The 72,089-nt window shown below is 44.8% G+C and overlaps 2 protein-coding genes and 1 non-coding gene across 3 annotated transcripts in view; 2 read left to right on the forward strand and 1 right to left on the reverse strand.

The window, feature by feature from the left end:
* The first annotated feature begins 4,004 nt into the window (after positions 1-4,004).
* On the forward strand, positions 4,005-4,076 carry TRNAP-AGG (transfer RNA proline (anticodon AGG)). The gene has a single exon. It is a non-coding gene; the product is annotated as a tRNA-Pro (tRNA).
* A 16,719-nt stretch (positions 4,077-20,795) lies between these two features.
* On the forward strand, positions 20,796-36,920 carry CUNH1orf50 (chromosome unknown C1orf50 homolog). The gene is made up of 5 exons (XM_077457930.1): positions 20,796-20,965; positions 26,916-27,031; positions 29,004-29,090; positions 33,010-33,141; positions 35,971-36,920. The coding sequence occupies exons 1-5, from the start codon at positions 20,932-20,934 to the stop codon at positions 36,154-36,156; spliced, it is 555 nt and encodes a 184-aa protein (XP_077314056.1). The 5' UTR covers positions 20,796-20,931; the 3' UTR covers positions 36,157-36,920.
* Positions 36,921-68,802: 31,882 nt separating this feature from the next.
* The window catches only part of AP5B1 (adaptor related protein complex 5 subunit beta 1), a 17,182-nt gene continuing 13,895 nt past the window's right edge, over positions 68,803-72,089 (reverse strand). The window contains exon 3 of the mRNA XM_077457931.1: positions 68,803-72,006. Coding sequence (XP_077314057.1) covers positions 69,376-72,006 — 2,631 coding nt within the window. The 3' untranslated portion in view covers positions 68,803-69,375. The remainder of the gene's footprint in view (positions 72,007-72,089) is intronic.

Consider the following 72,089-nt stretch of genomic DNA (forward strand, 5'->3'; position numbering starts at 1 on the left):
TTTCTTCCTTCTTCTTTTCTTCATCCTTCGGTTTCTTCCTCCATCTTCTTCTTCCTCCGATCCTCTTCTTCCTCCGATCCGCTTCTTCTTGGTCTGGTGTTCTCGCCTGGCATCTTCTTCCACGGCGTCTCTTCTTGGTTCACGGGCCGCTCCGCGCAATGGGAGGCTCCGGCTGTGTGACGCTTCTCTTCTTCTGACAGTTCTTTTATAATGGAGGGCGGGGCCACCCGGTGACTCTGCCCCCCTCTGACGCATGGAACCGCGGGGTTCCCCTTAATATCCATACCAGACCCGAAGGACCTAGTATGCTCTTGAAGGGGAACCCATGCCGGTTTTTTTTCTACATTAAAGTCATGTTGTAAGTCACGCTGTGATTCACACTCAAGTCGTGTCCAAGTTGCCTCCCAAAGTCGTGCTGGAAGTCGTGTTGCCTCTGTGTGAATGAATGGAATGTTGTGATACAAGTTCAATAAACACAGATTGTTATTGTTAGAGTCGAATCTCCTATCTGTATCGAACTGTGTCAAAACGAAAACGAAAATAAAGCATTTATGTCGCATCTTTCGTTTTTCGGACTCTGTGCTTTCGTTTTTCGGACTCTGTGCTGTCGTTTGTCAAAACGATAACGAAAATACCTGAAATTCGGACGAAAATGAATTCAGACGAAAACAAATGCACATGTCTAGTACCCTCTGTGATCCTTCATCCAGAATAGGGGCACTGTAAATATGTAATTTACAGGTCTCTTCCTTTTCTGAATGGGCACAGTGAGTAATTGGTACTGATCACTCACTGTGTCAATTCATAACTGAAGCATAGTAAACTATGATTAGTACGCTTCAGTTTATGAATGAATGGGAAGCTCTGTACAGAGCAATTTCTGTCCATTCACTCTGTGCAGCTGAGGCTGCAGAGATGGAGAATATGGGCTGTGTCCTCAATTTCCTCTCAAATGTGAAACATCAGAGGTCTGTTTGGATCCCTGATATCTCATCAATGCCCCCCAACGGGGCTCCCAAAAAAATAGTAAAACAAAAACAAAAAAGCAAAATAAAAAATTGTAGAAAATAAAAAAATAAAAAAATAATAATTTGTAAAAAATAAGAAGAAAATAAAGCAACAAAAATTAAAAATTACTGACCCCGTCCACTGCCCTACTGACGTTCACTGCATTTCTGACAAAGTCCACTGCCATAATTACACCATCCACTGCTCTACTGACTGACACTATTCACAGTTCTACTGACACCAGTGGCAGAACTACCAGGGTTGTAAAGGCTCATTCACACCATACGTGCATGAAAACTGATGGGAAAACAACGCAGATTTCACTTGCAGTTGACATCAGTTTTCATGCGTGTTAGTTATGTGCCCTGTTTTTTTTTCCACGCAGAAAACTGCATACACATTGCAGATTCATACTCAGAAAAAAGCAACACGTGAGCCTCACTGTGCCCCATCAAATGCAGCCTCACTGTGCCCCATCAAACATAGCCACTGTGCCACATCAAATGTTGCTAGTGTGCCCCCCCCCCCCCGCCACCGTCTGTATTTACCCTGTCTTGGTGGGACAACTCCTCAATGTCTTCTCCCTTCCTCTGCCGCTGTAATTCAGTCACCCAGCACCCGATAAGGGGTTGACAGTGGCGGCCATACATAGATTCATGCACTCTCCAGCCAGTCCTGTGCATTCCAGCCTCCCCGGTGTTCTCCAGCCTCCCCTGTAAATGACACTGGCAGTGATGGGTTTAACCAGGGGGTGGCAGTGTAGGGGTTAAGTGTGTCCTAGGGGCATGTTACTAACTGTGGGGGGCTTGGCTGTGTGCTAGTGAACACTGATCTCTGCTCCAATCACAAGGAGCAGAGGTCAGTGTCACTTGTTGCTAGGCAGAATGGGGAGATGCTGTTTACAACAGCATCTCCCCGTTCTCCTTCCCCGTGAGACGATCGCTGGTACCCCCGCGGCGATCGAGTTCGCGGAACCCGCAACCAGACTCACAGGGGTCCCGACCGGCATGCGCGCCTGCCGCCAGCGGCATGCACGTGATGGCAGGGCGGCAAATTCAACTGGACGTACCTGTACGCCAGTTTGCCTGCCCGTGCCATTCTGCCGACCTACATCATCGTGTGCCGGTCAGGAAGTGATTAATAATAACTACTGCAGGAGGGAACAGACACAAAAGATACACTCTGCATCTTTCCAAATAACTGTTCTGCCTTATTATGATACAATTGAAGGTTTTTATACACATGATTACGTAGGTATCACATTAATATTACAATTGTACTTTTATAGTAACAAGGGGCATAACATAGGCAGGCTAATTCTAATCAGGACTCGAAAGAATGCAAACATGTAATGAAAACATTATAAGTGTCATGTGCAGAGTGAGGGCAGTGTGCAATACATACAAAATAGAATACAATTATATACAGAACTTACAAATTTTCTTTACAAATCTAACTGTAGCGCCAGCTCCTAAAGAGCACACGCTATGTGTTTTTTTCATTTAACATTCCTGGAACTGTAGTTTGGTTTTGGGTTCAATTACACCAAATTATGGTCTCAGCACCAGTCTGGCTGGATTGCACTGTGTTCTGCTTGGCTATGGGTGGCGCTGTCATCCTTGGAAAGTATGAGAACGCAGTTCAGCTGGGCGCATTGAGTGCCAATTCTTTCTCGGAACCAGCCGAGTGGGAGTGTCATCTTGCTGTGCATTCTGGGAGAGGGTACTTAAGTTACTGACATCACGTGCTTCAGAGTTCCGGTCCAGAAGTGCTTTCTGTTTGGTCCTGGTCCTCCTGACCAGCCCACAGGGCTCTCGTGGCCTGCAGTGCAGATCCATCCAAGTCCGAGTCTCGGGGCTGGCTAGCCTGAAGCAAAGTAACTGGAAGGAAGATTCGGAGGTGGTTTGGTGCCGTCTGCACTGTGGAGAGGCCCAGCAACTGAAGAAGCAACCAGGGGAGGATTCTTCGGGAGAAGGCCATGCGGAAGGCTGGTTTCTCAGAAAGAGCCTGGAGGCTTAGTTGAAAGACCCCAAGTGAATCTACACTTGTGTGGCATCGCTGGACCGGCTGCAAGATACCGGTACCGTATGAGGGTGCTCTAAGTTTGTCTACATCCTTCAGTTACTACAAGTGTTCTTCGATAAGTCTGTGGCAGAGACTTTGCTTTATCTGAGCATTCTATCGGCTGCTAGGCCTAGTGAGAGAAGGTCTATCCGATAAGGGTGAGGATCCAGTTGTGAATGGCTATTCTCTGGATTCCTAAAGTGAGAGACTTCCTATTTGACTAAGTTCCAAGAGTACCTGAACTTTCTACCTAAAACCCTCTAACCCTCATTGAGAGACTGTGTTTTGTCTACTCCTTTTTTCAAATAAAAATCCCTTAAGCGGATTTGGTGTCAGTCTCTGCAGTTCTTGGGCCATCAACCTCGGGAAACCCCTAGACGCATAAGAGGTGAAGAAGGTAACGGTAAGCCCAAATAAAATCAGCAGCTCCTTCAGGGGTCAGTGCTACATAACCCTTTTTATTTTTTAAGTTAAAAAATTTGATAAAATTGAAAAATTATTAAAAAACAATTGCATTTCTTTATATTCGATTAAAAAAAAAATTTTGTTTAGATCTATAGAAACATTTGTATTGGGAAAAAAATGCACGTGTGGCTAGCTGAAGGGTCTCTTGGACAATCATTGGACAGTTTAATGCATGTAACAGAAATGAATACTTTTTCTTTCTGTGCTGCAATGCATCATAGTGATATGGAAAGTCTACATAACTACATAGACGTCTGATTTTGGGCTGGTAAATAATGTGCATTTTAATGTTTGCAAAAGTACAGATGCAAAAAAAGTCCTTATACTTTTACAATTGTTATTTAGGATTTTGAACTTCTCCAGCTGAATTTTTCTGCTTGGTTTGTGCTGACAGTGTAATATGATACAGACTTGTGGCTGCTGCTGATGTGGCACTATAGCTACTTCTGTGCTAACCATCAGCAATTGGCTCGTTGGTCTAGGGGTATGATTCTCGCTTAGGGTGCGAGAGGTCCCGGGTTCAAATCCCGGACGAGCCCAGGTTTTACTTTCCGAACCTTTTCATTATATGCCTTTTTGACCGAAATGTCTCCTTTTTACTCTGTTACTTGGACAGCTACAGGGTGCTTGCAAATACTATAGTAGCCCCCCACCCTCCCATTGCCCCTGAGAACTATTTATGCCAACAAACAACACTGCTCTGCTGGGTGATCACTGCCATTGGCATGACATATGGACACATGTCCAAATACAAGCATATATGTACATCAGTGAGTGCCTACATATACACGTTAAGGCCTTGTTTACACTAACGGTGCTCTTGGAAGAGCGATCCACTTTTGGATCGCTCTTCAGAGAGCATTTGAAAGGCAGTGAGGAGGCATTTCATGTTTCATTGCCTCCTCCCTGTCTGCTTTAACCACTACAGCCCCGGACCAATAAACACCTTAAGGACCAGAGGTCTTTTTCCAATTTCGCACTGCGCTGCTTTAACTGGTAATTGCGCGGTCATGCAATATTGCACCCAAACGAAATTTGCGTCCTTTTCTTCCCACAAATAGAGCTTTCTTTTGATGGTATTTGATTGCCTCTGCGATTTTTATTTTTTGCGATATAAATGGAAAAAGAGCGAAAATTTTGAAAAAAAAAGATATTTTCTTCTTTTTGTTATAAGAAAAATCGAATAAACTAAATTTTAGTCATACATTGAGGGCAAAATTTATTCAACCACATGTCTTTAGTAAAAAAAATGTCAATAAGCGTATATTTTTTGGTTTGCGCAAAAGTTATAGCGTCTACAAACTAGAGTACATTTTCTGGAATTTACACAGCTTTTAATTTATGACTGCCTATCTCATTTCTTGAGGTGCTAAAATGGCAGGGCAGTACAAACCCCCCCCCCAAATGACCCCATTTTGGGAAGTAGACACCCCAAGGAAATTGCTGATGGGTATGTTGAGCCCATTGAATATTTATTTTTTTTGTCCTAAGGGATTGAATAATGACCAAAAAAAAAAAAAAATTACAAAAAGTTGTCACTAAATGATATATTGCTCACACATGCCATGGTTATATGTGGAATTGCACCCCAAAATATATTCCGCTACTTCTCCCGAGTATGGGGATACCACATGTGTGGGACTTTTTGGGAGTCTAGTCGCGCACGGCACCCCGAAAACCAATCACCACCTTCAGGATTTCTAAGGGTGCAAATGTTTGATTTCACTCCTCACTACCTATCACAGTTTCGAAGGCCATAAAATGCCAAAATAGCACAAAACCCCCCAAAATGACCCCATTTTGGAAAGTAGACACCCCAAGCTATTTACTGAGAGGCATGTTGAGTCCATGGAATATTTTATATTTTGCCACAAGTTGCGGGAATATTACAAACTTTTTTTTTTTTTTTGCACAAAGTTGTCACTAAATTATATATTGCTCACACATGCTATGGGCATATGTGAAATGACACCCCAAAATACATTCTGCTGCTTCTCCTGAGTACAGGGATACCACATGTGTGGGACTTTTTGGGAGCCTAGCCGCGTACGGGACCCCGAAATCCAAGCACCGCCTTCAGGATTTCTAAGGGCATACATTTTTTATTTTACTCCTCACTACCTATCACTACCTATCACAGTTTTGAAGGCCATGAAATGCCAAGATGGCACAAAACCCCCCCAAATGACCCCATTTTGGAAAGTAGACACCCCAAGCTATTTGCTGAGGGCCATGTTGAGACCATTGAATATTTTTTTTTTTGTCCCAAGGGATTGAATAATGACAAAAAATAAAAAAAAATTTTTTTTTTACAAAAAGTTGTCACTAAATGATATATTGCTCACACATGCCATGGTTATATGTGGAATTGCACCCCAAAATATATTCCCCTACTTCTCCCGAGTATGGGGATACCACATGTGTGGGACTTTTTGGGAGTCTAGTCGCGCACGGCACCCCGAAATTCAATCACCACCTTCAGGATTTCTAAGGGTGCAAATTTTTGATTTCACTCCTCCTTCTACCTATCACAGTTTCGAAGGCCATAAAATGCCAAAATAGCACAAAACCCCCCAAAATGACCCCATTTTGGAAAGTAGACACCCCAAGCTATTTACTGAGAGCCATGTTGAGTCCATGGATTATTTTATATTTTGCCACAAGTTGCAGGAATATTACAAACTTTTTTTTTTTTTGCACAAAGTTGTCACTAAATGATATATTGCTCACACATGCTATGGGCATAAGTCAAATTACACCCCAAAATAAATTCTGCTGCTTCTCCCGAGTACGGGGATACCACATGTGGGGGACTTTTTGGGAGCCTAGCCACGTACGGGACCCCGAAAACCAAGCACTGCCTTCCGGATTTAAATATAAAATGCTACCAAAAAAACTGTTAGCGATCGCAGGGATCAGGCCTGACTCTGCGATCGCTGCAGTTATGTGTTTAGTGTTTTGTAAGTGACAGTGATCGATCGATACTGCACTTGGGTGGGCTGGGCAGAGGGGCAAAACGCAGGTGCTAGCAGGTATCTGGGCTGATCCCGCTAACAATGCGTTTTTTTCGGAACCCTGAACTGCTGGGGACGCTAGTATAGATCTGATCAGATCAGATATTGATCTGTTCAGATTCTATACCACTACGGGAGGTGTATGCTTTGCGTGTGGGTGTTAACGGTACTGGCACTAACCTAGCGCTGCCTGGGGCGACGCAGACCCTGACCCTAAAACCTAATTGATATCACCCGCCGGGTGATCAGGGGGTTAAACCTTTATTGGGTAATAAATGGTGGGTGCCCTGATGCTATAAAAAGCAAACTAACCAGAGTCACCCGTAACACTTATACGGTGATCAGTGGTGAAAGGGTTAACTAGGGGCAATCAGGGGGTTCAAATTTTTATTAGGTAGTATATGGGGGTCCCTGGCGCTATATAAAAACCTGACGGGGAACCTAAATAACTAACTGGCTAACCAGCGTCACCAGTGACACTTATACTGTGATCGCTGGTGAAAGGGTTAACTAGGCTCAATCAGGGGGTTAAAACCATTATTGGGTAGTATATAGGGGTACCTAACGCTATAAAAACCTGGCGGTGAACCTAAAAAAATAACTAGCTACCTAACGACACTAGTGACACTAATGCAGCGATCAGAAAAACGATCGCTTAGTGACACTGGCAAAAGGGGGTGAAAGGGTTAACTAGGGGCAATCAGAGGGTTAAAACCATTATTGGGTAGTATATCGGGGTACCTAGCACTATAAAAACCTGGCGGTGAACTTAAAAAAATAACTAGCTACCTAGCGGCACTAGTGACACTAATGCAGCGATCAGAAAAAGAGCGCTTAGTGACACTGGCAAAAGGGGGTGAAAGGGTTAACTAGGGGCAATCAGGGGGTTAAAACCATTATTGGGTAGTATATCGGGGTACCTAGCGCTATAAAAACCTGGCGGTGAACCTAAAAAAAAAACTAGCTACCTAGCGACACTGGCTACACTAATGCAGCGATCAGAAAAATGATCGCTTAGTGACACTGGCAAAAGGGGGTGAAAGGGTTAACTAGGGGCAATCAGGGGGTTAAAACCATTATTGGGTAATATATCGGGGTACCTAGCGCTATAAAAACCTGGCGGTGAACCTAAAAAAATAACTAGCTACCTAGCGACAGTAGCGACACTAATGCAGCGATCAGAAAAATGATCGCTTAGTGACAGTGGCAAAAGGGGGTGAAAGGGTTAACTAGGGGCAATCAGGGGGTTAAAACCATTATTGGGTAGTATATCGGGGTACCTAGCGATATAAAAACCTGGCGGTGAACCTAAAAAAATAACTAGCTACCTAGCGACAGTAGCGACACTAATGCAGTGATCAAAAAAATGATCGCTTAGTGACACTGGCAAAAGGGGGTGAAAGGGTTAACTCTAGGGGCAATCAGGGGGTTAAATCTTTATTGGGGGGTGATAGGGGGCTACCCTGGACCTAACACTAACAGCCCTGACAGTTTTAACTGTTACAACTGACACTGAATGCAGTGATCAGTAAAGAAATGCTCAATGCAATCAGTGACACTGTGACTGGGGGGAGGGGAGGGCGGGGGGCGATCGGGGGGGGGGGGGGGGGGTTTGTGTACCTATGTGTACCTATGTGTCAGTGTAGTGTTTTGGTGCACTTACTTTTAGTCTTCTCGTCATAGTCCGGTCAAAAAGACCGCCCCGAGGAGAATGACATCACTTCCTCCTTCCTGTGTATACAATACACAGTGGGAGGAAGCTTGTCATTGGCCAGGAGCGATCCAGAGGGGGTGCCTAGAAACCAACGGCCATCCCCTCATCACGGATCGCTCCTGGAGCGAACCGGACCGCCGTATCCAGCGGGAGGGGGTCCGATCGGACCCCCCACCCGCTGGAAGGCAGGCACGTACATGTACGTGCTTGTGCCTGCCGGTGCCATTGTGATGACGTACAATGGCAATACGGCGGTCCTTAAGTGGTTAACCCCTTGAACATAATTTCAGAGCGCCCTTATTCAGTCGCCGTTGCAGTTGGTGCTCAACATTTTTTGGGGGGCACAAACTGAAAAATTCTGAAAAATAATAAAAATAAAAACATCAAATGCAGCCTCACTGTGCCCATCATATGCAGCCAACTGTGCCCATCATATACAGCCAAATGTGCCTATTATATACAGCCTCTATGCCCATCATATAGAGCCAACTGTGCCCATCATTTGCAGCCAACTGTGCCCATCATATACAGCTACTGTGCCCATCATATGCAGCCAACTGTGCCCATCATATACAGCCTCACTGTGCCCCATCACATGCAACCACTGTGCCCATTATATATAGCCACCTTGTCCATCATATATAGCCACTGTGCCCATCATATGCAGCCAACTGTGCCCATCATATGCAGCCAAATGTGCCCATCATATACAGCCTCTGTGCCCATCATATAGAGCCAACTGTGCCCATAATTTGCAGCCAACTGTGCCCATCATATGCAGCCACTGTGCCCATAATATGCAGCCAACTGCGCCCATCATATGCAGCCTCACTGTGCCCCATCCTATGCAGTCAACTGTGCCCCATCACATGCAGCCACTATGCCCATCATATACAGCCACTGTGCCCATCATATATAGCCACCTTGCCCATCATATGCAGCCAACTGTGCCCATCATATACAGCCAAATGTGCCCATTATATACAGCCTCTGTGCCCATCATATAGAGCCAACTGTGCCCATCATTTGCAGCCAACTGTGCCCATCATATGCAGCCACTGTGGCCATCATATGCAGCCAACTGTACCCATCATATATAGCCACTGTGCTCATCATATGCAGCCAACTGTGCTCATCATATGCAGCCTCACTGTGCCCCATCACATGCAGCCACTGTGCCCATTATATACAGCCACTGTGCCCATCATATATAGCCACCTTGCCCATCATATGCAGCCAACTGTGCCCATCATATACAGCAAATGTGCCCATCATTTGCAGCCAATTGTGCCCATCATATGCAGCCACTGTGCCCATCATATGCAGCCAACTGTGCTCATCATATGCAGCCTCACTGTGCCCCATCCTATGCATTCAACTGTGCCCCATCACATGCAGCCACTGTGCCCATTATATATAGTCACTGTGCCCATCATATACAGCCACTGTGCCCATCATATAAAGCCACTGTGCCCATCATGTGCAGCCAACTGTGGCCATCATATATAGCCACATTCATTCACTTTTCTAACATATCTGGGTGGACTCTGAGCGCAATTCTCTGCACCATCTTTTTGAAGCCTATTAAAGACTATGGCTCTTACCGGGTGCTTAAATTCAGGCACTGGTGTCCAAAAAGGGGGGTGGCTGGAGAGAGGGGGCAGCGCCCTTGCGCCCTTAATGGATGCACCACCACTGTTCAGTTGAATGGATTGCGTTCAGCAGGTGGTACTGCCCACTGAACCCAACAGCAGGGATAATCTTTGCTGTGCCGTGTATTCCCCCCGTGTGCTGCCTTTACACCATAAGGGAGAGCGGTTGGGGTGATAAAAACTCCAAACACAAATGTAAATGAGCCCTTACACCATCAGTCGTGGTAGTGAGTTTTTTTTATAGATATATAACAGGGCTACTCAATGGTTGTGCTTTACTAATACTGTAACCTCTTATAATTCAATTAGAAAAGTGGCCAACCCCTTTAAAATAATGCATTCTCATGTAGGGGGTATCTCCGTTGTTAGGTAGGCAGGCTGAGTGAGCTCCCTCTAGTGGGCAATCTAAAACTCTCTCTTCAATACAATAAGAAAAATATGGAAGAACATGCAAAGACAGGTATGGGTCATATCACAAATTAGTTACTAAACATTCTAAATGTACCTTAAAATATTTGCATTATACTAAAGTGAACCTGACCTGTCCCCCCAAACTGCATACTTTTTTAGTGAAGTGCAATGAGGACTCTCTATTCTTGGGTCAGGCTGCATATAAGGCCTCTACCCTTCTTCAAGTTGAGATGAACTATGTTCCCCTGCCATTAGGACCATCCCCCAACAGCCAAGTAGCAGAATCTCAGAGAACAATAAAGTATCTGCCATTTGACAGGTAAATGACAGGGGGTGGGGCTTAACCTTGACTTGTAAAGGCTCTGTATGCAGCCTGGTCCTTGACTGCAGAGCTTAGCCACATCTTGCCCCACCCGGTGTCCCTCTAATAAGGTTTGTATGCCCAGGGGGCAAAAAGGATCAGCAGTCATGTGATCACTGTGATTGGCTGCCAAAGTGGTCACATGATTGGAAGCTAGTCCTATTGACCACTGGTCGTTAATGGGGGCCCGAGAGTTGTCTTTTAGCACAGAATCATCGGTCGCTTGGCACCCAGTGATGCATATGTGCGTTATTTCCCCGAGGGCTTTCACACTACAGCGGTGCGCTGGCAGGACGTCAGAAAAAAAGTCCTGCCAGCAGCTTCTTTGGAGCGGTGAAGGAGCGGTGTGTTTACCGCTTCTCCACCGCTGCTCCCCATTGAAATCAATGGGCCAGCGCTGTAATACTGCCGGCTAAACGCCGCTGTTGTGGCGTATTGCCCGCGGTTTTAACCCTTTGGCGGCTGCTAGCAGGGGGTAAAAGCGCCCCGCTAGCGGCTGAAATGCGCTGCAAATCCGCCGCAAATCCGGCGGTAAAACGACGCAATGGGCGGTGTGGTGTGAAAGGGGTCTTAGAGTGGCATTGGACCAGTGTGCTGTCTATCATAGGAGCCTGGTTGCTTGCTGTGATTCATTTCTCTTATACCAAAGATATTCACCATACTCAGGTACTTACTATATCTACCTTTTGATATCTACTATATTTAGGTATGCTTGCATATCGTACACACAGTTCATTTTTTGAGCAATTATTATTTAATTTTATTTTTGTTTTCTGATATCACAGATTCCACCACACAATCACAGTTCACCTCTCTCTCCTCTCTCTTTCTCATCTTGTCTCTTGGCTAGTATCCCTCTGCTATTCTATGTTTTCCACCATCTCCATGTCCCTACCATCCTTGGCACAGGCCTTTTACTTATGTATGCAAAACTTTATGCCAATACTCATTGATTTTACTTTATACTTCAGATGCCTGACAAACATACTCATGTTTATAGCTACACTTTTTATGGACTAACGTGGTCTCTAGGGATACATCAGTACCATTACACAATCACAGTCCACCTCTCTCCAGGGCCAGACTGGCCTGCCGGGATACCGGGAGATTTCCTGTGGATCACAGTGCTGGCTGGCTCTGTAATATGCCCCCCCCCCCCCCCAGACCAGCTCGTGTGATAGTTGATAGAATCAACGTTCCGCCTATCACACGAGCCGGACTAGGGGGGGGAGCAGGACTGTGTTACTGAGCAGCCGCAGAACACAGAGCCAGCCAGCACTGTGATCCATAGGAGGAGATGCCACTCATACAGCCTGCCCCCCCAGTGCTCACCTCCACCACCACACTCTCCTGCCCCCTCCCCCTGCTCTCCACCATCACACTCTCCTGCCCCCCCCCCCCCCAGTGCTCTCCTCCACCACCACACTCTCCTGCCCCCCCTGCTCTCCACCACACTCTCCTGCCCCCCCGGTGCTCTCCTCCACCACCACACTCTCCTGCCCCCCCTGCTCTCCTCCACCACCACACTCTCCTGCCCGCCCCTGCTCTCCTCCACCACCACACTCTCCTGCCCCCCCCCCCTGCTCTCCTCCACCACCACACTCTCCTGCCCCCCCTGCTCTCCTCCACCACCACACTCTCCTGCCCCCTCCCCCAGCTCTCCACCACCACCACACTCTCCTGCCCCCCCCCCGCTCTCCTCCACCACCACACTCTCCTGCCCCCCCCGCTCTCCTCCACCACCACACTCTCCTGCCCCCCTGCTCTCCTCCACCACCCACTCTTCTGTCCCCCCCTGCTCTCCTCCACCACCACACTCTCCTGCCCCCCCCCCCCCGTGCTTTCTTTCCTAGCCACACTCTCCTGCTCCCCCTTCCCAGTGCTCTCCTCCACCACCACCCTCTCCTGCCCCCCTCCCCCCCAGTGCTCTCCTCCACCACCACCCTCTTCTGTCCCCCCCCCCCAGTGCTTCCCTCCACCGCCACACTCTCCTGCCCCCCCCCAGTGCTCTCTTTCACCGCCACACTCTCCTGCCCCCCCCCATTGCTCTCTTTCACCACCACACTCTACTGCCCCCCCCCAGTGCTCTCCTCCACCACCACCCTCTCCTCCACCACCACCCTTTCCTGCCCCTCCCCCCCAGTGCTCTCCACCACCACCCTCTCCTGCCCCCCCCCCCCCGTCCTCTCCACCACCACATTCTCCTGCCCCCTCCCAGTGCTCTCCTCCACCACCACACTCTCCTGCCCCCCCCCAACGCTCTCTTCTCCCCTGTCCTTGCTGCCTCCCTGCTCTCCAGCTCTCCCCATCCTTCTCTAGCCACCATCCCAGTGCTCTCCGCTGCCCCCCGGGTGCTCCCCCCCCCCACTGTTCTCCCACCCCAGTGCTCTCCCCCCACTGTTCTCCCACCCCAGTGCTCTCCCCCCACTGTTCTCCCCCCAGTGCTCTTCCCCCCCCCGTGCTCTCCTCTCCCCCCAGCGCTCTCCCCCCGGGTTCTCCCCCCAAGTGCCCAGCGCTCTCCCCCCAGTGCTGCCCCCCGTTCTTCCCCCCAATGCTGCCCCCCTGGGTTCTCCCCCCAAGTGCTCTCCACTCCCCCTAGTACTCTCCCCCCCTGTACTACCCCCCCCCCCCAGTGCTCGTGCCTCCCCCAGTGCTCTCCACCACCACCCTCTCCTGCCCCCAGTGCTCTCCACCACCACACTCTCCTGCCCCCCCCAGTGCTCTCCTCCACCACCACACTCTCCTGTCCCCTCCCAGTGCTTCCCTCCACCACCACACTCTCCTGCCCCCCCAGTGTTTGCACCTGCCCCCCCAGTGTTCTCCTCCACAACCACACTCTCCTGCCCCCCCACAGCTCTCTCCTCCCCTGTTCTTGCTGCCGCCCCTGCTCTCCAGCTCTCCCCATCCTTCTCTAGCCACCATCCCTGTGCTCTCCACTCCCCCCCTGTTCTCTCCCCCACTCCTGTTCTCCCCCCTGTTCTCCCCCCTCCCCGGGTGATCTCCCCCCATTGTTCTCCCACCCCAGTGCTCTCTCCCCACAGTTCTCCCCCCCCAGTGCTGTCCCCCAGTGCTCTCCCCCTCCGTGCTCTCCTCTCCCCCCAGTGCTCCCCCAAGTGCTCCCCCCCAGTGCTCGTGCCTCCCCCCAGTGCTCTCCACTCCCCCCTGTCCACCCCCAGCGCTCTCCACTCTCCCCTGTTCTTCCCCCTCAGTGCTTTCCTCCCTGTTCTTCCCCCCCGTGCGCTCCACTCCCCCCAGTGCTCTCCTCTCAGTGATCTCTCCCCTGTTCCTTCTCCCCCCAGTGCTCTCCAGCTCTCAACATCACTCTCCAGCCCCCCATTCTCCCTACCCCTGTTCTTTCTGGCCCCTTGGTGCTCTCCAGCCCCCCCCAGTGCTCTCCCCCCCCCCCCCATGCTCTCCACCCCTGTTTTTTTTGGCTCCCCCAGTACTCCTTACCTCTGTACTCTCCACTCCCCCCTGCATTTTGCCCCCACCCATGTGCTCTCCAATCCTACCAGTGCTCTCCACCCCCCATATTGCTCTCCAGTCCCCCTTGCTTTCCACCCCTGTTCTTTCTGGCCCCCACTGGTGCTCTCAAGCTCCCCTTCATTGCTCTCCACTCCCCCTGCTCTTTGTACCCCCCCATACTCTCCAGCCCCTGTGCTCTCCCCCCTGTTTTTCTGCCCCCCCTAGTGCTCTTCACCACCCCACACTCTTAGCCCCCCCAGTGCTCTCAGCCTACCGTGCTCTCCACCCCTGTTCTCCCCCCCCCCAGTGCTCTCAAGTTCCCCCCCCAGCGCTCTCCGCTCCCCACCCCTGTGATCTCCACTCCCCCCTGCTCTTTGCCCCCACCCATGTGTTCTCCAACCCGCCAGTACTCTCTGTTCCCCCTTCTCTCCACTTCCCCAGGACCATAGGACAGGCTGACTGGGGCCGGAAAATGAGGACGGCTGAAGGTGCAGGTGGCGGAGGGACCACTCCATCTCACAGCAAACAGATTCTCTGGAAGGAGCACCGTCCCCATCCAAAACGAGAACAGACCCTGCCTGCTGCTGGCCATCATGGATAGCCTGCTGGCATGCAAGGTACTGTACCGAGCATCAAAACACACCTTCCCACAGACAGGGACTGCAGACTGGGACATGGGGCACAGGATGGGCTGCAATTATGGGCACAGTGAGGCTGCATTCATGGCACAGTAAAGCTGCATTTGATGGACACAGTGAGGCTGTATTGATGGGCACAGTGAGGCTGCATTTGGTGGGCACAGTGAGGCTGCATTTGGTGGGAACAGTGAGGCTGCATTTGGTGGGCACAGTGAGGCTGCATTTGATGGGCACTGGTGAGGCTGCATTTGATGCATTGAGCTCTTGCATCAAGTCTGCAGTCTCTGACCATCTCCTGTAGCATGTCTGCAGTCTCTGAGGGAGTCTGGAGAGGAGTCAAGAGTGCGAGCACTACTGGGATGGGGGTCATGGGAAAAGTCAGACTTGTGTGGACTGTGGACAGGAGACTATAGGATAAAACCAGAGCCACCAAGCTGGAGCCGACTGACTGAGCCCTGCACAGTGCACCTGAGAGGAGGTCATTCACAGCACCACCAGGCCAGTCGGGGGGGGGGGGGTCACTGATGTAAGGAGGGTGTGAATACCATAATGTAAGGGAGCACTGATATAAAGGGTTTCCTCCTTATATTAGTAACTCGCCCCCCTTACCTTAGTGTATTCTTTCTGCATAAGGTGGTCCCCCCCCCCCACATTCTGAGTGCGTGTGTGTGTGTATGTATATGTGATTTCATATCTATATATAATACTCTCTTCATCAAATGTGCTTTAAAATGTATGGTTTTCCCTTTCATGAACAAGAAAATAATGACGTTATGCTGTTGGGCTGGTATGAAATTTTTTCCAGGGCTGGTTTTTATGCCCAGTCCAGCCTTGCCTCTCTCTCCTTTCCTATCTTGTCACTTGTTAGTATCCCTCTGCTATCCTATGTTTCTAACCATCTCTAAGTCCATACCCTCTTTGGCCCAGGCCTTTCATTCATATATATATACATATCTTTAGGTCAATACTTGATTTTATTTCATTACCTTAGATGCCTGACAAACATACTTATGTTCACAGCCTATACTCTTTATGGACTTACGAGGTCTCTAGGGATACATCACTATATCCATGCCATGCCTGCTCTTCGTTTGGCCCCTGGCAGGGTGCCATCTGACTCTGCCCCCCTCAGATCCCTGGTGAGGCACTTGCAGCCGCCTCCCTGTAGCCATACACCTGAAGAGCGAGCTGGATCCCGAAAAACACGTTGGATAGTATGATTCCCATGTACTATGCCTGCTATTGCATCAATGTATCAATATTCCTTGTTTATGTATCTTATTTTAAATTGGCAATTGTTGGTGATATTTATGCATGTAAACAATTTTACTTGAATAAACCATATACTGTATTTACTACTGTTTTATTTACTGACAGAAACGGTACCCACTTCATTTAAAGTCCCGGGGCAAACCCTTCGTTTTATTCTCTCATAGGAGCCGGTCCATTAGGCAGGACTTTGTTTGACAGTGGCCAGCGTTTCATATCATATGGGCCCTGTCCGTCCCTGCTCCACACTTGCCCTCAGCTAATTTCCACTTGCCAAATGCGAGCAGGCAAGTAGAAATTTTTAGGGCTGGTCTATACATAATTACATTGGTCCAAGCTTGATCAATGTAACTATGTAGCAGATATACCAAGCCTGGAATTCTTCAAGCTGCAAAGGCAGTGGACAGAAGCGTGCACATGTCATAGGTGTGATGCTTCGCATTAGCAGCCACAACTGACATAACACCTCCTCACCATCTGTCAAATGCCCTCTGAAGAGCATTCCACCATGGATCACACTTCAGAGGGTTAACACTAGTGCAAATGAGCTACAGTTGCCACCTCTTTAAAACCAAACACATAATAATTACACATTTTCTGATATGCAAGTTTAATTACCACCGGTTACAGGCATTCCTTTCTTTACATGCTGTCACAGCGTGAGGAGAGGAGAGCCGGTAACAGGCAAGTGTGAAAGGGGACATTTACAATGAAAATCAGGGCACAGTGCTACCCATTAGTGCCACCTCATCAGTGCTGCCAATCAGTGCCGCTGCCGCATATCAGTGCAGCCTCATCAGTGCCTCCTCGTGAGTGTCACCTATCGGTGCAGCCTCATTAGTGCCTCCTCGTGAGTGTCACCTATCAGTGCAGCCTCATCAGTGAAGGAGAAAAAATTACATATTTGCAAAAAAAAAAAAGACAGAAACTTTTATAAAAGAAAAAACTTTTTTTTTTCAAAAAAAAAAAACCCCGGGGGGGGGGGTTAATGTTTAACCGCTTGACATTCATGCTATGAATTTCAGGGAGGCCGTCATATGACAGCTTCCCCTGTGCACGCTCCATGCGCGCTGTGATCACCGAGTCATAGAGACTAGAGTGATCACCGATCCGAGTAAGGGACCGGTCCCAGCCCCTTACCATGTGATCAGCTGTTAGCCAAAAAATAAAAAGCTCTGTAATCCTTCACGGGCTCATCTGCAAGGAAAATCGGTCACGAAGAGGAAGGAGGCACATCTGCCTCATATCTGCCAACAGTACCCCCTGCCATTGCCCACAGTGCCACCTATCAATGCCCACCAGTGGTGCCAATCAGTGCCACCTAGCAGTGCTGCCTATCAGTGTAACCGATCGGTGTCCATTATTGCCAACCATCAGTGCCCATTAGTGCCGCCTCATCAGCGTACATCAATGAAGGAGAAAAATTCCCTGTTTTAAAATTTTATAACAAAACATATAAAAAATAAAAAATGCAGTGGTAATCAAAGACCACCAAAAGAAAGCTCTATTTGTGGGGGAAAAAAAATCAAATTAATTTGGGTACAGTGTTGTATGACCCAGGGGCGGACTGACAACTAATGGGGCCCCCGGGCAATAGAAGCTCATGGGGCCCCCTTGGGCGCCACACCTTGCCAGGGAGACAAGGGGGGGAGCACACAGGGGGAAACTGGAGGGAGAACGCACACACACACACACTCACACACCACACACAGGGGGACACACTCGCATACAGGGAGACACACACACGGGGACACTCACACACACACCACACACGGGGGGGACACACACAGGGGGATACACTCACGCACACACACACAGGGGGACACGCACACTCACACAGGGGTGAGGACACACTCTCACACACACACACACACACAGGGGGACACACTCTCACACACACACACACAGGGGGACACACTCTCACACACACACACACACACAGGGGGACACACTCTCACACACACACACACACAGGGGGATACACTCACACACACACACAGGGGGGGGACACTCACACAGGGGGGGACACTCACACAGGGGGGGGGGACACACTCACACACCGGAGGACACACTCTCTCAAACACACACACAGGGACACACACACACACACAGGGGGATACACTCACACACACACACACACACAATCAGGGGGATACACTCTCACACACACACACACACACACACACAGGGGGATACACTCTCACACACACACACAAAAACACACAGGGGGATACACTCTCACACACACACACACACACACACTCACACACATATGGGGACACTCACACACATACAGGAACACTCACACACACACACACATACAGGGACACTCACACACACACATACGGGGACACTCACACACACATACATACGGGGACACTCACACACACACACATACGGGGACACTCACACACACACATACGGGGACACTCACACACACACATATGGGAACACTCACACACACACACATACGGGAACACTCACACACACACATACGGGGACACTCACACACACACATACGGGGACACTCACACACACATACGGGGACACTCACACACACATACGGGGACACTCACACACACATACGGGGACACTCACACACATACACATACGGGGACACTCACACACACACGGGGATACTCACACACATACGGGGACACTCACACACATACGGGAACACTCACACACATACGGGAACACTCACACATGGGAGGGCACAGGGGGACACACATAGGGGAGGACACACACACAGGGGAGGACACACACAGGGGAGGACACACACACACACACACACAGGGGAGGACACACACACAGGGGAGGACACACACACACACACAGGGGAGGACACACACAGGGGAGGACACACACACGGGGAGGACACACACACGGGGAGGACACACACACGGGGAGGACACACACACAGGGGGGACACTGGGTTGGGGGGATCTGGGGCCCCATGCATCTGTACCGCCACCCCCCCATCACTTGTGGCAGGCCCAGGCTTCACTTACCGGCGGATGCCGATAATACTTTTAACGGCGCAGCTCCCCGCCGGCCCCTGCACTCTTCTGCTGTGCCCGTATCTCATGGCGATTACAATACGGCTAACTCCGCGCTGCTCCCCGCCAGCCCCTCCTTCCCTCCCGTCCGTCCCAGGTGCTTGTACTGTATGCGTTGTGACATCACCTGGGATGGACGGGAGGGAAGGAGGGGCCGGCGGGGAGCAGCATGCCGTATTGTAATCGGCATGATCGCGGCATGTGATACAGGCACAGCCGCTTCAAGTGGCCTCTAATGTGGCCGAGACCGGGCCCCTAATGACCTCGGTGCCCTCGGGTGGCGCCCGAGTGACCGACTGGTCAGTCCGCCCCTGCACACACACACACACACAGGGGAGGACACACACACAGGGGAGGACACACACACGGGGAGGACACACACACGGGGAGGATACACACACAGGGGGGACACTGGGTTGGGGGGATCCGCCACCCCCCCATCACTTGTGGCAGGCCCAGGCTTCACTTACCGGCGGATGCCGATAATACTTTTAACGGCGCAGCTCCCCGCCGGCCCCTGCACTCTTCTGCTGTGCCCGTATCTCATGCCGATTACAATACGGCTAACTCCGCGCTGCTCCCCGCCGGCCCCTCCTTCCCTCCCGTCCGTCCCAGGTGCTTGTACTGTATGCGTCGTGACATCACCTGGGACGGACGGGAGAGAAGGAGGGGCCGGCGGGGAGCAGCGCGCCGTATTGTAATCGGCATGATTGCGGCATGTGATACGGGCACAGCCGCTTCAAGTGGCCTCTCATGTGGCCGAGACCGGGCCCCTAACGACCTCGGGCGGCGCCTGAGTGACCGACTGGTCAGTCCGCCCCTGGTATGACCGCACAATTGTCAAAGTACGACAGCACTGAAAGCTGAAAATTGGTCTGGACAGGACAGGGTTGAAAGTGCCCGGTAGGCAAGTCGTTAAATGGATGAGGTGGCAACTTAAATTATTAAGCCCTATCCATACCGACTAACATTTTCAGTCGGGAATGAGGAACATCTACTAGAAAATGTATGTAGGCATAGGACATGCCCCCTAAAAGGAGAATTAACCCCCAAAAAAGTTAATCAAATCCACAAGGGACTTTTTTTTTTGCCACTCATTCCTTTATATTGGCTTTTAAAATTTACGAATGCAACAATTTAGGAATTGGATGAAAGGTTTAGCGCTGGGAAACACTTTTTCAAAGATAAAAAGTGAATTTTATATACAACTATATAGATCAGAAATGAGGCACAAATGAGGAGGAAAGAGGGATAGAGGGACACTGCTGCAAATCAGGGACAGTTGGGCGCTATGCCTATCTGCAAACTTCTATTCAGAAAAAATGTTCACCCATATGAGCCTACAAAAGGTTTCTGCTAGACAAGGTATGCTGTGACTTGTAGTTCCACAGCACCAGACAGCGATAGAACAGTCACACCAACTCCTCTACACTGAGGATCCACGCTACAGCACTGGTCATGTGATAACCATGTGACAGACTCCAGCTCACGTGTCCTCTCAGGAGAAGCCATTTTTAATACTGGCGAATTGAATGTTATATCACCAATCAGCTAGTGTCAGGTTATGAAAACAACAGTCAGAGGAGCCCTTGCTACTCATATTTAGACATTGAACGTTAATCTCAATAGAAAGCAACAAAATAATAAACAGCAGAGGGGACAATGAAACTTTTGCCCTAAACAAAGATGGCTGCCGGTTGTGTAAGTGCTAGAGACATAGGCAGTATTACAGCTGTTTTGTAACCTCACCTGTGTGCACGCGTGTTGGAGTAGAAGATTTGGAAGGTGCGGGCTGTGTATCAGAGGGGATCATGGAGAAGAGCCACAAAGGGCAGATTACTACAGGTGAAGTATGGAGCCTCCTCTGTCATTGTCCTGAAAGACTGTCATTCATTCCTCTGTAATGACACACAGAGAGTGTAGCTTCACCTAACAACCAATCAGAATGTGCTTTATTGACTGGACTGCAGTAAGGTGAGGTCTGGTTGCTAGGAGCAACTGCATGTCATGCTTTAGAGCTCAGTAGGGATGAGCTCAGGCGTGTTCACATGGAACACGTGCAGAGCCCGCCAGGAAGTCGGCGCAACTCTGCGCTAATCACAGGCAGTGAGACATTGCCCCAATGTGTGGCTGCAGAGATCGGGCAATGTCTCGCTGCCTGTGATTAGCGCTGCTCTGCACCGACTTCCTGGCAGGCTCTGCACGTGTTCCATGCGAACACGCCTGAGCTCATCCCTAGAGCTCAGTGACACCAGCCAGGTCTGCTGTGGTGCTTTTAACATGCGTGGGCTCACATGCATTGTATAAAGGCAGCGCATCCATGCGAAGCGTAGGGTTGCCACCTCATCCCTTTAACCCTGAACACATATGAATTACACAGGTTCTGTGGCTGATTAAAGTGGTAATTAAACTCACTTGTTGCCTTATCTGCATTAAATTACCCTCAGAACCTGTGTAATTCATATGTGTTCAGGTTTAAAGGGATTAAGTGGCAACCCTAGCGAAGCAGCTACCTAACGCACCAAAAATAACGCATGCAACATTTTTGGCAGCCCAATGCAATGTCCAGGAGTAGATTAGGGTTTGTTGCAGTGTGCTGGGGAAGGGCTTTGGCGTGTCATTCCAAGTCAATGCACCGCATTATACCATGGTATTATGTTACAGTACCGTGCGCAGTGAAGCGTTTGTGAGGCCTCTGGCATTCTGCATTTAGAAAAGCTAAACGTAGGAATGGCAGTCGGGAAGCGTTTACTTTTTTCTTCCCAGGTCCCTTTTTTCCTGTATTGAGAGGTGCCTGTGCAAGGTTAGGATCATACTTATGTATATGCACGTTGGGAGTACAGCAGCCCTTTCATTTATATGGTTTGCTGTACTCACCAGAAATGTGGGGAAAGAAGTCCCTACCCCTTATTTAACCGCTTTCTTACTGGGCACTTAAACACCCCCCCCTCCCCCCCTCCCCTGCCCAGACCAATTTTCAGCTTTTGGCGCGGACGCATTTTCAATGACAATTGTGCGGACATACAACACTGTACCCAAATTACATTTTTATCATTTTTTTCCCACAAATAGAGCTTTCTTTTGGTGGTATTTAATCACAGCTTGGGTTTTTATTTTTTGATAAACAAACAAAAAAAAGACAGAAATTTTTGAAAAAATAAATAAATAAAATTATAAAATTTTGCAAATGGGTAATTTTTCTGCTTCATTGATATGCACTGATGTGAGGCTGCACTGATGGGGACAGATAAGTCGGTATTGATGGGCACAGATAAGGCGGCACTGATGGGTGGCACGGATGGGCACTGGTAGGTGGCGCTGGTGGGGACTGGTAGGCGGCACTTGTAGTGGGCACTGAGGAGCTGGGGCATTGATATGCACTGATGAGGCTGCACTGATTGGGACAGATAAGGCGGCATTGATGGCACTGATGGGTGGCACTGTGGTCACTGACAGGTGGCGCTGGTGGGCACTGGTAGGCGGAACTTGTAGGGGGCACAGGTGGGCACTGAGAAGCTGGGGTATTGATATGCACTGATGAGGCTACACTGGTGGGCACTGATAGGCTGCACTGATGGGGACAGATAAGTTGGTAGTGATGGGCACAGATAAGGCGGCACTGATGGCCACTGATAAGATGTCACTGATCAGGGGCACTGATAAATGGCAATAGTGGGCACTGGTAGGTGGGACTTGTATGGGGCACAGGTGGGCACTGAGGAGCTGGGGCACTGAAGTCCCTCTCACTGCCGCCGGTGATTGGCTTTTTTTTCCCGATTTACCGGCTGTGTTGACATCACATGATCAACTTTAATTGGCTGACAGCTGATCACGTGTTAAGGGGATCAACCCCTTACTCCGATCTGTGATCACCCAAGTCTCATAGACTCGCTGATCACAGGGTGTGCTGTGCAGGACACTTGTGCACGGGACGACATCAATAGACGTGGTCCCGGCAATGCAGGTCCGCGCTGTAGCCGTCATTTGGCAATGTGTGGAGATGCCATAAAAGTAAATTGTAAAGGATTATTATTTTTTTTTTTAAATAACATGTTATACTTGCCAGCTCTGAGTAATGGTTTTGCACAGAGCAGCCCCAATCCTCCTCTTCTTGGGTCCCCCGCTAGCGCTCCAGGCTCCAGCCCCCCCCAGTGAGTGCCCCCATAGCAAGCTGCTTACTATGGGGGCACTCCTGTGTGCTCGCCTCTGAGCCCCGCTCTGTGTGTCCATAGACACACAGAATGTGGCTCGGCCCCACGCCCAACTCACGGGCTGTAATTGACAGCAGCAGGAGCCAATGGCTCCCACTGCTGCTTCTGAGCTAATGAGTTGGGAGAGAGCCGCCGCTCTTGTGTGCATCTGGATTGAGATTGGGCTCAGGGAAGTATGAGGTGTGGGAGGGGGGAGCAGTTGATCACAGATCAGGGTAAAGGGCCAATCACAGAAGCCCTTTACCATGTGATTAGCTGTGTCCAATGGCAACTGATCACTGATATAAACACAAGCCGGTTATCAGGTTTTCTTTCCTCATGCTGACAGCGTGAGGAGAGGAGAGCTGATAACTGCCTTGTGATAAAGGGATACCGACACTGATAATCAGTGCAGTCCCAACAGTGCTCACCAGTGTTGCCAGTCAGTGCCCATTGGTGCCAGATATCAGTGCACATCAGTGAAAGAGAAAAATACCTGTTTGCAAAATATTATAACATATATTATTACATTTTCTGTGTTTTTGCTTGTTTAGCAAAAAAAAAACAGCAGTGATTAATTACCACCAAAAGAAAGCTCTATTTGTGTTTAAAAAAAAAAAAAAAGATAAAAATGTAATTTGGGTATAGTGGTGCATGACTGTGCTATTGTCATTCAAAGTGTGACAGCGCTGAAAATTGGCCTGGGCAGGAATGGGGTAAAAGTGCCCAGGAAGCAAGTGGTTAATGGCACTCCTGCTCGTCTGGTAAAGAGCAGTGCGTTTTGCCTGCTGGTCAGGATCGTGTGCACAAATGTACAGATTCCCGACCCGCACAAATGTAAACCTAGGCTTAAGGCAGGTTTAGGCACAGTTAGCTGCTTTTAAAGTGGAAGTAAACCTATCGATTTAAACAGTTAAAAAAAAAAAAGGCATGCCGGGAATGCTAACTGCACATTGGCTGTGCTCTCAGCCAAACTATCAAACCATCCAATGGCTGGTGCCGCACCATAGCAGTTGAAGATTAAACAGAGGCAAAGATGGCAGCTTCTTTGGCTGAAAACGATAGGGGAGTTTACTTCCACTTTAAACCACTTGACCCCCTGGAAGATTTACCCCCTTTCATGACCAGGCCATTTTTTTGCTTCTTGGCACTGCGTTACTTTAACTGACAATTACACGGTCATGCAGCACTTCCTCGCAAGTATGGCTTTCTTTTGGTGGTATTTGATCACCACTGGGTTTTTTATTATATAAGTGAAAAAAGACCGACAATTTTGAAATACAAACAATATTTTTTACTTTCTGCTATAAAACATATCCCAAAAAAAGGTAAACAATCAAAATTCTTCATCAATTTAGGCCAATATGTATTCTGCTACATATTTTTGGTAAAAAAAATCCCAATAAGCGTATATTGATTGGTTTGCATGGATGTTATCGCGTCTACAAACTATGGTGTATATATACTGGAATTTCTTTTTATTTTTTATACTAGTAATAGCGGTGACACTAATACCGTGCTCAGTGCTTAAAATATACACTGTCACTGTACTAATGACAGTGACTGGGAAGGGGTAAACATCTAGGGTGTTCAAAGGGTTAAATGTGTGCCTAACCAGTGTTTTTGTGTGTACTATATGGTGCTTTCATTAATGGGATTAAAACCTCCTGTAATAATGCAGCCCCCCGTTTTACTTACCTGTACCCCCTCTATCTCATCCCGGGGACGAGCACACCATCAAAAGCCGGTGTCGCAGGTCCTGATTGGATGGATTGATAGCAGCCCAGCCATTGGCTCCCGCTGCTGTCAATCAAATCCATTGACCCGGGGGGCAGGGCCAAGTCATACATTCGGCTTCTATGGATGATGAATGACTCAGGAGCGCGTCCGCAAGGCAACCCCCTCAAAAGAGCGCTTCTCCTAGGGGGTTATCTAATGTGGGGAGGAGCAGTGAGTGCCGCTGTGGGAACCCAGAAGATGATGATTGGGGCCACTCTGTGGTAATTGAGCTGCACAGTGGAGGTAAAAAAACAAAACAAAGCTTTAGTGTCGCTTTAAGGAATGTGCTGGATTTTTTTCACCTGCTTTGCAGGGAAACAAAATCCAGCACATCCCCACTGACAGGACAGAGCTCTGCATTGTTTGCATATGCAGAGATCTGTCCTGCCTGTCTCCTTCCCATTCAATGGATGTCCGCCGGCACCTGCTGATCAGCTTGCGCTGTGTATAACCACAGAACAAGCTGATGGCACGCATGCACGGCCCCTACCCAGAGTTGACCAGATCATGTAGTAGGTACATTATCCAACACAGGAGAGACACTTTGCCACCGTATATTGACATTATGCGGTTAGCAAATGGTTAAAGTATCCTATCTACCCCGGGATGCACAGAATTCCATTTTCTCTAAATACAGCTAACCTGACTACCTAAATGTACAGTGTGAATGGCACCATTAAAAAAGAGAAAAAATAAAAATCATGACATGCATTTATATTCATTTAGAAATGTCCTCTCCACCAGTAGCGTAGTGGTGTGAATGGGTCAATATAGGTCCTCTGCTTTTAAGGCCTCTTGCATATGGAGGTATCTAGCTGTTGTGCGTGCCACCCAGTGTTAAGCCGCGTACGCACGATGTGATTTTCTGATGGGAATTGTGTGATGACAGGCTGTTGGCGGAAAATCCAACCGTGTGTACGCTCCATCGGACAATTGTTGGCAGATTTTCCGCGGACAAATGTTGGCAGCTAGTAGATTTTAAAATTTTCTGCGAACAAATGTGTGTTGTCGGATTTTCTGAGCATGTGTACACAAGTCCAGGGACGAGCCAGAAGCGTTCGTAATGGAGAATTAACATTCATGACGTGGCAAATTATGAAATCTCCAAATGCAGCGCACATTTCTTCTTCTTTAGCCTCCCTGGCGGTATGATTATTTCGGATTTTAGGTGCTAAAAGCGGTACAATTATTTTGCATGAAAATTTGGCATTTTATATTGTAGTCCTAGAAAATTGAGTACTGTCCGTGATACTTTTTTTTTTATTTGCACTAACATACAATTTTTCAGGACAAGCTTTCGGGGTATGTCCCCTTCTTCAAGGTCCAAGCAGTACTGATTTACAAATTTTTAAGCAGAATGTAAAAAACAAAAAAACAAAAAAAAAAACACCTCTGAGGGAAAGAAGAGAAAAAAAACCACATACAAATCAATGGCAATAAAGACAACAGAAGAGTTAGTGAGATAAGACAGAGGGAGAGCTATGGAATGGAGGGGGGGGGGGGGGGTTGCTAGTGTTTAGTAACATGTTACACCCATGGTGTAACATGTTACTAAAGCACCTCTGCCAGCACCCCCAATGTGACAGCAGGCGGGGGATCTTATCCCTGCACCCACTGTCACAATTCAAATACGGCGCAGCCATGCAAGTCTCTGCCCACACAGCCACTTCATTCATTGAGTTTTCTGAATGAATGAACTAAAAGTACTGTCAACCATTGTGGCAGACATCTTGTAGTTCTTGGTTCCCTTTAACTTGCACTTTTATTTTTTATTTTTTTATGCTGTCACTTATTACTGTAAACTTATTTGATCTTTTATGTTTCAGTGACCTTGGTGGAAAGCAGATCGAACCCTTCGGGGGTCCAGCTGGTCAGTACCTATCAAACCAATCGCATAGGAGACCCTTCCAACCTCGTGGAATTGGCCCAGCAGGTGCAAAAGGTCAGAATGTTGTTTTTTTGAGTGATAGTGTCAGAATAGATTCCAGGATATCGATGTATAAATGGGTGTCATCAACTCCTAATCAGCGATTGTAGATGATAGTATGACCACTAAAGAATGAAGTCTGTCCAAGTCATGAACAAAGAATTTACCTCTGCTAAGAATCTGGGGGCTTATTTATAAAGTTAAAGCAGAGGTTCACACAAAAAAAAGGAACTTCCGCTTTTTGGAACCCTCCCGCCCCTCCGGTGTGTTGTGCAGATACCTGTATAATACAGGTATTTGCACCCACTTCTGGGCATAGATATCTGCAGGTATCTATGCCACTTCCTGTCCCCCCCAACCCCCCCCCCCCCGCATCATTGTGCACCAAGATGGCTGCTGCTTCGGAACTAGGCCGAAGCCGTGGCCTTTCCTAAGGCCGAGATCGAAGCGTGTGCCAATCCCGCTTGGATCACGGATCGGTGATGATCCCTTGCACCCCTAGTTCACATTATGCGGAGCAAGAAACGCATGCGATAATAAATGGGAATTGCACCACATTCCTGTTCATAACACATGCGATTTTTCAGCAGTGTGATTTGAGACATTATTCTCTATGGCTTAAATCGCACTGAATCCACACCAATTAATGTGCAGGGCCCTTTTTTTGTTCACGCCCATGCGATCTGATTCTGCAAATCGACTGCGTTTTGCGAACCAATTTTGGGGTGTCATTAACGTACGGTGTGTACGTTAGTGACACCCCAAAATTGGTTCACAAAACGCAGTTGATTTGCAGGATCGGATCTGAAGTGGTTCGCATGAACGTGGTGCGATTTGGATGCAGTGCGGAATCCGCAGCATGCAAGTATAAAGTCTTAGTGCCGGTTCACACACCTTTTTTGTTTCTGATGCATATATTTAGCCGATTTCAACACTTGTGAGTAGAGTGCCTATTCACATACTTCTCCATATTTTAAGCCTCTGCCACTTTCATACACACCAAGGCCAATATTTGGGTGTAAACCTATTAACATGCCTGTATAATTGTGGATTGTAATAGGAAACCAAAAGAAAATCAAACACAGGGACAATATAAAAACAAATTTGGGTATAGATCGAGGTTCGATGCCTCATAAACATGAGCAGCTGGTTAGGAGATGGAACCGTCTATTAGTTGTTAGAGTGACAGGAGTATAATTATGTTTGCTATTATCAGCTGTACATGCATGTTTATAATATAGGCCTAATCTTAGGGTAAGAGTTTAGATTACATGCAAATAAGCTTCTAATACAGTGCTTTGTACAGAAATTGTTCCACCCATGGCTGAGCCCTTCCGGAGAGGCCATAGCAACCGTAGGCAGCTGTCACCCAAAGACCGGGTGCTTCATCCCCAATGGTGAAATGTAAATTGAATTGCACACACTTTTAAGCCCCATGCAAACACGGGTAGATTGTTCGAAAACATGTAAAAAAAAAAAAAAGGCTGACATTTTGCTCGTGCGTATATCGGTCTGTCCAACAGAAGCCAGCCATTTCACTGGCTTCTGTCTGATGTGCATGCTGGAAAACCAGCAGCCGATTGACTCCCAATCTGTGCTCTCAGCCAATGGCAGAGAGCGCTGATTGGTGTGTTCTGGTTTGGGTCCCCTGTCAGAATACAACAGCTCAGTGATGGGGAGATCGCTGGACTAACCTTGTATGGTTAATACAGAAACTGCGACCAGAGCTGTCAGGTTTTTTTTTTTTCATTCAACCTGCGGGGTTGAACGAAAAAAAAACAAAAAAAAACGAATAGTGCGATGGCTTGGCAGGAATAAGAACTGCCTGCAGATGATCATGGTCCAATGAGAGAAAAGTACAATCCATCTGACATTTTCTACGAGGTCCATCAGCAGCTACAGATATCATCACTGCACATGATATATTGTGATGTTAATGCTATTAATAATATTAATAATAAATAAGTCATTATTTTGTCACCTCTAGGCTGATGATTTCATAAGAGCAAACGCCTGCAACAAGCTGACGGTGATAGCGGAGCAGATCCGGGTGTTACAAGAACAAGCGAGGAAGGTAAGTACCGGACGTGTACTGTAGACCAGTGGTCTTCAACCCTGTTCTCAGGGCCCACTAACAGGCCAGGTTTGCAAGATAACTGAAATACATCACAGGTGATATCATTTGAGGCTCAGTGATTGCAGTATTCTAGTCTGCATCTCCCTGAGGTAATATATAAAACCTGGCCTGTTAGTGGGCCCTGAGGACAGGGTCGATGACCACTGCTGTAGACAGTTTGTGTTTAACCTGAATTTAAAGGGTAACTTCAAATTGGACTGCTACAAATAGTCATCCGCTGTAGCGGTTTAGTTAACAGACCGAAAAAGGAGCGAATAAGAGGTTCATTGTTAGGATTCATAGAGACTTTAAAGGCAAAATGTTTTATTTCGTTTTTGGATGGCGTAAGGGAGGATTCTAACCCATCTGTTTGTTTGTTTTTTTTCCCCTGCTATCAGTGTGATATGAATTCTACCCTTGGCCCTATGCGACATCTTTGGTGCTTGGCAGTTGTCCAGTGCATTGTGAGTTAGTGTAGAGTAACCCTGAAAAAAATATGATAAATCGGGTCTTTGGGAAGAAGCAGTAAGTACATTTACATCACTGTGAGGGTACAAAGGAAAAGTGGATATGTTCAGTGAAAGGGGGGAAAACCTCTTTCGATGCCCTGCAAGGCCAGGTTCATTTTAAGGTAGTCTTTACAAGGCTGTGTAAACACACAATGGCTAGGACCCACAAATGGCCATTGTAAACTTTTGTTTTCAGGCTTTTGGATAGTTCATGACGTTTATCTACTGTTGAATCCAATGACATCATAACTGCCAACAGAAAATTAAGTCCTGCTAGATCTCTTCAGGCTGGCCCCTTTTGCAGGTATAGTTATGTAAAAAAAAAAAAAAGCCCCTATACTGTTTAACCGCTTCCCACCCGCCCTATGGCCGAATGACGGCCTTAGAGCGGGCGGCTTCCTTCGCCTGGCCGTCCCTGGACGGCCTGGTGTTTACTTCCGCAATGCGCGCCCCTGGGGGCGCGCATCGCGGAAGTATTGTATTTGCCGTGTCTCCCGGAGACAGGCAAATACAGATCGCCGTGAACGGCCAATCATAGCGGCCGTTCACAGCGCGATCGCAGCTGCCAATGGGAGATGATCTCATATGTAAACATATGAGATCATCTCCCATTGCCGTGTCTCTCCCTCCTCACACAGAGACAGCGTGTGAGGAGGGAGAGCGATCTAAGTGTCAGCCCCAGTGCAGCCCCAGTGCCAGTCTCAGCCCCAGTGCCATCTGTCAGCCCCAGTGCCAGTGCCATTTGTCAGACCAGTGCCATCTGCCAGTGCCACCTGCCAGCCCCAGTGCCGCCCGTCAGCCCCAGTGCCGCCCGTCAGCCCCAGTGCCGCCCGTCAGCCCCAGTGCCGCCAGTGCCGTCAGCCCCAGTGCCGTTAGTGCCACCTGCCAGCGTCAGTGCCATCCGTCAGCCCCAGTGCCAGTGCCACATGCCAGTGCCACCACCGGTGCCGCCAGTGCCACTTGCTAGTGCCACCTGCCAGTGCCGTCAGCCCCAGTGCCGTCAGCCCCAGTGCCACCTGCCAGTGCCACCTGCCATCCGCCAGCCCCAGTGCCATCCGCCAGCCCCAGTGCCGCCACCTGCCAGCGCCATCTGCCAGCCGCAGTGCCATCTGCCAGCCCCATTTGCCAGAGCAATTAGCCAGAGCAAATAGCCAGCACCATCTGCCAGTGCCAGCCCCAGCCCCATCTGCCAGCCCCATCTGCCAGCCCCATCTGCCAGCCCCATCTGCCAGCCCCATCTGCCTCCAGTGCCATCTGTCAGTGCCACGTGTCGTCACTTTGTGGGCATTTCCATTGTCCTGGTGCTCCAGGGCCTTCAAAACTGTAATGGGTGGTTGAGAAATAAGATGTGTAATTTATGCTCCTAGAACGCCTGATGGTGCTATTTCAATATTGGGCCTCTGTATGTGGTCAGGCTGTGTAAAAGTCTCACACATTTGGTATCGTAATACTCAGAAGGAGTAGCAGAACGTATTTTGGGGTGTCATTTGTGGTATACACATGCCATGTGAGAGAAATAACCTATTACATTGAAAATTTTGTGAGAAAAAAAAAAAAAAAATCTTCATTTTGCAAAGAATTGTGGGAAAAAGATGACAACATCAAAAACCTCACCATGCATCTTAGTAAATACCTTGGAATGTCTACTTTCAAAAAAGGGGTCATTTGGGGGGTATTTGTACTTTCCTGACTTGTTCGGGTCGCAAGAAATGAGATAGGCCACCAGTACATCAGGTGTGATCAATTTTGTGCGATTCGCACCACAGCTTGTAGACTCTCTAACTTTCACAAAGACCAAATAATATCCACTAATTTGGGTTATTTTTACCAAAGACATGTAGCAGTATAAATTGTGGCCAAAAATTTATGAAAAAAAAATTATAATTTGCAAAATTTTATCACAGAAACAAAGAAATATGCGTTTTTTTTTTCAAAATTTTCGGTCTTTTTTCATTTATAGCGCAAAAAATAAAAACCCCAGAGGTGATCAAATACCACCAAAAGAAAGCTCTATTTGTGGGGAAAAAAAGGACACAAAATTCATTTGGGTACAGTGTTGCATGACTGAGTAATTTGTCATTCAAAGTGTGAGAGCACCAAAAGCTGAAAATTGGTCTGGTCAGGAAGGGTGTTTAAGTGCCCAGTAAGCAAGTGGTTAAAATCCAGCAATACACTGCATCACCCTTCTCTGCACATGCTTAGTTACTCTCCATTTTTGGGCACGGCTGAGTGTGGACTCGGAGAGGCCGATATCACAGCCTTAAAGCGTAAAGAAAACCCTTTACAGCCAAGGAAGCTTCTTCTGTTTTGAACTGCAACTGCCATGGTGCTGCACATGTTATGACACCAGCCATTTCATGGTTTGACAGTTTAGTTGAGGACACAATCAAATTAAACTGTTTTCTTGCAAACAATAAATCTATGGGTTTAGTCTAGCTTTATGAATTGTCCGTGGTGTTTTTTTATGTATTTGTTTATCTTTGTTTATCAGCCCTGTTGGGGGAGGTTGGTGTTAGATCAGGGGTCTAAACAGACCCCTGACATCTCCCCTTTGAGACAGGGAAAGGAACTGAGGATAGAGATTCCCCAGTCATTTTCTCTGCAGCCTCAGCTGCACTGGAGATGAGAGAAACAGAGACATTGTAAACACAGTTTACGATGCTCAGTTATGAATGGACGGAGTCAATGATCACCAACACTGTTCATTCAGAAAAAGGAAGGAGCCAGTAAATGACAGATTTATCAACTCCTTCCTCCTCTCTCCATCCTGATAGATCTGGAAAGGGGGGGGGACTGGAGGAGGAGCTGGGGAGCACAGTGGGGGACCCGGAGAAGGACGGAGGAGGCAGAGGGAGTGAGCGGGGAGCTGGGGTTACACACAGGGGTGATCGGTGTGGCGGCGGGGGTAGTTATAAGCACCAATCCCCCTGTATAGCCTTTCAATAAAGCAGCTGACAGCCGTGGTAGGGAAAAGGGGAGAAGAAGCTGTCAGAAAAGCTATACAGGGGGATCGGTGCTTGTAACTGCCCCTGCGGGGCTGCACTAATCACCTGTGAGGCTGTGGATTTCCTTTTACTCTATGATAAGGGCCACTGGGACAATTGGAGAGGGTGAATCTTTCTAGCATGGATACAGACAACAAAAAAAACTTGACAGCTGTTTTAATTCCTCTCCACTCTATCTAAACAAATATTTTTTTATATTAGGAAGGACATTATAGGTATATGTAGAGTGTTCAGATGTACTTCACAACACCGCTTCATATTTATTTATAGATTGCAGAAGATTTTGCCTTGTATATTCTATGAACTGAGCACCAAGTATATTAGACTCCATCTTACCCAATTAATTGTCTTCATTGTATGCAGGCATTGGAAGATGCCAAGAGAGATGCAGATTTACACCACGCAGCGTGCAATGTGGTAAAGAAACCTGGGAATATCTATTACTTGTATGAACGAGAAAGTGGGCAGAGATACTTTTCCATTCTCTCTCCAAAGGTAAGATCGAGGGGCTTTCACCTTTTTTAATCATTCAGAATCCACTCCTAGATCATTAAGCATGGTCAGATCGCGCTCTGGTGTTGGGTTCACAAACACTGGGCTTGGAGTGTCATGTTTACTTCTATTTGGAGGGGATGTATTAGGCTGACAGGTGTTGTCATGATCCTTCTCCACTTCCCAGTGGGATTAGGGCTTCCTTAAAAGAGGAGATTGTGGGCTAATTTTTCCAGATTGGGAGATTGTCATCTCATGATTATGGGTGCCCGACAACTACGTTCACACTGCCATCATGCTGATTTCCTGCCATCACGTTTTTTTTTTTTTTTTTTTTTTAAGAAAGAAAGGAAAGAGGGAAGAAAGAGCATCCATAGCCAGGCACTTACCTGCAAGTGATCATAAAGTCTTTATTTTTTTTATTAAATAACAAACACGTTTTACTTGCCTGCTCTGTGCAGTAGATCCTCCTCTTCTCAGGTCCCTCTTTGTTGCTCTTGGCCACTCCCTCCTGTCGAGTGCCCCCATAGCAAGCGGCTCCATTCAGACATGACGCTGAGGTTTCGGCCCGCCCCCTCTCTCTGATTGGCTAACTGACTTTTATTGACAGCAGCGGAGGCCAATAGCGCCGCTATTGTGTCTCAGCCAAAAGTTAGAGGGAGAGTCCCGGACGGCCGAGGGACTTGTGGACAGTGCTGTACAGAGATGGGGCTCAGGTAAGTATTAGAGGGGCTGGTGCACACGGAAGGCTTTTTATCTTAATGCATAGAATGTATTAGGACAAAAGCCCTTCTGCCTTTACAACCCCTTGAAGCAAGCATAGATGGCAGTTTAGACTTGACCTGTTGGATTGCTTGTCCAAGTCATTTACTCTTTAGGTAGTGAAGCCAACATCAGAATATTATACTATACTATACTATATACTATATATACTATATTATATTTCTACCCTCACATGTTCCCCTTTAGTTTGATATTCAAGCAAAATATATCATTCCTTTTGCTATCCCTTTTAGTAGCAGCGGTTCTTAGAAGCTGTTGTGATCTCTGTATTGCTTCCCCTCTTTGTCACAGCTCTGTAGCAGATATAGCAGCTGTGAAAGACTCAAAGGGTAAACTCAGACTTATAAAGGTTAAGAACTGACTTCCAGAGCAGTCAGACAAGTCATATGACATGTCAAAATCAGTGGTTCCCTATGAGAGCCGTCTTATCTGGTCTGACTTTTAAAATCTCCTGCACTATTTTGGTCCAATAATTTGGGCACGATTTCAGCCCATTGATTTGAATGGAAGTCGGGATCATTAACTAATCTGACTTGTGCTTTGAGGGGGAAATTGAAAAAAAAAAAAAAAAAAAATCCTTCGGTGTGGTATAGATTGAGGGTGAACACCACTCCAAAAGGAAAAAAAGCATGGTGTTCCCGCCCCCCTCCTGAAATCCATACCAGATCCTTAGTGGATCATGCAAATGGCAGCTCAGGAAAGGGTGGGGGGCAAGCTAGCGCCCCCTCCTGGACCATACCAGGCTACATGCCCTCATCATTGGGAAGGGAGCTTTGGCAAGGGGGGCTGCTTTTTCCCCAGGTGTTTCTAGCTTTACAGCCCGTTTTTTAAAACGTCCGTGTGTATGAGGCCTTATACAAGCTGTACACTCACTACTTTACATTGTAGCAAAGTGTCATTTCTTCAGTGTTGTCACATGAAAAGATAGAATAAAATATTTACAAAAATGTGAGGGGTGTACTCACTTTTGTGAGATAGTGTGTGTGTGTGTGTATGTATGTATGTGTGTGTGTATGTGTATATATATATATATATATATATATATATATATATATATATATATATATATATATATATATATATATATATATATATATATATATATATATATATATATCTTTTTTTTTTTTTTTTTTACATTACATTTTCACAGCTGTTATCTAGGTATTGTTAGAGAGTTATGACTTTGAACTTCTGTCTCATTCGCCATGACAAATTGACCCAGAAATGGGGAGCGGGTGCCTGTCAAAACCAGGAAGCCTCGACCTTATGGGAGGGTGCTGATTTCAGGTGTGACATGCATAGACATATGTGCATGAAATCACAAAGATGTCAGCCAAGTCACACCTGAAAGCTGCACCGATGTATATGGCTTTGAAATTGTACAATTTCAAGTGAAGTGTGACTGGGGGCTAAATCACAGACTGCAATGAAAACATGACAGAGGGTCTAAATCTATTGCATTCTTGCCTTTATATCCAAGTCAAGTATTATGTATTTAAGTTTAAAAAAAAAAAAAAAATAAAGGTTTGCCTATAGTTCAACTTAACTTTTTTTTTTATTATTATTTTTTTTTTAATTAAGTAGAACTATAGGCAAACCCTTTTTTTTTTTTTTTTTTTTTTTTTTTTTTTTTTTTTTTTCCATTTTGGATAGAGTAGGGAAGGGTTAGAACCTGTCATATCCCCCCCCCCCTATCTTTGTCCCATTGCTCAGATTTCCCTTCACTTCCTGTCCCATAGCCAAACAGGAAGTAAGAGGAAATACTTGCAAATTAAGATTCCTTGTGGAACCCCGGGGCCACCAGAACTAGTGTCCCCATTGGAAGATTTCCCCTCTATTACTTTTCTGAGGACAACCCAAAATGTGGAATTTGTTTTTTTTTTTTTTTTTTGTTTTTTTTATGATGACATTAACAGGACAAATGGAGAGGGCGATTCTCCCTAACCGGGGGCACAGACAGCAATAACCTGACAGGGGGTCTAATATAAAAAATATTGCCTTTCGTTTCACAATAAATGCAATAATATTTTTCCTTCTTCCGCACAGGATTGGGGAAAGAGCTGTCCACATGAATTCATTGCTGCATACAAACTTCAGCACGACATGTCCTGGACGCCCTTCGGGGAAATTGAAAAACGGGACGCAGAAATTAATATCATTGATAAACTGTTAAATGATCAGATTGCCCTTCCATCATCGGCTGAACCCAACTTCAGAGGACTCACTTATTAATCTCTTGCAAATGCTCAGTGGACAGTCTCTGCCAAATGAACAATTATAATCAACAAGGAAATTGCATTCTGTTAATTACAGTAATTGGCTGTATGCGATTTATATTTGGTATCGGTTCTTTATGGACTTGTATCTTTTAAGCAGTTGTGCCTTTTTATTCTTCTAATTATAAATAATGTTCTGTGAATTTTTTTTAAGGCTTCCTGTACACTGCTGGTAAAGGGACATTTAGGAGCAGTTGGGTGTTTTTTTTTCAGCTGCCCCTGAACTCTCCTCTGTTATCTTATCAGTACATCTACACAGGGTGGTTTACAGTCATTTCTAGGCAGTTGAGTTTAGAAGCATTTTTTGAAATGCAAAAAAAAATGGGTTCGGGATAGTTCAGAGGCATTTGAAACAAACGCCTGTAACGGATTGTAAACGCATTGACTTGCATGTAGCCGCGTTTTTAATTTTTGACTATTTTGAAAAAAATAAAAATAACGCAAACGCGGCATAACGGACGTTTTTAAATGTCGGTTGCTATCTGTAAAGTTAAATAATTCAGCAGAGGTTGTAAAATGTCCAGTGTACACTAAGCCTTACTCTCCATAAACTAGCCTGTTTTAATTTGTTTTATAATATTATTCAAGAGAAAATATACTAAAAACCTCAGGTTTTGTCTTCAGCTTGTTCAGTTAAAGCAGAATTGTACCCATATCAACCTGGCAAAAAATAATGTGGAACATACATTCCACATTAATAAATACAGTATGCTACCAAAATTAGTGTGTGCTGTAAATTGCCTCCAGCATTGCTCCTGTTTCTTCTTGCTTGGAAGCTGCCATTTTGCTCAAGCCCAGAGCCCCTGAGCAGCAGTAAATCAAAGGCTGACAGCAGATGGGCCTCTAGAAGTTCTGATATTCAGCACAATGCCAAAAAATAGAAAGCAACTGAGCATGTGCAGAGCAGGGCGAGACAGCGTATTCCTGAATTATAAACAGCATATACATTTATTTTTAATGTTTTTACATAGCTATGTCTGCAAAAGGGGCCAGCCTAATGTGATCTAGCAGGACTTAATTTTCTTACTAAAGTTCCACTTTAACCACTTGACCTCCAGAAAGGTTTTACACCCTTCATGACCAGAGTGTTTTTTTTTTTTCTGCTTTTCAGTACTGTGCTACTTTAACCACTTCAGCCTCGGAAGGATTTACCCCCTTCCTGACCAAGGCCCTTTTTCGCGATACAGCACTGCGTCGCTTTAACTGACAATTGCGCAGTTTTGTGCCATTGCACCCAAACAAAGTTGACGTCCTTTTTTTCTCACAAATAGAGCTTTCTTTTGGTGGTATTTGATCACCTCCTGGTTTTTTTTTTTTTTTTTTACGCTATAAACAAAAAAAAGCGACAATTTTGAAAGAAAAGCAATCATTTTTACTTTTTGCTATAATAAATATCACCAAAACATATATAAAAAAAAAAAACTAACTTCTTCCACAATTTAGGCTCATATGTATTCTTCTACATATTTTTGTTAAGAAAAAAATGCAATAGATTTATGACATTTTCATTAATAATTTATTTTTCTGAGTAATGGCGATCTGTGATATTTTTTTATTTTTATATATTTTAAAATCGTGGTTGTGACATTGCGGCGGACACATCTGACACTTTTGACACTATTTTGGGACCCTTGGCATTCATCAGCATGTTCTAACTGTGGGGGGGGGGGTCGTTGGGCTCACTAGAACATGACAGAGATCACTGGGAGCAGTAAATCCCTGTCATGTTGCTAGGCAGAACAGGGAAATGCCTTGTTTACATAGGCATCTCCCCGTTCTGCTTCTCCGTGGCACGATCATGGGCCATCGGTGGACATAGAGTCCGTGAGGACCCACAGACACGCACCCGTGGCATGTGCACGCCCGCTAGACGTGGTTGTTTTGCACACCCGTGCCACTTTGCGTTTGTATATCGCCATGTGGGTAACTGACAATGGTATTTAATCCACATTGTTTTTTTTTTTGCTATACAAAACGAAAATTTCGGGAAAAAAAAAATGTTTTCTCAGTTTGTTATAAAATTTTGCAAACAAATCGTCTTTCTTCATAAATTTAGGCCAAAATGTATTGTGCTCTACATTTCTTTGGTAAAAATAACACAAATCAGTGTATTATTTAGTCTGTAGGAAAGAGTCCACATATGTCGATATATAGTTTATAATAATATATAGAATTTGATCAATCCTGATGTACTGACTAATTCCTTCAGGCCCTAAAATGACAGGACAGTACAACCCGCCCCCCCCCCCCCTTTGACCCCCTTTTTGTACACAATCCAAGGTATTTAGTAGGCACTTTTTGCCATGGACATGATGGCCACCCTGACTGGTCTGAAGCTACGCAGCCCCATACACAAGAAACTGCAATGCCCATTTTTTCTGCTTTCAACAAATCGGCTTCATGGACAACATGTTTTCTTGCTGCCTAATATATCCCACCCACTTTCAGTTGCCATTGTAAGGAGATAATCCATTTTATTCACCTAACCTGCCCAGTGGTGAAAGTTTATGGTTGATCGGAGTATTAAAGTATAAGTTCACCTTTGTGAACATTTTACGTGTTCCATCTGTTTTTATGGTGGAATATGTAACATTTTACCAATGCTGCAGCCACTGCCTGATTCAACGCCCACCCCCACCAAGGGCTGTTACTGATTAAAATTTTCCTGTTTCGATTAATTATAATGCACATAAAGTTTTTTTTTTTTTTTTTTTTTTTTATTAAACTTTAAGAAAAACGTAGAAAGTTAGTTTAACTTTAACTGTATTGTCCACATCTCCCCCCCCATAAAGTACTGTCCACTTCTCCCCCCCCCCATAAAGTACTGTCCACTTCTCCCCCCCCCATAAAGTACTGTCCACTTCTCCCCCCCCATAAAGTACTGCCCACATCTCCCCCATACCTTATTATTCATGATTGTCTGCTCTGTCTGGAATAGACAGCAGGCAGACCCCTCCATCCTCAGAGTAGACACAAGCAGGCGGGTGATGATGACGTCAGCGCGCGCGTCTAGGCCGCCGTCGGGTGGACCAAGATGGCCGCGGCTCCGGAACTAGGCCGAAGCCGTGGCCTTTCCTATGGGCGAGACCGCGAAGGCCTCTTAAAAGTGAACTTATCCTTTAACCCTTTCATGACTAAGCCTATTTTTGGCATTTGGTGTTTACAAGTTAAAATCCATATTTTTTGCTAGAAAATTACTTGGAACCCCCAAACATTATATATATATATATATATATATATATATATATATATATATATATATTTTTTTTTTAGCAGAGACTCTAGAGAATAAAACAGAGGTTGTTGCAATATTTTATGTCACACGGTATTTGTGCAGTGTTGTTTTAAACGCAACAGGGACACTTTCATGAATTAAAAAAAATAAAAAATAAAATTAGCCCAATTTTTTTGCATAATGTGAAAGATAATGTTAGGCCAAGTAAATAGATGCCAAACATGTCAAACTTTATAATTGCATGTACTCGTGGATTGACTACAAAGTACGGTACCTAAAAATCTCAATAGGCAACGCATGAATTTTTTTTTTTTTTACGGTTACCAGGTTAGCGTTACAGAGGAGGTCTAGTGCTAGAATTATTGCTCTCGCTCTGACGATCACAGCAATACCTAACATGTGTGATTTGAACACCGTTTACATATGCAGGCGCGACTTCCGTATGCTTTTTATTTGCTTCGCGAGCTCGCGGGGACGGCGGGCACTTTAAACATTTTTTTATTTATTTTAAAATAATAAAATTGTTTTAAAAAAAATAAAATAAAAAAAATTGATCACTTTTATTGCTGTCACAAGGAATGTAAACATCCCTTGTGACAGTAATAGGTGGTGACAGGTACTCTTTATGGAGGGATCGGAGGTCTAAAAGACCCCCCACCCCTCCTTTACACTTCAATGTATTCAGATCGCTGAAAACGGCGATTCTGAATACCGTATATATTTTTAAAACCAGCGCCATTGGCAGCCGAGTAAACGGGAAGTGACGTCATGACGTCGCTTCCGTGTTTACTATTAGGATACTGGAACAAAGCGGATTACGGCTTCATTCCAGTTCCTCCCCAGCAGCCGGAGGCAGCAGTCGTGGAATCGGTGCTCCCGATCGAGCGGGATCACCGGTAACAGCGGTGGGAGGCGGCGTCCCCTCCCGCTCCTCCGGCATAACAGCCGAGCAGCTTTTAGCCGCATCGGTTGTTATGGCTGGATAGCCAATCGCCCGCTGAAAAAAACGGTACCGGGATGATCCCTGCAGGTGCGGCATCATCCCGGTATACCCCCCCCCCCCCGGAAGCCGGGTACGCACATCTGCGTACGCTCAGCATGAAGGGGTTAAAGTTCTACTAAATCCCAAACATAACATAAAAAATCAGCATGCATTCATGTAGTACCTCCTTTTTAGTTCTCAGAACTAGGACTTTACCTTCTTCTGAATAGGAAATTTGTTATCTTAACCGCTTCCTGACTGGCGCACAACGATGTACGTCGCCAGAATGGCACGGACAGGAAAATTGGCGCACAAGTACGTCCATTTAAAATTGACGGCGTACCATCGCGTGTGCGGCGCACGTGCCGGTTGGGACCCCCGTAAGTCTGACCTCGGGTCCCGGGAACTCTATCGTCGTCCTGCCTAGCAACAAGTGACACTAATCTCTGCTCCCTGTGATTGGAGCAGTGATCTGTAAATCACAGCCACAGTTAGAAACACTCCCCTAGGACACACTTAACCCCTACACTGCCACCTCCTGGTTAACCCCTTCACTGACAGTGTCATTTACACAGCAATCAGTGCATTTGTATAGCACTGATTGGTGTATAAATGACAATGGTTCCAAAAATGTCCGATGTGTCTGCCATAATGTCGCAGTCACAATAAAAATCGCTTATTGCGTTTTTTTTTTTTTAACAAAAATATGTAGAATACGTATCAGCCTAAACTGAGGGAAAAAACATGTTTTTTTTATATATTTTTTGGGGGATATTTATTATAGCAAAAAATAAAAAAAAGTGCGTTATTTTCAAAATTGTTGCTTTTTTTTTTTTTTTTTTTTTTTTAGTTTATAACGCAAAAACTAAAAACTGCAGAGGTGATCAAATACCACCAAAAGAAAGCTCTACTTGTGGGAAGGAAAACAGGATGACAATTTTGTTTGGGAGCCACGTCGCACGACTGTGCACTTGTCAGTTAAATCGTCGCAGTGCCAAATTGCAAAAAGCACTCTGGTCTTAAGCCAGCAAAATGGTCGGGGGGTTGTTACATAATCATTTCCACTTTTGCAAGAAGGTATTACAATAGTTTCCAAGAAGTTCAAAATTTAAATTTTCATCTATTTTTCTGAACACTACAACACGATTGTCAGCTGTTTTCCCACCATCAATTTCTCTCACTCCAGTTATCCCCATAAGCGAGATAATTTAGATAGTAATTTAGAGATCGGTGGACTACAATGCCAAGCAAGTCTTCCCATATGTAATAAAGAAAGAATCATAATTTTAGATGTACTTGCAATCTTATGTCCAGCTTCTAACAAATACCAGAGTAATGCATGGTCCATGTATGAGTGTGTGGGACTGTTAGGCCGCGTACACATGGTCGGAATTTCTGACAGCAAATGTGCGATGTAAGCTTGTTGGAAAATCCGACCATGTGTATGCTCCATCTGACATTTGCTGCCTGGAATTTCCGACAACAAATGTTTGAGAGCGGGTTCTCAAATTTTCCGCCAACAAAACTTGACGGAAATTCCAAGCGTCTGTACACAATTCCGACGTACAAAATTCCATGCATGCTCGGAATCAAGCAGAAGAGCTGCACTTGGCTATTGCACTTCATTTTGCTTGGCCCATCACATGTCTTGTACGTCACTGTGTTCTTGACGTTTGGATTTTCCAACAACATTTGTGTGAATGCAAGACAAGTTTGAGCCAACATCCGTGTGAAAAAAAAAAAATCCACGGTTTTGTTGGAATGTCCGATTGTCTGTACGCGGCAATACACATTGTGCAGTTTTGGTGCGCTTCTCCACCTTACAAGCCTCAGAGGGGGAACTCTCCCTGACTGGACTGCACACTACGTATTGTGGCAGGCTCTTCAGTTACAGTCCTCTGACTGCAATATATTACAACTCACCAGGCCTTAAGCCCTGTACACACGGTCGGAGAATCTGTCGGAATGCGTCTTATCGGACCGTGTCGTCAGATAATCCGACTGTGTGTGGTATGCATCGGACTGATTCCGTCTGACCCAATTTTCTAACATGTTGGAAATATTTCCCGACCAACTGGGCTGGTTGGACCTAATCCGATCATGTGTATAGCATTTTGATCGGACCAAGTGCCACGCATGCTCAGTTCCAATTCCTACATCAAAGCTATTGGCTACTAGCCTGAATGTAGTCCCATCATAACAAAATTACGTCATCACGTTCTGAAAGATCGGATTTTTCGCCAACTTGGCCTGGCCGTGTGTATGCAACAGTTTCGGACACAATCCGTCGGACTAAATCCGCCGGATTTGGTTGGCAGAATCTCCGACCGTGTGTACAGGGGCTTAGATGTGGTGGCTGCATTCATTTTCTTTTATCAGGTGTTTCCATCTGGTATTTCTGCAAATAACGCTTCCTGTCTCTGGGAGGCTACACTCACTCTTTTACTGTAACTACAGGGTGAAATGTATATTTTGTAGATAGGCAACTCCTATCCTCATATTGATTAGTGGTTCCAAACTAATAACTACTGCAGTAGGGAACAGATACAAAAGATACGCTCAGCATCTTTCCAAATAACTGTTCTCCTTTTATTATGACACATGTGAAGGTTTTTATACACACGATTACGTAGATATAACATTAATACTACAATTGTATGTTTTATGGTAACAAGGGGCGTTACATAGGCAGGCTAATTCTAATCAGGACTCGAAAGAATGCAAAACATGTACTGAAAACATTATTAGTGCTGTGGGCACAGTGAGGGCATTGTGCAATACATATAAAATAGAATACAATTATATACAGAACCTACAAATTTCCATTACAAGGGGAAGTCAAGAATGCCAACCCCGATGGACTAAATGTCTAAAGTAATTTAATATTGATTGGACTATGGGCAAATATTTTTTCATGCCCCCCCCATACAATTTTGATCTCCACCTGCTTGCACACCATGGACCCATCAATAGACAGAAAACTCCTAGGGATCTCAGAACTCCTGGGATCAGTGGCAGTGCTGGGGGGAGTGTGTGATCAATTGCAATGCTGATTTTTTTTTTTTTTTAACCGACGACCACCATAAACAAGAGTTTCAACACTGGCCACGAATGTATTAGGGGTTTATACTGACCACTAATGTGATAGAACCATTCACAGTAACCACTAATGTAAGGAGGGGGGGCCTTCACACTGGCCACTAGTGTGAATAAAAGGATTGTACACCAAGCCCCAGTGTAATGAGAAGATTTACAATGACCACCAATGGGGGATTTACACTGACCACTAATGTAATAGGAGCATTCACAGTAACCACCAATGCAACTGAGACATTTACACTGACCATCAATGTAACGGAGACATTTAGCCTGCGTTCACATTTATGTGGGTCGGGAACGCACGCAAAATGGAAAATTGTATCATCCTTACCGTAATTTTCCTTCCCTGGTGCCTATCCATGGCGGCATACTGGTGATAGAGCTCCGCCTTGACTCCTCCCTCAGGACTAGTGAATAGGATAAATTAAAGGCATAGTTCCTCCCCCAACATTCTCTGTAATATAGAATATCGAGGGTGGGACCGTAAGTTGCCATGGATAGGCACCAAGAAAGGAAAATTACGGTAAGTATGATACAATTTCCTGTTGCCTCCATGGCAGCATACTGGTGATAAATAACTAGCTGACACGAGTGTGATAATGCTTAACAATAAACGTTTAATTAGAAAGGGACATTGCCGCCTGAACTCGTCGTGAGAGCACCTGGGTCAATATGGTCGTGTCTGAGGAAAGTATTGTGAGAAGACCAAGTGGCGGCCCTGCTCACCGTCTCCAATGAAACATTAGCCCTTGCTAACAATTAGTGTATAAAGTACCTCTGCGCCAACCACCTTGACAAGGGGAATAGAGGGATGCTGCAAACACTGAGGGTAGCTTCACCTACTCCCTGAGCAATATCGATTAAGTGGTTTTAGCCCTTGCTGCCCAGAAAATTGATACTGCCCTTGTAGAATGAGCATTCATCGGGATGGAGGCTCCATATTTTTCACCCTGTAAGTCTTCTGAATTAATTTAACAACCCAAGATGCCAGAGTTCTAATGGAAGCTTCTTTGCCCGTGTATTTACTGAATGGTACGATGAAAAGTCGTTCCGAGTTCCTGAAGGGTCTGGTGGCCTCTAGGTAGGCCCTGAGCACCCTGGATATGTCCAACTCATGACAAGAACCTGAATCTGCTTTGGTGAATACTGGAAGTGCCCAATGTTCCAAAAGGTGGCTAGGAGTAGCGACTTTAGGTGTGAACCCCCGAAGGGGACGAAGCTCCACTCTATCAGGGAAAAAAGAGATGTGGTCATCACCTATCCCTAAAGAGTGAAGGTCTGAAATCCTTTTGCCAGATGTAATGGCTAGCAGAAAAGCCATTTTCAGTGTTTGGTTCCATATTGTTACTTGTTCCACTGGAGCAAAGGGATGGATGGATAGGACTTCCAGGACCAAGGACAAATCCCATTTTGGAAAAAAAACATCTGACAGGTGGGCGAATCTTTAATACTTCCCTGAGGAAAGTCATTACCAAATGCCCTTTTGCCCATCTTTTATTTGTTGCGGCAGAGACTGCTGCTACCTGCACTTTGAGGGAGCTTAGACCAAGCCATAGATCGAGTCCTGTCTGGAGAAAACCCAGAACATTTTATGTGGAAGGAAGAATTGGATCAAATTCATTTTTGGTAGCAAATGTCAAGAACTTGTCCCATATTCTTGAATATATGGCATTGGTTGACGGTTTTCTGGCTTTTAGTAGGGTTGATATGACTCCTGGGGAACATCCTAGGGACTCAAACCTTCGCCTCTCAACCTCCAGACTTGAAAATTCAACTTCTGGGGGTTTGGATGAACTAGACTGCCCTGCGACAGAAGTTGAGGGAAAGGCGGGATCCTGATTGGAGATTTCATGCTGAGGCGCAAGGCTAGAGGGAACCAGGGTCTCTTGGGCAAATATGGAAGAACTGCCAGTACCTGGACCTTCTTTCTGAAAATCCGGAGGAATTTGAATATTAATGTCCGGGGGGAAAGGCTTACGCTGTGGTGAACCTCCAGGGCATGACAGGGCATCCGCTTCCTCGGCTTGCGTATGCGGCAGAGGAGAGAAGAATCTGGTTAGCTTGGCATTCTCTGGAGTGGCGAATAGGTCTACTTGAGGGGGATCCCAGAGGCTGGCAATTTGACAAAAGACATGGGGATGAAGGGCGCCACTCGTTCTTGTCTAGGAAGTTCCTGGACAGCGTGACCGCTTCCGTGTTTAATCTGCCTGGAAGATACATTGCTCTGAGATCTAGGAGGTTCTTCTCTGCCCAAAGCATGATCGGCTCTACTTCTCTGAGGAGTGATCTGCTGCGAGTGCCCCCCTACTTCTGCAGATATGCAAGAGCTGCTCTGTTGTCTAGGCGTAAATGTATCATTTGCCCTTTGACTTGATGCCAATGAAGTCAGTGCCAGGAATGCTGCCCTCATCTCCAAGATGTTGGATACCACTCCCTGGGTGGAGCAGGACCATCTTCCTTGTATCCTGGTTTCCCCGCAATGGGCTCCCCAGCCTTGTCCGCTTGTGTCGGACGTAATTGTGATCCAGGGGAAGGAACCCAGATGACGAGGTTTAGAGAGGTTTTCTGGAAAGGTCCACAAGTGAAGGCCCCTGCGCATTGCTCCTGTCAGCAGGATCATCTGTGAGAACTGTTGTCTCTTCAACTGTGCCAAGAAACCCGTCTGAAAATACCTCAAGTGGCAATGGACCCAAGGAATCATCAGTATGCAGGCAGACATTGTGCCAATTAGGCTCAAACATTGAGAAGCTGTCAGGTACGGGCTCCGGATGACCTTGACCATTCTCTGGATGATGATCCTCATATTTGGAGAAGGTAATGATACTGTCTCCTCCTGGGTATCAAACATTGCCCTCAGATCATCTGCTGTGTAGGTGTAAGCTGACTTTTTTTCAGAGTTTATCAGCCACCCCAGTTCCTTTAGACTGGAGAAGAATGTCTCAGTGATACACCAACTGATACGGACTGTTTGCTAGGAGGAGGATGTCCTCTAAGTAGTGGTATATTCTCAAGCCCCTCTCCCACAGGGGAACCAGAGCTGATATTAGAATCTTGGTGAATACCCTGGGGGAGGTGCAGAGACCGAAGGGCAGGGCTTGAAACTGCAGGTGAATCCGTCCTACTGCAAATGTTAGATATTTTTGAAAGTCAGGCAGAATTGGGATGTGTAGATACATGTCTTGCAGATCAACTGAGATGACCTAATCTGATGGCTGAACTGCCTGGATAATTGTCTGCAGAGACTCCATCTTGAAGCTTTCAGGTTGTATGTACCTTTTGAGCCTTTTTAGATCTATCACCGGCCTCCATCCACCTGTCTTCTTTGGAACCAGAAAAAGGGTGGAGTACAAGCCTGCGAAGCACTCTGCCAAAGGGAACTGGAACAGCCGCTTCTTGAAGTTGGAGTGATGTTACGAAGTGTTTTTGGGCTTGGGCCTTCAGTGGAGAAGATAGAATCTCCGTTCTTTTGAAGGAATTCTGAGGTGGAGGATGAGAGAAATTCCAAAAGTGTCCCCATCGAATTGCAGACAGGACCCAGGGATCCTGGCAATGGTTGGCCCAGAGTGGAAGAAAGAACTTTAGCCTGGCTCCCATCAGGAGTGTCTGGGTCCATCTGGCGTCAAAACGTCTGCTTCTGCGGAGCCGGAACGGTCTTCGTCTTCCTGTTCAAGAAGGATGCCCGAGTGCCTTTCCAGGGTCTTCTGCTGTCTCTGGGTTGTCGATTGTCTAAAATCCCTAGTATTTGGCAGAATCTAGAAGAGTCCCCTCTGAATCTTCGCATCCTTCTGTCCTGGGGAAGCATACCGGACTTTCCCCCCGACAACCTGGAGATCGCTTTATCCATCTTGTCTCCAAATAATGCCTTTTCAATGAAAGGTATTTTGCACCAATTTTGTTTGGAGGCTAAGTCAGCCATCCAGGGTTTCAGCTACAAGGCCCTCTTAGCCATTACTGAGTGCAACATGGACCTTGCTGAGCACCTAATCGTGTCTATAGCTGCTACCAAGAAGAAGTCTGCTGATAAAGCCTTGTAAGAGATCAGGTTAATTATATCCCCCTTAGGAACATGCTGGCGCAAAGCCATTTCAATATTATCAGTCCACGCTCTGATGGCATTACGCTCTGATGACACAGAGGTGAGGGTGATCGCTGGCTTACACGCTGCTCCTGCTGCTAAGTAGCTCCTCTTGAGGTCCAGGTCTATTCGTCTGTCAAAGGGATCCTTGAAAGAAGCGGAATCCTCCATAGGTAAAGTTATATTTTTTGTGAGTTGCACCACAGATGCGTTTACCACTGGCATGGAGCTTTAGCGAGTGTGTTCCCGACTCTGGTAAGGGATATAACTTACTGAAACATCCCAATTTGGATGACTTGACTAATTTCACTCATCAACGGGAAGAAAACCTGCTTCCTTTTGAGGAACAGGAAGTAGACTTTAGATTGCTGGGGAGGTTCTTCTGTGTCCTTCCAGGCTATTGCAGATCTGACTGCCTGGATGAATGGTTTCAACAGGGAAAGACTGAAGCCAGAAGACTCTGACTCCTCTAACGAGTCCTCTAAAAAGTCCTCAGGTGGGGAATCTCTCACCGGTCAGCCTGATGGAGGCATAGGAGTACTGGCTGCAGAAGGACAGGGAAGATTAGGTTCTGTATCCAGTACCTGGGACATCTGCTGGCATGGCTGAGCAGGAACCAAAGCCGCAAGCTCAGAGAAGGAGTCCTTCATTGTTTTTTTTTAGCAAGTCCACAACCTCCTCCCATTCTAGTTCGTGGCTGGATGCATAGTTCGCAAAACAACCTTCACAGACCAATTTATTTGGTAGCGGAGTAGCCCCACAGGTCCAGCATTTTTTTGTATGGGACCTAGTTCTGGTCTTCTGGACCTTGATCTGTGTCTTGAAGAATGGAATCTGCGACCAGAGGAATGGGACCGGTGGCATGAAGAATAGGACCTGCGCTCTGGGCTGTCGTCATCACGGTGCCTCGAGGATTTTCTGGACCTCTTGGAATGGACAGGGCTACGATTTAAGAGATCCACTTTAGGCCAGCGAGTGCATTTTTTTTTTTTATACTCACGTATAGTTGGTCTCATATCTAGTAGAAGTGTGAGGATCTTTGTTGCGAGATGAATGGCTCATTGCGGAGTTGGGCATAAGGATCAGCTGAGGAAATATAGCAAGAAAGGGAAAGGATTTTTTTTTTTTAAACACACAATTTTTTTTTTTGTAAGGGATACTTACCACAGAGCAGCTTCAGAGAAACTGCATCAAATTGGTCTGCATAGCTGTTGTCCCAGAAAGAAGCCTCTTCTAAAGATGTTGCACAAGAAAGCCTGCAAACAGTTTGCTGAAGACAAGCAGATTAAGGGCATGGATTACTGGAACCATGTCCTGTGGTCTGATGAGACCAAGATAACCTTATTTGGTTCAGATGGTGTCAAGCATGTGTGGCGGCAACCAGGTGAGGAGTACAAAGACAAGTGTGTCTTGCCTACAGTCAAGCATGGTGGTGGGAATGTCATGGTCTTGGGCTGCCGGCACTGGGGAGCTACAGTTCAATGAAGGAACTGTGAATGCCAACATGTACTGTGACATACCGAAGTAGAGCATGATCCCCTCCTTTTGGAGACTGGACCGCAGACAGTATTTCAACATAACGACCACAGACACACATCCAAGACGACCACTGCCTTGCAAAAGAAGCTGAGGGTAAAGGTGATGGACTCGCTAAGCATGTCTCCAGACCTAAACCCTACTGAGGTCTGGGGGTCTGTGTTGGTACAGCCGTACCTGGTCCCTGGGAGGGTTCCTCAGACTATTTGTTGAGTCTTCTTCTAGGAAAAAAACAATTGTCTTCTTTGACAACTACTTTGATAGTTGGTGATTCAGAAGGTGCATAAATGAAAATGGTGGGCTGATACGAAGACCCTCCAGTTACTGGAGTGGCAGCCGCCACCAGTGTCGGGACCAGTGTTGGTACAGCCGTACCTGGTCCCTAGGAAGGTTCCTCAGACTTTTTGTTGAGTCTTCTAGTAACAACCAATTGTCTTGTTTGACCAACTACATTGATAGTTGGTAATTCCAAAGCTCCAAAAATGAAAATGGTGGGCTGATGAGAAGACCCTCTGGTTACTGGAGTGGCAGCCGCCACCAGGGAACTGTGTTGGTACAGTCGATACCTGGTTCCTGGGAGGGCTCCTCAGACTTTTTGAATGTATTTCTAGGAACAACCAATTGTCTTGTTTGACCAACTACATTGATAGTTGGTGATTCAGAAGCTGCTAATGGTAATCTTTCAAGAGATTGATGATGTAGTGGCTTCCCGTGATGGCTTGATTCTCTCCCTCATATTAGCTAGCAAATCATCCTCTAATCCCTCCTCCTGATCACCTAGTTTAAATTTTCTTCCAACATTTTGGCCATCTTCAATCCCAATAAAGCTGCACCCCTCCCATTTAAGTGCAATCCTTCACTACTATAAAAGATGGTAACCACCTGAAACGTCAGCCCAGTTCGCCATGAAGCCAAACCCCTCCTCCCTGCTAGTTCCTCAGCCACTTGTTAAGTACCCTAAGCTCCTGTTGCCTCTCTGGTGTGGCTCAAAATACCAGCAGTATTTCTGAAAATATTGCCTTGGGGGACCTTTTCTTTAATATAGTCCCTGAAATCATTTTGTAGGGCATTCCATCTTTCTCTAACATTGTCATTGGTAACGATATATACCATGACAGCTGGGTCCTCTCCAGCGCCATCCAGCAATCTGTCCATGCAATCTGCGATGTTCCGAACCCAAGCACCCGGTAAACAACATACTGTTGTTTACTGTAGTAATAAAAAGCTCTCTAATGAAGAATTACAGACTCTCGGAAAGGGTCTCAAGTTTGTGCCCCCTCAGAATCTAAATAAATTCCAGACATTTATAGATATTCAAAAGTTTACACGCAAGCTGAACATTAAGAGATATATCATGAGCAACCCCTCCCGCCAATTAGTTAGGGATTCAACAATCATGCATTCTGGTTTATCGAATGCCTCCTTGTTCAATCCCCCTGGTAATACAGCACCTAACATCAATATTTTCCGTGATTTGGTATTGAGGGATCTCAATAGTTTGAAATTGAGACCGGCTCAACCCACACGGGAATTTAGGGCAGGGTTAGACTCATTGCTTAACAGGAAAGACATAGTAGTTCGGTCGGCTGACAAAGGCGGTGCTATTGTAATACTGGACAAAACCGCATATTCCAACGAGATGACTAGGATTCTGTCAGACTCTGAGACCTACTCTCCATTACTTTTAGACCCCACCACCCAATTCAAAGGTGAACTAAAAGAGTTGGTTGAGAAAGGGTTCAATATGGGTATTTTAAATAAAAAAGAAAGGGACTTTCTGGTACCTTTGGCGCCGCGTTTACCGGTTATGTACTCTCTACCCAAGATACATAAATCTTTAGAAAATCCACCAGGGCGGCCCATCATCAGTGGAATTGACTCTGTAACCTCGCGTATAGGGAAATACATTGACAAATATCTGCAACCACTGGTGATGGGCACGCCATCCTTCTTGAGGGATACCAAACATGTTATCAATATTCTGCAATTGATTGAATGGAAACCTACCTATCTCCTAGTCACCGCGGATGTAGCTTCACTGTACACCGCTATCTCCCATCAACTGGGCTATGAGGCGGTCCATCACTTTCTGGCCCAGGATGGTAGTATTTCGGTGACTCAGCGCAACTATATTCTTGAATTACTTCTGTTTGCCATGATGCACAATCACTTTTGGCACGATGGGACCCATTTTTTGCAAGTGAAGGGAGTGGCCATGGGAGCAAAATTTGCTCCCAGTATGGCCAATCTCTTCATGGCAAAGTGGGAGGAGGATATAGTCTTTAGTGACAAACCTCCGGAACTAGTCACCTGGAAAAGGTTTATCGATGACATCTTGTTTATTTGGGATGGTGACAGTTCATCGGCAGAGCTTTTCCTGTCCCATTTAAACAACAACAACCGTGGGATAGTTCTCAGCTATGTCTCAAGCCCCATCAATATCCAATTTTTGGATTTGAATATTTCCATCCGGGACAATAATATAACTACCACAACGTTTTTCAAGAAAACTGACAGGAATAGCTATATTCCACTTGACTCCTGCCATCATAGGTCATGGCTCTCAGCGGTCCCCAAGGGCCAGTTTCTTCGCTTAAAACACAATTGCACTTTTAATGATGATTTTCTTAAGGAGGCACTAATCTTAAAAGAGAGATTTCTAGCTAAAGGTTACAACAGTGAGTCCCTTGACTCCATCATAATGGAGGTCAACAGTAGGGAACGTCAAACATTGTTAGCTGAGAGACCACCCAGGATTGACATCATGGACAACTATGGAGTTTCTTTACTTACAACATTTTCCAGCCAGCATTGGGCTGTGAAAAGAATTTTACAGAAACATTGGTCGGTCATTAAAAATGACCGAATCTTGGGCCCTGAACTTCCTGATAGACCAAATGTGATCTTTAGGGGTGCAACTAACTTGCGAAATATGATTGCTCCAAATGTCCCCGACCCCCCAACTAGACCCACTTTTTTTGGTGATTTGAAGGGCTTCTACCCCTGTGGGAAATGTAGAGCTTGTAGGCTAAATGCTCTACGAGGTAGGAGATTTACTGAGTTCACCTCGTCTAGCAATGGACTCACATACCCCATACGAACATTCATCACATGCACCACTAAGTGCGTTGTGTACTTACTTAGATGTCCATGTGGTTTGGAGTATGTGGGACGCACAGTACGCATGTTACATATACGCCTGGGGGAACATATCACTAACATTTGTAAAGGATTTGACAAACACAATGTTAGTAAACATTACGATCTTAAACATAATCGGGACCCAAGAGGCACCACCTTTCTGGCCTTAGAAAAATATACCCCACATTGGCGCGGCAGTAACGCTAAGCGCACCATTTCCAGGGCAGAAACTAACTGGATCCACAAATTAGGGACACATATCCCTGGGGGGCTCAACGTTGAGTGGGACATTAATTGTTTTATTAACAACAGTTGATTTAATATTCCCTTTTTCCTTTTTTTTGTACTGATTTTGTATTCAGTCTGGGTCTCATACACCATTTTCACTACTATTATTTGTATTTCTGCAGCAATGTTTGCTAGGTAGTTTATATGATTTTTATGTAAACTATATTTATGATAATAGAGTGATTGTAATGTTTTTTCTAAACCGGTTGGTTGTGTCTCATTCATGTATTTCTTTAACTGGACTAAGGGTGATGGTGGGCAGCTAATGCTGTTTAGGCCCCCGCCTCAATATTATGGTTATTCTCCTCTCTCTTTTTTATGGTAATTTATACGCATGTATTGCATATATATACATTTCGTATATCTTTTGAACCAAGTTACCCTTTTTTGGGACATATACACAGTGAGACAGCCACTATTATTGTATTTGGCCATCTGTCAAACAAAGGTGATTTATCACAGAACTCATTGTTTGCTTTTTTCAGTGGTCACTTTCACTAGTCTATCGTATATTTGAGTCCCACCATTCAGTTATGATGGTACTCAAACTTTATTTGAATTAACTGGTCGTTGACCGTTTTTCCCTTTTTCCTCTTTTCCATGTGTGGTAACCATTCCGAAGGGACTGGTCATTTGTGGGTTAATCCCATTAAGCACGGACGTTTTGGTCTGCACCTATGGCAGGGCTCCCTACCTCACCCATAGGCTATTTAAACCTTAAGCACGAGGGTGTGGGCGTACCCCTGATGACGTCAATCTGTGACGAAACGATCGTCGGGTAGATACGTCTACACCTCGTGCTAATTTTATCCGCTTTATTTTATATTTTTGCTAGCAAATTTTTTCGTTCAATTTTATACGACTCTATTGAGTCATTTGTATCTTTCAACGCCTATTTGGTTGGAAAATAAAGTACACGTTTTAGACTTTATCACGCGATTGGGCGCTTTTTTCCTTTTTTATCCATTTGGTGACACGCCAACAATTTTCGAACGGACCGGAACGGACGACGTTCAAGGAACACCCGAAGGTGTGGGTCATTCTTTACCTTCCTATCCGGAAAGGTGATTCGAGCCATCCATTCACACGAGGAGCGTCGGAGGAACGATCTGGTCCGATCCCAACACTTGGGGAGTTCGTATATGCGCACACTAAAGGTGGTTCTGGTAAGCCTTTAGTACTTACTTAAACTGTAGAGTGAAAGAATTTACGTGGTCAAGCACCTATACCAGTGACACCTGGGACCGGCTTTAAAGTTTCATTCACGTTCAACTATAAAGTTCCATTCACGTTCCATCTAATGAACTTATATTTTCACATTTTTGGGGTGTTGTAATATCACTTCATTTATCCAAAGCATGGGATTTGTTTTGATTTGCTTTTCAATTTCGTTGTTTGTTTTTTTCACTTAATCACAAGTTTGTGCTTCACAGCACTAAACTGTAGTTTAAATAATTATATTTCTTGTCCCTCTATAAGTGTTTTCTTTACCCCTTTTTTTTGGTTTAATAACCCATTTTTGTTTATTGCACAATATGCACATGTGTATTGTTTATTATTGATGTTTTACTTTTTGGAAACATCATCTTTGCAAGTTGTTTTTCTGATTTATTGTTTCATTACATTTAGTCACGTGTTATATATTAAGCGCTGCACTGTTTTTCACATTTCTGTTAGTTGGACCTAGTATCTGGTTTTTTGTGCTCAGCTGCTATTTTCTTAATTGATTTTTCCTATATCAACTATTTCTTTACCAAGCGCAAGTTTCACTCCTTTTGTTTTATACTGTTTAGTGATAACGGTCTTTGTGACAGATTGCCCTCTGTATCATTCCAATAACTGAATTCTTTACCACTAGTATGTGCTTATCCTTTCTTGTAACCTTGCCCCCATCTTTGTCTCATGCTGGTGGAGTCTCGGTGTGAACGTCAAATGCTGGTTAATTCTTTATGTGAATGTCACATTCTGGAGGAGTCTCATTGTGAACATCACATTCTGGAGAAGTCTCATTATGAATGCCACATTCTGGAGAAGAATCATTGTGATTGTGAAATTCTAGAGTAGTCTCAATGTGAACATCACATTCTGCAAGGGTCTTATTATAAACATCACATTCTGGATGAGACTCATTGTGAACATCACATTCTGGAGTAGTCTCATTGTGTACGTAACATTCTGGAGAAGACTCATTGTGAATGTCACATTCAGGAGGAGTCTCATTGTGAACATCACATTCTGCCGGCGTCTTAGTGGGAAAGTTACATTCTGCCTGAGTATCAACAGAATCGTTGCATGCTGGAGTCTCAATGTGAATGACAACTTTTTGGTTATTTTCTTTCCCAACACAGTTGCACCCTGCTCATTTAAGTGAAATCCATCCCTGCTGTATAGCATATAACCAATTGAAAAGTCAGTCCAGGTCTCCATGAAGCCAAACCCCTCCTTCCTGCACCAGTTCTTCAGCCACTTGCTAAGCTCCCTAAGCTCCTGCTGCCTCCTTGGTGTGGCTCGAGGTACAGGCAGTATTTCTGAAAACAACTGGGTCCTCCCCAGCCCCATCCAACAATCCATCCATCCGATCTGTCCCGAACTTGTGCGACCAGGAAACAATATACTGTTCGTCGATCACGGTCATTCTGACAGATTGCTCTTTCTTTCCCTCTAATAACAGAATCCCCTACCACCAGGATCTGCCTATCCTTTTCTTTAAGCTTGCCCTCATCTTCATGGGAGGAGATATTCAAATAGTTGCCCTGGTATTTTGATGGGTTCTCAATATGAACGTCACATTGTGCTGCAGTCTCAACATGAATGTGACATTCAGGTGGTCTCAATATGAATGTCACATGCTGGTGGAGTCTCCATGTGAACATTACATTTTGATGGGATTCTCTGTGTGAATGTCACATGTTGGTGGAGTATCTGTGTGAACATCACATGCTGGTGGAGTCTCCGTGTGAACGTCACATGCTGGTGGAGTCTCCGTGTGAACGTCACATGCTGGTGGTGTCTCCATGTGAACATCACATGCTGGTGAAGTCTCCATGTGAACTTCACATGCTAATGGTGTCTCCGTGTGAACGTCACATGCTGGTGGAGACTCCCTGTGAACATCACATGCTGGTGGAGTCTCAATGTAGCTTTCATATTTTGTCTGGCTCACTGGGGTAGTCCTGCCTTGTGAGCTTTGTCTACAGTAAATACCACATGAATCTGAATTTTATTTTTTATTGCAGATGTATCACCTTCACCTACAAAATATATACATATACATACATATACACAGAGAGAAAAGTTCAAAATTCAAGTGCAAGGGACAATAAATAATCCCAACATGACAGGGACACGGGTGACTAATGTTGGCCTTCATATAAAAATATAAAAATTTTGGTTGCCTGGCAGTTATGCCGACCCACTAAAATGAATTGAGTAAAAAAGGGACTGATTCTTCACTTTCAGGTGCAGTGGAGTAATCTGCAGTGCTTCTGTTTCTTATTAATAAACACCCGGCCTCTTTAATTGTAATCCCTTGAATTGTTGTGGATTGATATAGAAGAAGCTGGGACCGTGAACCGCTGCATTGCAGATTCCTCTGGCACACCCGAAAATGAAGAAATAGGGGTGACACCTCATCATTGTTAGTGGCAATCCCTATACATGTGTACATATGGGGGGTGGCCTCTGGAACAGCTTCTTATACACATTGGTGGGCGGTGAGGGAGGCGGCTGGGACTTATCAGCTCTTATTACATACAGAGCCGGGGGAGGGGAAGCATTTAATAATCATTAATAAAAGAGTACTATGACGGAGCAGTATGATGGGGCAATTTTGATGGGTGCAGTTTTGATGCGGGCAGTATGATGGGGCAATTTGGTGGGGCAGTTTTTATGGTGGCAAATTTGATGGAGGCAGTATGATGGGGCAAGTTTGATGGGGCAGTTTTGTTGGGGCAAGTTTGATGGGTGCAGGTTTGATGGGGGGCAGTATGATGGGACAATTTGGTGGGGCAGTTTTGATGGTGGCAGTATGATGTGGCAATTTGGTGGGGCAAATTTGATGGGGGTCAGTTTTGATGGGGACATTTTTGAGGGCAGTTTTTATGGGGCAATTATGATGGTGGCTGTATGATCAGGCAATTTTAATGAGGGCAGTTTTGATGGGGCAATTTTGATGGTGGCAGTATGACGCTGCAATTTTGATGGGGTAGTTTGATGAGGGCAGTTTGGATGGGGCAGTTTTGATGGAGCAATTTTGATGGTGGCAGTATGATGGGGCAATTATGATGGTGGCAGTATGATTGGGCAATTTTAGTGGGGGCAGTTTTGATGGAGAAATATTAATGGGGCAGTATTATGGGGCAATTTTGATGGGGGCAGTTTTGATTGGGGCAATTTGGTGAGGCAATATGATGGAGCAATTTTTATGGTGCCAGTATGATGGGGCAGTTTTGAGGGTTTCAGTATGATGGTGCAGTTTTGATGGTGGGGCAATTTTGATGGGGCAGTATGATGGGGGCAATTTGAAGGTGCAGTATAATGGAAATGGGGTAGTTTTAAAGGTGGCAGTATGATGGGGCCATTTGATCATGGCAGTATGATGGGGCAATTTTGATGGGGGCAGTATGATAAGGCAATTTTGATGGGGCAATTTGATTGGGCAATTTTGATGGGGGCAGTATGAGTGTGCAGTTTTAATAGGGGCAATATGGGGCAGCTCCTGCAAAAGGTAATTACTTTTTTAAAGATGATAATTGTAAATGATATCCCTTGTTTATATATATATATATATATATATATATATATATATATATACACACACACACACACACACACACACACACACACACACACACACATACACACACACAAAAGATTTTATATATATATATATATAAAAAATCTGCACAGAAACAAGGGATATCGTATACAATTATCATCTTTAACAAGGTAATTACCCTTTGCAGGAGCTTTTTATATTTCTAGATTTATAATCTTTGTAAATGTAGATAAACTTCCTGGTTCCTGGAGGGGGGAGGGAAGTTCTCTGACACTGCTGTTGCTTTGGAACCCAACCTACAACCTATTACACTGCTTGTGCTGCTCTGAGCATGCGCGAGATCTGGAGGTGCATGCTGGGTAACTAGCATGCATGGAATATAGGAAGAGATACAGTCTGGCTTCACACATGAGATGGCCACTGCCTGCTGGGACTTACAAGAAATCAATGGTGCAAAAATACGAAATGGACCTTCGTTTATAGCATACATTTACTAGAATACATTAACCACTTGCCAACCGGCTACTGTAGTTATACGTCGGCAGAATGGCACGGCTGGGCAAAGTAACGTACCCTACTTTGAATTTCCCGCCGTGCGCGCCTGCAGCGAGCTCCGTGACGGTGCCCGCGGACTAGATGTCCGTGGGGATACCCGCGATCATGTCATGGAGCTGAAGAACGGGGAGATGCCGATGTAAACACAGCATCTCCCCGTTCTGCCTAGTGACAGTGTCACTGATCTCTGCTCCCTGTCATTGGGAGCAGAGATCAGTGTTGTACCACTACTAGCCAATCCCCCCACAGTTAGAATTACTCCCCAGGACACACTTAACCCCTCCCGCGCCTCCTAGTGGTTAACCCCTTCACTGCCAGTGACATTTTTACAGTAATCAATCCAATATTATAACACTGATTGCTATATTAATGACAATGGTCACAAAAATGTGTCAAAATTGTCAGATGTGTCTGCAATAATTTCGCAGTCACGATAAAAATTACTGATCGCCACCATTACTAGTAAAAAAAAATGTCACTTTGGGAGGATTTCTCTCACTTTTTTGTCTATGAGAAAGGAAGTGAAGGGAAATCCCCCCAATGGGGACACAGATGGCAGATAAAACCTGACAGGGGTTATATAGTCCCACCTTACTCTATTGTAAATGAAAAAAAGTTTGTCTTTATTTCTATTTGATCTTTTATCTGGTATGTGGGGGATGGTGGGGATTCGGTATAAAAGAGGGTGCAGCACATTACACATGGGGGGGTGAGGGGTGAGCGCTCAGATAGTCATTTGAACCCTTTCACTGTTGGATATTTTTGTTGATTTCTGCTCTCCCAGCATTCCACAGTTTGTGAAATGATGAAGGTCCCGGTCACACCTGACATACACCTGGATGGCAAACACTCAACAAGCATAGCTCCCCAAAATTTCTTGTATTAGGGTCTCACATTTTGGAGGGACATTTACAATAAATGGCACTACACGTGTGAGGCGCATATTTTTGCATGTTCCGGGATGGCGTTGAAAAGTGCATTTTTGTGCACATTACCGGAACGCACAGATGTGACCGAAAACTGATATGGAGGAAAGTTGTCACTGCAGCATGCCGCCATTTTCCCATCTTTTATCGGTGACCACCATAAAAAAAACTATTTTTTTTTTAGAACTGGGCAGACGTATGTAAATTGTGCAGGTTTTCTTCGGATGGAAATGTTGGAGGAAAGTTCTTTGTCTCCTTTACTCCGGAGTATGAAGTGCTGTACGATGTGCTGTGAATGTGAGCAGACAGGGAATGTCTATGGCTCTGATCGATGAATACTGGACCTTCCTAAGATGAGTCCAACCCCCCCCCCCAAACCACCAACCTTCCCAAAGCTGCAGAAGAGGGGGGGCACATTTTCTTAGAGGGGGCTCCTCACAATTTTTGGGTTATGGGGGGGGTCTCTCTGTTGCTATGGAGATAAAGGGTCTCGCTGTGTAATTGGTGTCTCCACAGAGGGCTGTACAAGCCCAGAGGACCCCCGGCCACCAACAAACCTGCAGGTATCGGCAACGGAGAAGAGGAGTCTGCAGAGCCAATCCAACAGGTAGGCCATATGATAATGACCAGTCATCTATTTCCATCCTGTGTATTGTACAGTCACACCAGTCCCTGCCCCCAAGGAGCTTACAATCTAATCTCCCTAACTCACACTCATACTAGGGCCAATGTACCTCCCAGCATGTCTTAGCACCATCACTGGTGGGGAAGCACTTTTTATATTGAAATTTAAGGAGAAAAGCACGGGGGATGGGATGACGTTCGATAAATACAATTACAAATAATATAATATGTAATATCCAAATCTGGATATTGATTTCATGATGGCTTTATTTTGCTTTTTTATTAATATATTTATGGCGTCTATTTTACAGCTCAGGTTTGTAAACAAACCGGCTGCTATGACAACAGTGTTGTTTACCTTTCTAGCTGATATCTCATGTAGAGACCCCCTATATTTCCTTCTAAATCTAAACAACCTTGTTGTCATAGCAACCGGTTTATTTACTTGTTTACAAACCTAAAAAAAGTTTTGTCAGCTGAAAGGTAAACAAGGTTGCTGTCAAAGAAACCTGTTTGTTTACTTGTTTACAAATCTGAGCTGTAAAACAGACAGCGGGAGGACTTTTTTTTTCAGCTCAGGTGTGTAAACAAGTAAACGTGGTTGCTATGACAACAAGCTTGATTACCTTTTAGCTGACAAACCTTTTTAGGTTTGTAAACAAGTAAACAAACTGGTTGCTACGGCAACAGTGTTGTTTACCTTTCTAGCTGATCTCTCATGTAGAGGACCCTTATGTTTTTTTTTTTTTTTAACCACTTTCAGATCGGATAATTTTGCTGGCTTAAGACCAGACCACTTTTTGCAATTCGACACTGCGTCACTTTAACTGACAAAATCAACGTCCTTTTTTTCCCACAAATAGAGCTTCCTTTTGGTGGTATTTGATCACCCCTGCTTTTTTTATTTTTTGCGCTATAAACAAAAATAGAGCGACATTTCTGAAAAAAAAAAACACTTTTTTTTACTTTTTGTTATAATAAATATCCCCTGAAAATATATAAAAAAAACTTTTTTTCCCTCAGTTTAGGCTGATACGTATTCTTCTACATTTTTTTTTTACCAAAAATATCGCAATAAGCGCTTGATTGGTTTGCGCAAAATTTATAGCGTTTACAAAAAAAGGGGATAGTTTTATGGCATTTTTATTAATATTTTTTTTTTTACTAGTAATGGCTTTTTATTGTGACTGCGACATTATGGCGGACACATCAGACATTTTTGACACATTTTTGGGACCATTGTCATTTATACAGCAATCAGTGCTATACAAATGCACCGATTCCTGTGCAAATGACACTGGCAGTGTAGGGGTTAAGTGTTCCTAGGGGCGTGTTACTAACTGTGGAGGGCGGGGCTGGGCTGTGTGTTGGTGAACACTGATCTCTGCTCCAATCACAGGGAGCAGAGATCAGTGTCACTTGTTGCTAGGCAGAAGTGCTGTTTACATTGGCATCTCCCTGTTCAGCCTCCCCGTGAGATGATCGCGGGTATCCCCCACTGCGATCGAGTCCGCGGGACCCGTGACCGGACTCACGGGGGTCCCGGACTGCCACTGGCAGGGCGGCAAATACAAATGGCCGTACCTGTACGCCAATATGCCTGCCCGTGCCATTCTGCCGATGTACATCTTCGTGCACCGGTCGGGAAGTACAACCTTGTTGCCACAACATATGGTTTGTTTACACATCTGAGCTGTAAAATAGACAGCGGAAGGATGTTTTTTTTTTTACAGCTCAGGTTTGTAAACAAAAAACGGTTGCTATGACAACAAGGTTGTTTATCTTTTTAATTGACATATCATGTATAGGGCCCTATGTTCTCTAAAAGAAGTATACATACATGCAACCATAGCTCCCAACTGTCCCTGATTTGGAGCAATGTTCCTCTATCCCTCATTTGTCCCTTATTTTGATCTGATCTATATAGATGTTTTAAACAGGGCCAGATTAAGAGCATCATGGGCCCCGAGCTAAGGGTTTTGGTGGGCCTTTTTATGAAAATAAATAAAATAAAAATGCAAACATTTTTTGTTAAATTGACCACTGGGCACTTAAACCCCCTTAATAACCATACCAATTTTCAGCTTTCGGTGCGCTCACATTTTGAATGACAACACCGCTCCTTCACCGCTCCAAAGAAGCTGCTGGCAGGACTTTTCCTGACATCCTGCCAGCACATTGCTCTGGTGTGAAACCCTTTGGGGCTTTCACACTGGAATGAATGGTGCAGCAGTGTGAGGGCGGATTGCAGCCACTATTTCTAACGCTATAGCGCCTACAAAACACCCTTGGTGTGAAAGGGGTCTAAGTGACACTTTTTGGGGACCAGTGACACCAATACAGCGATTAGTGCTAAAAATATGCACTGTCACTGTACAAAAGACACTGGCTGGGAAGGAGTTAACATCAGGACGATCAAAGAGTTGAAGTGGTTGTAAAGCCTCCCCCACAACTTTGTCCCATGTAAATCAGCATAAAAACCCCTAATGAACACTGCTTGTAGATATCTCCTTACTTGCTTAGTATTGTTGTAATCCTTGTTGTTCTGTAGAATGAAGTCACTGAGCATGCGCAGATCTCCACTGATTTACATCACACTCTCTGTGCTTATCTATCTGTTATCAGGAATTCCTACAGCACAACACTGAACTAATCACTCAGAGCTTCCTCCTACACACCATGTGACCTCACATACAGTCTAAACTTGGCCATTACTGCAGTCTTATCAGCTGAAGCTGATAAGTCTGACAAAGGCAAACATTAGACATCGGCACAAGTAAATACTATGAAATAAACAAGTAAGCTATGAACAGGGAATAGAAACGTTGGATTGAGAAGGAGGCTTGGTTAACAGTACAGGAAGTGCTCAAAGTAAGGGCGGAAATACACTCCACTGTGGACTCAGAAAACAATACTTAAGATGGCGCTGCCTAACCCCTGGAAACAAGTTTTTTAAAGTTTCTTTAAACAGTAAGTAATATGCGATTTGGGCTGGATTACAGTGGCTATAGTCTGATAATTACTTATAATAATGGACTAAATGAAAAGACACATCAGAGTGGGAGTGTTTACTTCCTCTTTAAATGTGTTCTCTGGGAGTGATTACTGACTGGGGGGGGGGGGGGGGAGATCCGTGTTCCTGCTTAGTAGAAACACAAGATCAGAACATTACCCTCTCACAGAACGGTGATCTGCCTTTAGGTAAGCATACCACCTTTCTCTTGAACGACGTTGGTTCATACCCTCTGATTGGCTCCCACTGTGTCCAATCACAGTAGGGGCGGGTCACCTGAGACTCGTGCGCACTAGGGTGACCACGCGTCCCAGATTGCCCGGGAAAGTCCTGCATCTTGGAGGTCTGTCCCAGGTCCCTTCATTCCGGTACAATACAGTGTCCTGGAATGAAATTGACACGGCCGATGCAGCCATTCACGATTCTGTGGCCATGTCTGTCTGTCTCCTCTTCCGGCTCTCCTGTCCCACCAACGATTTCATCCTATCGGCACAGAGCAAGGGGCAGGAGGAGTTGGAGATCTGCACAGACAGCAGGATTGGCGGCATCTTTTCATAACAGCTCCTCCCACCCCCTCCTCTGCTCTGCTGATAGGCAGGGTCATCTTTGCTCTCAAGGTAGTAGAGGGTAATTGGTTGGAGGAGCAGGGCTGGCAGTCACAGGGTAGTAGTAAGGTGGATGGTAGTAATAGAAACAATGTGATTTGATCATCCTGACATCATATCAAGCATGGCGTCAGGATGATTTAAGTGCGAACATCAGCCATTCAACTGACAAATCACCTGCCGCCGAATTCCCTGTCAACCCAAGGATTACATTCCTCCATTACTCCCCACCTTCCACAAAACCGGGCCAGAATGCAAAAAAGGTTGGGGAATTGCTGTTCTAAAGTGGCATCACTTCCTCCTAGCGTTCTATGATAGAGATATAGAGATAGCCACGCAGGAGGGAAATGAGTGACAGATTCCATCATCAGCGAGGGTTTTGAAATCTTTTTTTTTTTGCTGAATGGCAGTTTGGAAATATGGTCGCCCTATTTACAGGTGTTTTGCATTAATTATCTGTTTAGAGTGTGACACTATGAGTACACAATATTGAACTTTTTCCCATTATTATAAATTTCTGAGATACAGAATTTTGGGTTTCACTAGCTTTAAGCAAAAAATATATCACTCGGTGTAGTAATGGACCTACAGTGCCTTGAAAAAAGTATTCATATCCCTTGAAATTTTCCACATTTTGTCATGTTACAACTAAAAACGTAAATGTCTCTAGCTTCTAAACCCTATTCATAATTAATCATTTGATGTGCATATTTGCACTGACACGTTATCATTAAATTTACATTTTAATGTACGAATTTACGATTATTTAGGTCGAATATTTGCACTTTATTTTAGCATATTTTGCACATCAAATGATTAATTATGAATAGATTTACAAGATAATGTCACTGTTTTAATTTATGTGAATACACAGAACTTGGTTTGTGTTGTGGCTGGAGGAACTTAGGACCAGCGCTGCTATTTCTTTGTGAAGTATGTTTTTGGTCCTTCCCCAAAAATTTGAGCTTCTGCAGTCTGTTTCTAATATCTGACACACATTACTGTGTCCCCATCCTCCAAATTTGGCCTTCGCAGTGGTTATTTTTTCTTTATCAAAAACGTAAATTTATTTTATTGGGATTTTATGTGATAGACTGACACAAAGTGGCTCATAATTGTGAAGTGGAAGAAAAATGATAAATGTTTTTCACATATTTATAAAAAAAAAAAAAAAAAATTGAAAAGTGTGGGGTACATTTGTATTCAGCCCCCCTAAGTCAATACTTTGTAGAACCAGCTTTCACTGCAATTACAGATGCAAGTCTTTTTTTAGAGATGTCTCTACCAGCTTTGTACATCTAGAGATTGACATTTTTGCCCATTCTGCTTTTCAAAATAGCTCAAGCTCTGTCAGATTGGATGGAGAGCATCTGAACAGCAATTCTCAAGTCTTGCCACAGATTCTCAATTGGATTTAGGTCTGGACTTTGACTGGGCCATTCTAACACATGAATATGCTTTGGTCAAAACTATTCCATTGTAACTCTGGCTGTATGTTTAGGGTTGTTGTGCTGCTGGAAGGTGAACCTCCGCCTCCGCCTCAGTCTCAAGTCTTTTGCAGACTAACAGGTTTTCTTCTAAGATTGTCCTGCATTTGGTATCCATCCATCTCCCCATCAACTCTGACCAACTTCTCTGTCCCTCAGGGTGATGTACAGTGTTAGTTTTCCGCCACAGACAACGTATTTCTTTTAGGCCAAAAAGCTAAATTTTGGTCTCATCTGACCAGAACACCTTCTTCCACATGTTCGCTGTATCCTCCACATGGCTTTTCGCAAACTGCAAACAGGACTTCTTATGGCTTTCTTCTTGCCACGCTTCAATAAAGGCCAGATTTGTGCAGAGATTCTCCCACCTGAGCTGTGGATCTGTGCAGCTCCTCCAGCGTTCCCATGGGCCTCTTGGCTTCTTCTCTGATGAATGCTCTCCTTGCCCGGCCTGTCAGTTTAGTTGGACGACCATGTCTTGGTAGGTTTGCAGTTGTGCCATACTCTTTCCATTTCTGGATGATGCATTACACAATGCTCTGTGATATGTTCAGAGGGTGGGATATTTTTATTTTATTTTTTATAACCTAACCCTGCTTTAAACTTCTCTACACCTTTATCCCTGACCTGTCTGGTGTGTTCCTTGGCCTTGATGATTCTCTTTGTTCACTAAGGTTCTCTAACACCTCTTCACAGAACAGCCATATCTATACTGAGATTAAATTACACACAAGTGGACTCTATTTACTAAATTAGGTAACATTTGAAGGCAATTGGTTCCACTAGATTTAAGTTAGAGGTAGCAGAATACAGGGGGGGGGGGGGGGGTCGAATATCAATGCACGCCACACTTTTCACATAGTTATTTGTAAAAACATTTTAAAAACCATTTATAATTTTCCTTCCACTTCTCAATTATGTGCCACTTTGTGTTGGTCTATCAGATACAATCCCAATAAAATACATTTAGGTTCTTGGTTGCAACAAAATGTGGAAAATGTATAGTATTTATTTTAGTATGAATACTTTTTCAAGGCACTGTATCACTTTGTGAATTGAATTACTGAACTTTTTGATCATATTCTAATTTTTTGAGATGCACCTGTACTGTATAGTACTCTTGCTAAGTATTTCATAAAAACGTAAAGACTTGCTGCAGTAAACCCAAGGCCAGTGTTGTGCCTGAAATGTTACCTTCATTTCTGTGCAGAATCGTAGCGGTGTGCAAACTAGACAGGAAGGGTTTTATTTTTTATTTATTTTTTGCTATGCTATGCAACTCAGAATAAAAATTGTGATTAACCTGCAAGTTAAAACATCATTTGTTTTGTGCTACACATACATGACAAATAAGACTTAAAAAAAGTAAAAATCTATATATTATATTTGATACAATTTTTGTGGTCTTGATTAAAACAATTTATACAAAAAAAAATATATAGCATTTTTTTTCCACCCTTAGAATTTGAATGCAAGATTAAAAACACTTCAATGTAGAAACTAACATCTGTATTTTAACTTTGGAACTGATAAGGCATTCCTGGCTCATTAGTAAATAAACACATTAACAATTAACTGACAAACATCCCTTTTTGGCTTGTGAATGCTGCAATGTGCACTGTGTTACTTCCTGTGGTTGAGTTGTGGCCTGCTTTTTTTTTTTCTGCATTTCAGGGGAACAAACTACAACATACCCATACATGTAACAAGAATTTTGTTTCTTGCGAACATTCAAGAAAATCAAGAAAACAATGCAAATGCTGCCCAGAAGGAAAAAATAGTGCAAACAGCATCTGTACTCCATTGTCTATTCTATGTTACAGTCAGGTGGCCACTGAGCTCACAATACACCTTACAATCTGACTGTACAATCTTTATAAAAAAATAGTAGCCGTTAAAGGGTAACTCCACTTTCACGGTAAAAAAAATAGCAAAAAAAATATATAATATAGCATATAAATGGTCATATTGTAATTGAATGTTATTAAAAATGTAATTTTCGTTTCAATCTGCAGCACCATAATATTCTGTAAAATGGAATATGACATCCTTCTATACACAGGTGTTATACAGAACCCCCCCCCCCTCCCCCATTGTAATTTCCTGCTTGTGTGATTGGCTTATTGCTTTTTAAAAAAGTCTGCACTAAGATCAGTTAGTTGTGTCTGATTTTGGGCAACCACTGCAAAAAAATGTTTAATTTTTGGTAAGATACTCCAAAAGGGAAATCACGTCTAAAAAGGAATGCAGACTCTGCCACTTTCCTCATTAGAACCCTGCAAACGCAGCAACTGACTGACAATTACTCCCATTCAAATTTACTTTGCACATGGACACTGACAAACAGCTATTTCTTGAAAATAACAAAAAGGTAGGAATCTGCAAAGTTTGTTAAAATCCTTGAAAATGTACCCTGATCACCCAAGGGGGAACATTTTTTTCTCAACAAAAGTAGATTTACGTATCAGAACTATGTAATAGGGGGCCCTACCTAAACTATTTAAAGTGTAAGTCCAGACAAAAACGAACTAACTCTAAACTGGCTCTCTGCCACATTCTAAATCCAATCTAACCCTGTAAAGAAAGAAAAAAAAAAATCACTGTACTGTTCTGCAGCCGATCCATTCCAGTTTCTAGTGGCAGAACACTGTGCAGGAGAGGACCAACAATGTCTGCGACGTGACATCATACTATGGGGCTTCCGCTGTCAGCCCCTCCTGCACCCACCTCTCCACACTGAAGCGGATACTGGAACCGGACTGGATTGGCTACGGAATAGGTAGGCACAGGGTTAGATAGATTAGGTTTAGAATACGGCAGAGAACAGGTTAAACGTTTGGTTTTGCCTGAACTTCCAATTTAATGAATTTGTATCCAACTAGGCAACCCCCTGGCCTTCATAATGGTTGGTAGATGTAAGGGACATTGTACAGTCAGACTGTATTGTGTAGGGTGAGCTTTGAACTGCCAAACAATAAAACTCAACTCAAAGTATGAATATCGGTCATATACTTATAAACAGGAAGCCCTGAACTTTATCTAAAGCCAGAACTTATTTTTTTTTTTTTTAGATTGAATAGAGTGGCGACGTGTTAGAATCCCTTGTCAGGTTTTTACTGCTGTCTATGTTCCCATTAGGGAGATTTACTCTCTCCTGATCAACATTGTTCCTGGGACTGAAAACGAGAGAAAATCCAAAATGTCACCAGAACAAGAATATGGGAAACTTTTCCAATTGGGGCATGACTTATAGTGACCATCTTTGAAGGCATTATCTCTACTATTGGGAGACTGCCTCTTGATTCCCTTTCTGTCTAAATAAATATCTTGCTAATGAAGCAGAACACAAAAAACAAAACAAACAAACAAACAAAAAACCACAAGGGTTTTAACCATTTTTTACTCTATTCAAAAATGAAAAGAAGGTCATCAGCTTTAGAAAAACATATTGCCAAAAGTATTGGGATGCCTGCCTTTACACACACATGAATTTTAATGGCATCCCAGTGTTAGTCCGTAGGGTTCAATATTGAGTTGGCCCACCCTTTGCAGCTATAACAGCTTCAACTCTTCTGGGAAGGTTGTCCACAAGGTTTAGGAGTGTGTCTATGGGAATGTTTGACCATTCTTCCAGAAGAGCGTTTGTGAGGTCAGGCACTGATGTTGGACAAAAAGGCCTAGCTCGCAGTCTCCACTCCAATTCATCCCAAAGGTGTTCTATGGGGTTGAGGTCAGGACTCTGTGCAGGCCAGTCAAGTGCCTCCACCCCAAAATTTGCTCATATATGTCTTTATGGACCTTGCTTTGTGCACTGACCCAAATCATTTGGTGGAGGGGGGATTATGGTGTGGGGTTGTTTTTCAGGGGTTGGGCTTGGCCCCTTAGTTCCAGTGAGGGGAACTCTTGAAACATCAGCATACCAATACATTTTAGACAATTTCATGCTCTTAAATTTGTGGGAACAGTTTGGGGAGGGTCTCTTCCTGTTACAACAGGACTGCATACCAGTGCACACAGCAAGGTCCTTAAAGACATGAATGAGCGAGGATGGAGGTCTAAAATGTCTTGGTATCCAACACCTTAAGAGAGAGAGAACACCTTTGGGATGAGTTAGAATGCAGACTATGAGCTGGGCCTTCTTGTCCAACATCAGTGCCTGACCTCACAAATGCGCTTCTGGAAGAATGGTCAAACATTCCCATAGACTCTTAAACCTTATGGACAGCCTTCCCAGAAGAGTTGAAGCTGTTATAGCTGCAAAGGGTGGGCAAACTCAATATTGAACCCTATGGACCAAGACTGAAAATTAATGTACGTGTAAAGGATGGCATCCCAATACTTTCAGCAATACAGTGTACTTTAAAGGGATAGAAATATAGCCAACTCTTTCAAGCTCCAGGACCGTGATCCAGATCCTTCTTCGATTTGGAGACTTACTGATTGAGAACAAATATATATCCTAACGTCTAACTGGCTGCATACATTTTTCAAATCTTGGGAATCCCTAAATAGGGAAGTATAACAGCACTGTAGCGTGCACATTTCAAAAAAAGTCAGCGTTACATTCAGCCAACCTAGCCTGACAGAGTCCCTTTATCGTATATAAGTGCTTTACTGGGCACAGAAGTAGATCTCTTTCTTTTAGATTAAACCATTATTCACGGGAATAACACTTATTTAGTCACATGGCTGCAGCACTGAGGCATAAGGCCATGTGGACCTTGCCCTCTACACTTACTGGTAACTTCTAAACTATTAAACTGAAGATGGATTCAACACTCAAAATGGTCAACTACTTCTGTGCCACTACTGAAACATTCAGAATATTTTTTTCACGTGTTATTTGACAGATCACGAAGATGAGAATTCAAGTATGGCAGTATTCTCCAGTTATCAGTTCTAATGTCAAAACAAGCAGTGTCCTCGTGATAATGAGCATGAATTAATATGTGGAATCTGGGTGGTAGCAAAATGGCAATTTTGTATTCATGATCATGATAAGACACCACAAATTTGGAGAAATGAGACTGCACAAAGACGTGCAGAGACGCTTTTGTCATCTTGTGGCAGAATATACTTTCTTCACACTGGCTTTCATCATCAGGCTGCATAGTTTGCCAGAGATTGCCAAACAGGTGGTACCGGGCATCCAATTGGCAAGACTCTGGCACAGGAAGAGGAACAAAGAGTTCTGGGAATGAAATATGCAAAGGTTCGAACCTTGAAAGATAAGTGCACCCATCAGCATTAAATGTGGCATTTACACCTAATATGGATGGATATGGTTCTTTGGGAACCAAATAAACAGTGACCACTGGAGGTTTTCGGTCAGAGTAGAGACACATTACATTAATGTTACCAATTTCTTCATAATTAGCATTCGAAAGTTCAAAGTGAAGCACAATACAAGAGAGTTTATGAAACTTTTTCTCAACATCTCCTTTGAAACACAAATGGTACTTCAAAGCGAGCAATGAGGAAGCGTGATCCTCAAGGTATCGATAGTAATCTTCAAGATCATATTCAGCTGATGGACTTTCTTCCATAGATTCTTCAGCAAAAGACACCACAGCACTTTTTTCATCATTAATGGGACACAAACACAGAATTGTTTTCTCTGTGTTGTGAATTGTAAGCAAGGTAGAGAAATTCTCGCTTTCAGTCATTATCGAGGACAAAGACCTAGTTTTTGTTGGACCACCCATCGGGGACATGTTGAGAATTTTACCAAGCTTGTCACTGGAAACATTGGTCAAGAGAATGTAATACAGGCGTGAGCGGTCTTGGATGTCAATGTCCTCAAAATGGTGCATCAGATGCTGTAAAAGATCTGCCAAGTGCATGAAGACCATGTTTAGATGCTCATGTTGGAGAATCTGTTTGCAGACAGACAACAACGCGTTGCCTAAACCCCAGTCCCCTTTTTGGCACAGGTCAGACTGAAAAACCAAACGTCTTAAGAAGAGGACTGTACTTGTTTGTGAAATGGTATTCTCTTGGGCTACTCTACAGAGAACTTTGAGATGGTACCGAAGAAACTTCATAGTTGAACTTTCCATAGGAAGGCTAACTATGTGCCTTTGTAGACCTTTAGCCAATGACCCTGGCCAAGGCTGAAATTCCAGTAAAATCTGTGTCTGATTAATCAAATTAATAAAATAAAGTGCGAGAGAACTTTGGCTTTTGTACAGCTCTAACAGAGTTTCAGTCAAGTTCTCCATGTGCTTTTCACAAAAATGAAAGTAGCGAACAAAAAGATACACAGAGCGGAAAAAGGTTGCTGTAATCTCTCTGCCTGCATTTTTGTCAACCATGCTATACAGCGCCATGAGATGTTCAAACAAGTATCCTATACCCTTCTCAGAGCGATAGCCTTCATTTTCCAGATAGACCATACTCAGCAAATTCTGCCTGCAGAGCATTGTGGTACAGTCATTGAAAATGTTGGGGAATAAGGATGATGTCATTTTGACAGTCAGTAGGACTGGTAGGTTCTCCCCAGGGTTTGAGTTTAGTGGTCTGTTCTCCGGAAAGTGCAACAGACAATCTAAGTAGAACAGCTTCACCGGCGTAGAGAGGAGTGGGTGCTGTGTCATCCCCACCAGCCTCTGGAGAAGAAAGTGCTCATCTTCAGCTGTGAACAAACTATCTGTGAAGACTGCTTTCATCTGAAGAATGCTGTGAAAACATGATTTGTCTTTTGTTCCAAACAGTCGCACGAGCTGAGACTTGAAAATGACGGGAGATATGGTACGAACCATGGCCACAATCTGTGTTATATGCCAAAACAGAGTGCTTTGGCATGCAGCAGTAAAGAGATAGGAGTCCTCTAATAGCAGAGCCAGGATAGATTTCAATTCTTTTGTCTCATTGTTTGATGGTAGCAGGAAAAGCTGCTCTCCTGATGACGGCTTAAGTTCCTTCATGTCTTTCGTGGCGCTCCAAACAAAACTGCCATTGCTTGTCAGCATTTGCTTAAGGTTTCCATTAGACGGCCCCTCTTTCTGTGCCAAGATCTGTATTGCATTCTTGAGGGCGACACTATATAGCAGTGTGTATGACTGATGAGCACTAGTAATTTCTTGTTGCTGCATTGTGTATAAATGTTCCAGCCTTTGTGACAGGAGCCCCGGGTAGCAGTACTCCAGTTCTCTAAGACACTCGCAAGCCATGACACGTACAGGCCTATTGGATGACCCCTGCTTTTTGTCATTGATGTCTGATATAAGGTACATTAGCGAAGAGGCAAAGTCCAGGGATACTTTGCAATTGCAGTTGAAGTTATCAGTGGTGATCAGCACAGTCTCGATTGCTAACAGGAGGTGGCACCTTAAACTTATACTTTTAACTGAAGTTGACATTTGATGTAAAATATTCATCAGGATCTCAGCAGTAAGTTCACCTGCAGCCTTCTCTGGGCACAATGTTGTAGGAAACTCCAATAAAAGATTCAGCATTAAAACCTAGAACAGAAAAAGTTATTATCTGTGTCAGTTACAGAAAGCTGCAAGAACAAACATTGGGGTAGATTAACTAAAATTGGAGC

Source organism: Lithobates pipiens, unplaced genomic scaffold (genome assembly GCF_037356315.1).
Source record: "Lithobates pipiens isolate NorthernLeopardFrog02 unplaced genomic scaffold, aLitPip1_a1.2 Scaffold_27, whole genome shotgun sequence".
NCBI classification, from domain to species: domain Eukaryota; kingdom Metazoa; phylum Chordata; class Amphibia; order Anura; family Ranidae; genus Lithobates; species Lithobates pipiens.

What these genes read in the sequence shown, in the direction of transcription:
- CUNH1orf50 (XM_077457930.1), top strand. Translation starts at nt 20,932, where the DNA reads ATGGAGAAGAGCCACAAAGGGCAGATTACTACAG. An exon ending in TACAAGAACAAGCGAGGAAG is followed by an intron (nt 29,091 to 33,009) that starts GTAAGTACCGGA and finishes CATTGTATGCAG; the next exon opens with GCATTGGAAGATGCCAAGAG. An exon ending in TTTCCATTCTCTCTCCAAAG is followed by an intron (nt 33,142 to 35,970) that starts GTAAGATCGAGG and finishes TCTTCCGCACAG; the next exon opens with GATTGGGGAAAGAGCTGTCC.